Consider the following 72,089-nt stretch of genomic DNA (forward strand, 5'->3'; position numbering starts at 1 on the left):
TTCATTAGGTCCCATTTGTTTATTTGTGTTTTTATTTCCATTTCTCTAGGACCTGGGTCAAAAAGGATCTTGCTGTGATTTATGTCATAGAGTGTTCTGCCTATGTTTTCCTCTAAGAGTTTGATAGTGTCTGGCCTTACACTTAGGTCTTTAATCCATTTTGAGTTTATTTTTGTGTATGGTGTTAGGGAGTGTTCTAATTTCATACTTTTACATGTACCTGTCCAATTTTCCCAGCACCACTTATTGAAGAGGCTGTCTTTTCTCCACTGTATATGCTTGCCTCCTTTATCAAAGATAAGGTGACCATATGTGCGTGGGCTTATCTCTGGGCTTTCTATCCTGTTCCATTGATCTATATTTCTGTTTTTGTGCCAGTACCAAACTGTCTTGATTACTGTAGCTTTGTAATATAGTCTGAAGTCAGGGAGCCTGATTCCTCCAGCTCCATTTTTCGTTCTCAAGATTGCTTTGGCTATTCGGGGTCTTTTGTGTTTCCATACAAATTGTGAAATTTTTTGTTCTAGTTCTGTGAAAAATGCCAGTGGTAGTTTGATAGGGATTGCATTGAATCTGTAGATTGCTTTGGGTAGCAGAGTCATTTTCACAATGTTGATTCTTCCAATCCAAGAACATGGTATATCTCTCCATCTATTTGTATCATCTTTAATTTCTTTCATCAGTGTCCTATAATTTTCTGCATACAGGTCTTTTGTCTCCTTAGGTAGGTTTATTCCTAGGTATTTTATTCTTTTTGTTGCAATGGTAAACGGGAGTGTTTTCTTAATTTCACTTTCAGATTTTTCATCATTAGTATACAGGAATGCAAGAGATTTCTGTGCATTAATTTTGTATCCTGCTACTTTACCAAATTCATTGATTAGCTCTAGTAGTTTTCTGGTAGCATCTTTTGGATTCTCTATGTATAGTATCATGTCATCTGCAAACAGTGACAGCTTTACTTCTTCTTTTCCGATTTGGATTCCTTTTATTTCTTTTTCGTCTCTGATTGCTGTGGCTAACACTTCCAAAACTATGTTGAATAATAGTGGTGAGAGTGGGCAACCTTGTCTTGTTCCTGATCTTAGTGGAAATGGTTTCAGTTTCTCACCATTGAGGACAATGTTGGCTGTGGGTTTGTCATATACGGCCTTTATTATGTTGAGGAAAGTTCCCTCTATGCCTACTTTCTGCAGGACTTTTATCATAAATGGGTGTTGAATTTTGTCGAAAGCTTTCTCTGCATCTATTGAGATGATCATATGGTTTTTCTCCTTCAATTTGTTAATATGATGTATCACGTTGATTGATTTGCGTATATTGAAGAATCCTTGCATTCCTGGAATAAACCCCACTTGATCATGGTGTATGATCCTTTTAATGTGCTGTTGGATTCTGTTTGCTAGTATTTTGTTGAGGATTTTTGCATCTATGTTCATCAGTGATATTGGCCTGTAGTTTTCTTTCTTTGTGACATCTTTGCCTGGTTTTGGTATCAGGGTGATGGTGGCCTCGTAGAATGAGTTGGGGAGTGTTCCTCCCTCTGCAATATTTTGGAAGAGTTTGAGAAGGATAGGTGTTAGCTCTTCTCTAAATGTTTGATAGAATTCGCCTGTGAAGCCATCTGGTCCTGGGCTTTTGTGTGTTGGAAGATTTTTAATCACAGTTTCAATTTCAGTGCTTGTGATTGGTCTGTTCATATTTTCTATTTCTTCCTGGTTCAGTCTCGGCAGGTTGTGCATTTCTAAGAATCTGTCCATTTCTTCCAGGTTGTCCATTTTATTAGCATAGAGTTGCTTGTAGTAATCTCTTATGATCGTTTGTATTTCTGCAGTGTCAGTGGTTACTTCTCCTTTTTCATTTCTAATTCTATTAATTTGAGTCTTCTCCTTTTTTCTCTTGATGAGTCTGGCTAATGGTTTATCAATTTTGTTTATCTTCTCAAAGAACCAGCTTTTAGTTTCATTGATTTTTGCTATTGTTTCCTTCATTTCTTTTTCATTTATTTCTGATCTGATCTTTATGATTTCTTTCCTTCTGCTAGCTTTGGGGGTTTTTTGTTCTTCTTTCTCTAATTGCTTTAGGTGCAAGGTTAGGTTGTTTATTCGAGATGTTTCCTGTTTCCTGATGTAGGCTTGTATTGCTATAAACTTCCCTCTTAGAACTGCTTTTGCTGCATCCCATAGGTTTTGGATCGTCGTGTCTCCATTGTCATTTGTTTCTAGGTATTTTTTGATTTCCCCTTTGATTTCTTCAGTGATCACTTCGTTATTAAGTAGTGTATTGTGTAGCCTCCATGTGTTTGTATTTTTTACAGATCTTTTCCTGTAATTGATATCTAGTCTCATAGCGTTGTGGTCGGAAAAGATACTTGATACGATTTCAATTTTTTTAAATTTACCAAGGCTTGATTTGTGACCCAAGATATGATCTATCCTGGAGAATGTTCCATGAGCACTTGAGAAAAATGTGTATTCTGTTGTTTTTGGGTGGAATGTCCTATAAATATCAATTAAGTCCATCTTGTTTAATGTATCATTTAAAGCTTGTGTTTCCTTATTTATTTTCATTTTGGATGATCTGTCCATTGGTGAAAGTGGGGTGTTAAAGTCCCCTACTATGATTGTGTTACTGTCGATTTCCCCTTTTATGGCTGTTAGTATTTGCCTTATGTATTGAGGTGCTCCTATGTTGGGTGCATAAATATTTACAATTGTTATACCTTCCTCTTGGATCGATCCCTTGATCATTATATAGTGTCCATCTTTGTCTCTTGTAATTGTCTTTATTTTAAAGTCTATTTTGTCTGATATGAGAATTGCTACTCCAGCTTTCTTTTGATTTCCATTTGCATGGAATATCTTTTTCCATCCCCTCACTTTCAGTCTGTATGTGTCTCTAGGTCTGAAGTGGGTCTCTTGTAGACAGCATATATATGGGTCTTGTTTTTGTATCCATTCAGCCAGTCTGTGTCTTTTGGTGGGAGCATTTAATCCATTTACATTTAAGGTAATTATCGATATGTATGTTCCTATTCCCATTTTCTTAAATGTTTTGGGTTTGTTATTGTAGGTGTTTTCCTTCTCTTGTGTTTCTTGCCTAGAGAAGTTCCTTTAGCATTTGTTGTAAAGCTGGTTTGGTGGTGCTGAACTCTCTCAGCTTTTGCTTGTCTGTAAAGGTTTTAATTTCTCCATCAAATCTGAATGAGATCCTTGCTGGGTAGAGTAATCTTGGTTGTAGGTTTTTCTCCTTCATCACTTTAAGTATATCCTGCCACTCCCTTCTGGCTTGCAGCGTTTCTGCTGAAAGATCAGCTGTTAACCTTATGGGGATGCCCTTGTGTGTTATTTGTTGTTTTTCCCTTGCTGCTTTTAATATGTTTTCTTTATATTTAATTTTTGATAGTTTGATTAATATGTGTCTTGGTGTGTTTCTCCTTGGATTTATCCTGTATGGGACTCTCTGTGCTTCCAGGACTTGATTAACTATTTCCTTTCCCATATTAGGGAAGTTTTCAACTATAATCTCTTCAAATATTTTCTCAGTCCCTTTCTTTTTCTCTTCTTCTTCTGGGACCCCTATAATTCGAATGTTGGTGCGTTTAATGTTGTCCCAGAGGTCTCTGAGACTGTCCTCAGTTCTTTTCATTCTTTTTTCTTTATTCTGGTCTGCAGTAGTTATTTCCACCATTTTATCTTCCAGGTCACTTATCCGTTCTTCTGCCTCAGTTATTCTGCTATTGATCCCATCTAGAGTATTTTTAATTTCATTTATTGTGCTTGTCATCGTTTCTTGGTTCCTCTTTAGTTCTTCTACGTCCTTGTTAAATGTTTCTTGCATTTTGTCTATTCTATTTCCAAGACTTTGGATCATCCTTACTATCATTATTCTGAATTCTTTTTCAGGTAGACTACCTATTTCCTCTTCATTTGTTAGGTCTGGTGTGTTTTGACCCTGCTCCTTCATCTGCTGTGTGTTTTTCTGTCTTCTCATTTTGCTTATCTTACTGTGTTTGGGGTCTCCTTTTCACAGGCTGCAGGTTCGTAGTTCCCGTTGTTCTTGGTATCTGTCCCCAGTGGCTAAGGTTGGTTCAGTGGGTTGTGTAGGTTTCCTGGTGGAGGGAACTAGTGCCTGTGTTCTGGTGGATGAGGCTGGATCTTGTCTTTCTGGTGGGTTCGTCCACGTCTGGTGGTGTGTTTTGGGGTGTCTGTGGCCTTATTATGATTTTAGGCAGCCTCTCTGTTAATGGATGGGGCTGTGTTCCTGTCTTGCTAGTTGTTTGGCATAGGGTGTCCAGCACTGTAGCTTGCTGGTCGTTGAGTGAAGCTGGGTCTTGATGTTGAGATGGAGATCTGTGAGAGATTTTCGCCGTTTAGTATTACGTGGAGCTGGGAGGTCTCTTGTGGACCAGTGTCCTGAAGTTGGCTCTCCCACCTCAGAGGCACAGCCCTGATGCCTGGCTGGAGCACCAAGAGCCTTTCATCCACACGGCTCAGAATAAAAGGGAGAAAAAATGGAAAGAAAGAAAAAAAGAGGATAAAATAAAATAAAATAAAGCAATTATAATAAAAAATAAGAAAAAAAATTATTAAGAGTAAATTTATTAAGAAAAAAAATTTTTTTAATTTTTAAAAATAGATTTATTAATTTTTTATACTAAAAATAAGAAAAAAATTATTTAGAAAAAATTTATTAAGAAAAAAATATTTTTTAATTTTTTAAAATAAAAAATATGAAAAAACTTATTAAAAATTTTTTTTAAAAATAGAAAATAAGGAAAAAATTATTAAGAAAACATTTATTAGGGAAAAAAAAATTTTTTAAGCCAAAAAAAAAAAAAAAAAAAAAAAAGAAAAAAACAAACTGACGGACCTAACCCTAGGACTAACGGTGAGAGCAAAGCTATACAGACAAAATCTCACCCAGAAGCATACACATCTACACTCACAAAAAAAGGAAAAGGGGAAAAGTTAATATATCCTGCTCCCAAAGTCCATCTCCTAAATTTGGGATGATTCGTTGTCTATTCAGGTATTCAACAGATGCAAGCACATCAAGTTGTTTGTGGAGCTTTAATCCGCTGCTTCTGAGGCTGCTGGGAGAGATTTCCCTTTCTCTTCTTTGTTCGTACAGCTCCCGGGGTTCAGCTTTGGATTTGGACCCGCCTCTGCATGTAGGTCCCCTGAGGGCGTCTGTTCCCCGCCCAGACAGAACGGGGTTAAAGGAGCAGCTGATTCGGGGGCTCTGGCTCAGTCAGGCCGCGGGGAGGGAGCGGTACGGAGGAGGCGGGGCGAGCCTGCAGCGGCAGAAGCCGGTGTGACGTTGCAGCAGCCTGAGGCGCGCCGTGTGCTCTCCCGGGGAAGTTGTCCCCGGATTACGGGAGCCTGGCCGTGGCGGGCTGCACAGGCTCCCGGGAGGGGCGGTGTGGAGAATGACCTGTGCTCGCCCACAGGCTGTTTGGTGGCGGCAGCAGCAGCCTTAGCGTCTCATGCCCGTCTCTGGGGTCCGCGCTGATAGCCGCGGCTCGCGCCCGTCTCTGGAGTTCGTTTAAGTGGCGCTCTGAATCCCCTCTCCTTGCACGCCGCGAAACAAAGAGGCAAGAAAAAGTCTCCTGCCTCTTCGGCAGCTGCAGACTTTTTCTCGGGCTCCCTCCCGGCTAGTTGTGGTGCGCTAGACCCTTCAGGCTGTGTTCACGCAGCCAACCCCAGTCCTCTCCCTGGGATCCGACCGAAGCCCGCGCCTCAGCTCCCAGCCCCCGCCCGCCCCGGCGGGTGAGCAGACAAGCCTCTCGGGCTGGTGAGTGCTGCTCGGCGCCGAGCCTCTGTGCGGGAATCTCTCCGTTTTTCCCTCTGCGTCCCTGTTGCTGTGGGATCCGCGCTGATAGCCGCGGCTCGCGCCCGTCTCTGGAGCTCGTTTAGGCGGCGCTCTGAATCCCCTCTCCTTGCGCGCCGCGAAACAAAGAGGCAAGAAAAAGTCTCTTGCCTCTTTGGCAGCTGCAGTCTTTTTCCCGGACTCCCTCCCGGCTAGCACCGAAGCCCGAGCCCCAGCTCCCAGGCCCCGCCCGCCCCGGCGGCTGAGCAGACAAGCCTCTCGGGCTGGTGAGTGCTGGTCGGCACCGCTCCTCTGTGCGGGAATCTCCGCTTTGCCCTCCGCACCAATGTGGCTGCGCTCTCCTCCGTGGCTCCGGAGCTTCCCCCCTCTGCTACCCGCAGTCTCTGCCCACGAAGGGGCTTCCTAGTGTGTGGAAACCTTTCCTCCTTCACAGCTCCCTCCCACTGGTGCAGGTCCCGTCCCTATTCTTTTGTCTCTGTTATTTCTTTTTTCTTTTGCCCTACCCAAGTACGTGGGGATTTTCTTGCCTTTTGGGAGGTCTGACGTCTTCTGCCAGCGTTCAGTGGGTGTTCTGTAGGAGCAGTTCCACGTGTAGATGTATTTCTCATGTATCTGTGGGGAGGAAGGTGATCTCCGCGTCTTACTCTTCCGCCATCTTGCCACGTCCCTCTCCTAGACTTTTTAATGATGGCCATTCTGACTGATGTGAGGTGGTACCTTATTTTTGTCTGATTTGCATTTCTCTAATAATTAGCGATGTTGAGCATCTTTTCATGTGCCTATTGGCCATCTGTATTTCTTCTGTGGAGAAATGTCTATTTAGGTCTTCTGCCCATGTTTTGATTGGGTTGTTTGTCTTTTTGTTGTTGAGTTGTATGAGCTGTTTGTATATTTTGGAAATTAAGCCCTTGTCGGTCAAATTGTTGGCAAATATTTTCTCCCATTCTGTGGGTTGTCTTCATTTTGTTTATGGTTTCCTTTGCTGTGCAAAAGCTTGTAAGTTTGATTAGGTCTCGTTTGTTTATTTTTGTTTTTATTTCTATTGCCTCAGGAAACTGACTAAGAAAACATTGGTACAATTTATGTCAGAGAATGTTTTGCCTATGATCTCCTCTAGGAGTTTTATGGGGTCATGTCTTATGCTTAAGTCTGTAAGCCACTTTGAGTTTATTTTTGTGTATGGTGAGAGTGTGTGGAATACAATGGACTACTACTCAGACAAAATAAGAACGAAATAATGCCATTTGCAGCAACATGGATGCAACTAGAGATTATCATACTAAGTGAAGGAAGTCAGAAAGAGGAAGTCAGAAAGACAAAAACAAATATCATGTGATTTCACTTATATGTGGAATCTAAAATACGACACAAATGAACCTATCTATGAAATAGAAACAGAATCCAGGACATAGAGAACAGACTGGTGGTTGCCAAGAGGGAGGGGGTTGGGGGAGGGATGAAGTAGGAGGTTGGGGTTAGCAGATGTAAGCTTTTATATATAGAATGGATAAACAACAAGATCCTACTGTATAGTACAGAGAACTATAATCAATACCCTATGATAAATCATAATGAAAAAATATAAAAAAAGAATGTATATATATGTATAACTGAATCACTTTGTTGTACAGCAGAAATTAACACATTGTAAGTCAACTATATTTCAATAAAAATATTGATTAAAAAAAGAAATTGATATGATTTTTGACTTTAAAAATTTCTTTATGAAAATTAAAAAAGTTTTAAAAGATAGGTGAAAGAGTGTGAGGTAAGTTAAGACATGATTCTGATCTGGAGTCAAAATAATCAGAAAGCCAATATTTAAACAATGAAAGTTTGTGTCTATGTACCCTCATGTAAGCAAATGTTGTTCCTGGTAAAATTCCGGTTTTAAGTCTGTAACTTATTAAAACAATATATTTTATTTACTATGTAGTTGTTTGAAATGGCCTCAGAAACCAAAAATAAGGAATCAAGAAGATAATCAACCACAAGCTTAAAATATTCGTTTCTCAAATGTAATTGGCTTTATATAAATTGGAAGAGGAGATTGCTCTGGTAAATGTTCCTTTCTGCAATTGTTTGGCGCAAGGCTATGTGTATATGTATATATCAAATTAGATCAATCAGATCAAACTTGTAAGAATAATATTAAATCTCCTGTATTCTAATTAATATTTTGTCTGCATGTCCTATCAATAACTAACAGAGGTATGTTAAAATTTCCCACTTTGATTTTAGAAATGTCTATTTCTCCTACTAGTTCTATAAATTTTTGCTTCATATATTTTGAGGCTAGGTTACTAGGTACACACAAATTTAGAATTGTTATATATTCTTGGTGGACCGTCTCTTTCATTATCATGAAATACCACTCTTAAAACTTGGGGTTCACAGTGTTTCTTACATCTGTTACTTAAATTCCATTGATATTAGAGAATTCTCTTAACACTTCAAATATTGATTCTGTACAATCGAGTTTCTCATATCCTTCCAGGACTGCAAATTAAATGTGCAGTGTTAACAGAAATAAGCAATAAACCAATCTATAATACGAACAGAAAAGCGTCTTATTTTGCCCAAACTGAGGACTATAGCCTGGGAGAGACAGATTCAAGAAGCATTTGAATTCTGCCTGACTACAAAATGGGGGAGGCTTATAAAGGCAAAAAACACAAAATTATGTAAATTGTTTGTTAAGGATTATAACTGGAGCTGGCAAGAATTAAGGGTGCTTATTAAGCAAGGATTGGTTGGGGTCTGAAATGACTGCATAGTTACAAGGGGAGACCTTGAGACTATAAGGCTGCAGCTGGCAGCTAGCAGATACCGTTTTGAGAAAGGCTGGTGGTGTCCTTGAGTGTGATACAGTTCAGAAAATTCAAGTTCTCATTAATACAGGAACATACCTGAAACCAGGTCCACAATGGCCAACCAGCTCCATTTGAATGCCTAAACCACAGTCACTCCATTTTGACTTTTAAAATGCATTCTTTTCTTTAATGGTTAAAGCAGATGTAGAAGGCATGTTTAATAGACAATAAACAGGCTATTTTGGTTAGCCTAAAGTTTTAGTTAAATCATGTATAAGCCAGAATGTCTTCTCCATAGCTCAATATATGAAAATTTCTTCTATCAGTATTATATTTGTTAGTAAATACCACATGTCTTTTACTGTGTGTTTTTGATGTTTTTTTCATATATGCCGCCCCTCAGTCTCTATTCTTTAGTCTGTGTGCTATCTGTTGAATTATTAATTCCAGTTTTAGTATGCGATTCTTCAGTTCTAGAATTTCTGTATGATATATTTATAAATTCTAGTTCTCTGATGAAATTTCCTGGTTTTCATTTAATAATTTGAACATTTTAATCACAATTATTTTAAAGCCTCCTTCAAACAACTCAAATATATGGCTCTCTCGTGCCTCTGTTTCTATTGTCTAATTTTTATCTTGATTATTGTCAGCTATTGCATACTTTTATGCTAGGTTAATTTTGCTCAAATGCCAGATGGTGTAAATAAAAAAATTTAGACTTAAGTTGATGCTCAGTATAATTTATACTCCTCCTGAGGACATGTGGTTTCATTTCTGGCAGATAGTTTAATTGAGAGCAGAAAAATTTAATCTAATAAATGACTAAGATGCTTTAAAACTGAGATTCAGTACCTGGAAGGAATTTTATTTCCTGTTAGCCCTACTTCCAGGGTGTGCATCTTTGGGGTTCTCAGATCTCAGAGGGAGAGAGGATCTGAAATAAGTTCCTTTGCTATAGCTGGAGAGGAACCTTAGACTCCTCTGTTCACTGAACTTTGGTCTATGTCACCCAGAGACGTAGAAACACCACTTTGGCATTACAGTCATTTAAAATCCTTTCCAACACTTGGCAACGTAAGTCTTTTTAATTTTCCCCATTACAATTTGTGTGAAGTGGTATCTTATTGTGTTTGAACTCTGGATTTCCCTGGTAGTTAGTGATATAGTACATCTTCTCATGCACTTATTGATCATTAGCATCCTTCTTTGGTGAAGTGCCTGTTAAACTCTTTGCCTGTAGCACTGTTGGTTTCGTATTATTGAGGTATGAGTGTTCTTTATATAATCTGAACACAAGTCTTTTATAACAAATACATATTGCAAATATTAATTTGCATTCTGTAACTTGATTTTTTTTTTTTTTTTTTTTTTAGTTTTCATAATGGTGCTCTTTAAAGAGGTAAAGCTTTTAATTTTGAGAAAATTCTGTTCATTTTATACAGGCTCATGCTTTTGGTGTCCTGTTTAAGAAATCTTTCTCTACTCCAAAATGTTACACATTTTCTATGAAGTTTTCTTCTAGAAGTTTTACATTATTAACTTTCATGTTTAGATCCATGATCCATTTTAATTTGATTTTTGTGTATTGTGTGAGATATGTGTTGATGTTTACTTTCCTCTTATACAGATATAGATATTTAGTTGTTCCAGCACTGTATGTTGGAAGACTTTTTCTCCCTCATTGAATTGCTTAGAACTTTTATTTAAAAGCAAGGAGGAAAGATGTATATTTTCTGACTCTATTCTATTCCACTGATCTATATGCTTATGCTTTCACTAATATCATCCTTTTGATTACTGTAGTTTCATGTCTTGAAATCAGATAATGTACATTCTCCAAATTTGTTCTTGCTTTGAAAATTACTTTTGTTGCTCTAAATTGGTTTCAATCCTATATAAATGCTCAATCCTGCTTCCTTTCCTCTGCCACAATTGTTGATTCTGAGTCTTTCCTCATTAACTCAAAGACTCAGAATCTTTTTCCCAGGCACCTTGACGTGCAACACTTATATTTTATATATGGTAAATTTGAGGCTCTTTAAGAACGATTGGAGATTAATGTCACAATATAGTACATGGCACAAATGTTGTTATATCCATGCATTTTTAACTGAGAGCCTCCTTGGCTATTAAACATTATTTGTTTAAAGGAAAAGAAATCTTAAACTCCTTATTGTTGCTAAACAAGCACTGCATGATCTTTCCCCTTCCTACGTCTCCAGTCTCACATCTATCTACTCTCTTCCTTATTCTTTATGCTCCAGTCTTACTGGCTTTCTTTCAGTTCCTGGAATTGAATAAATTCCCACAGAGGGCCCTTGCACATGGTGTTTTTCTCTGCCTGGGGTGCTCATCCCTCCAATCTTCTCATGGTTGATTCCTACTTATACTTCAAATTTCAGTTTAAATATTCTTTCCTGAACACAATGTAGATGCTCTGTTATTATCCATCACAAAGCTTGTGTGTTTCTTTTACAATTTATATTTTTAAAATTATTTTACTATTTTGATTTTCTCCTGTACAAGGGAAGATGGTGTCTACCTTGTTCCACTGTTTCTGAATCTGTAGTGATTTTCAGAACATCTTAAAGATAGTTGTGTTAACGCATGTTGAATTAAATAAAAACGTTTGATATCTTATGGAATCACTTTACCTCTCCCACTTTCTTTTAAGACAAACATTTTTCTAAGTTTATTTAGTTTTCTCAGCCTTCTTTGTACTTTACCTCTGAAATGGGATATGACACTATTGAGTCCATACTTTCTAGTATTACTGTTTATCCAGTAAGTTTATCATTTTCCTCACTCTTTTGTTCTGTGATCCCTTAAATGTGGGTATGCCCCAAAATTTTATTCTTTGTCACATCCATGGATTTTTAGCTGTTGCTGATGCCTAGCCTTCTCAAACCCAGTGTTTTAGTCCACTTGGGCAGCTATAACAAAATACCATATATTGGGTGCTTAAACAATAGACATTTATCTCTCACATTTCTAGAGGCTGGGAAGTCCTATGTTCTAGTGCCAGCAGATTCAGTTCTTAGTGAGGGCCCTCTTCCTGGCTTGCAGACGGCTGCCTTCTAGCTATATCTCTTTTGACAGAGAGAAGAAGCTCTGGTGTCTCTTCACTTACTTGTAAGGCCACTAATCCCATCATGGGGGTTCTACCCTCGTGACCTCATATAAACCTAATTACCTCCCAAAGGCCCCCACCTCCTAATTTGATTACATTGGGGGTTAGGGCTTCAATGTATGAATTTTGCATGGACACAAATATTCAGTGCGTCATTTCCAGTTTCAAGGTTTTATTTCCACCTGCCATCTGGACATCTCTACCAGGGCCTGACATACAATTAAAATTCAATGTGAATTTTAAACCAAACCTTGTACTTTTTATATTTTCATTTTTAATCTACAGCATTCCAGGATCCAGGGTAGCTGACATAAACTAGTAGCTGACACACAGTAGATTCGGTTACTGATTATTAAAACATGGATAAAATTATTTAACGACCAATCAGCTCCTTCTCTTTCCTACTCCACTTCTCTGGATGTCACTGGTTCACTTGGTTACAAACTTTTGGGTCAACTTTGTCTTTTTTTGTGTTTCTCTTTCTACACAATGTCCACTTAAGCAATATTTTGCTAAATTCTACATTTAACTTGAAAAGTGCTTTGCACAGTTAGAAATTTCTTTTCAATGTTGACTCCTCCTTATTTCAGACTAATCCAAGTCTATTTTAATAAATCTTTTTCTTCCTTCATACTTCTCTCAACTCAGACACATCCTACATCATTCTGAGACTAGATGCAGTACAGCTCTTATCAACATAGTCCCCGATTCACAACTGAGCAAGAGCTCTCAGTTGCCCTTCAGAGAATTAGGGCAACCGTTTGTCCTCCCATGTATCTCCTCCATCTCCAGTAGATTCCAGCAAATAACTTCCTCTTTCAATGCACATGCCTTCTGTTTTTCATATCTGAACTTTTGATCATGTTATTCCTTCTTTTGGAACATATTTCTTTTCTTTTCATATAAAAGTCTTGCAATTCCACCCATTACTGAAGGCTGTACTCAAAGTACTCCACCACCTGAAGTCTGTTTTTTTGATACTCACAAACCTTAGAGGTGCATTTTGCTCTAATTGATCCTCCAGCATTTTGCTCATGTCTTGCTAATGGCACTAAGCACATACAAGGCTTAGTGTGCTCATTTAGCAAAGTTAAAAATGAAAATGTATTTCCTTCCCCATCCTTATTAAATCTTAACTTTTGAGGGCAAAGACTGAGACTAGTTCACCTTTTAAACTGACACATGCCACACAAACAGAAGCTCAATGCCAGGAACACTCCATGTGGTACTTGGTTGGTTGATGAAAATAGATGTATAAATAGACAATTCCTATTCAGTTGATTGATTTTTTTCTTCAACCAATCAGATTTCTCCAAGCTTTGAAGAACTATACAGATAAAATTAACCCAGGAAATATCTACTCTGGGCAACTGAGGAATTTTTAATATGTGGATGAAACAAGAAAGTATTGCCTTAGTTATAGGTTTAAAAATGTTACTTCCACACAATATTATACAAAGACTCAAAACTACTTTTAGCAGAAGCACAATGACCCTAGTCTACAGCCTATGAAATTCACCCTCCTTCAAACGACATAAGCTTCAAACAGATAAAGGGGAGGAGCCTAAGATAACATTGCCAACATAGGGTTGCCTGATTTATTTGTTTCTTGAGAGGAAGTAAATTTTTTGCCCATCGTTTAACACATCACTAGGCTTGCCTATTCTTTTCTATACCTTTATTTACAATGTATCTGTTTAACTTTACCCTGTGGTTACTCCCCTGTCATGATTATTCACTGTCTAATCTGTTTTATTAAAAACAAACTCCATTCCCAATGACGTTTACTACCACTGAGCTTCTTAGTTTGACCATTTACACTTTTGGAAGACGATACAATGTCACACTCATGTACATAACATCCCTACATTGTGATGTCAAATATATTACCTATTAACCACAGATTTCTTCACATATCTGGCCAACTGAACAATCTCCTTGAACAATACTTTACAACATGAAATAACACGTCGTAAGAAAATATTTCGTACTGAATATCTCAACAAGCCAATTTCCCTACTAAAGAAAGACCTCACACAAATTAATTTAAAACACGTTTCCACATATAAAATGGCATTTCTTAAATAGATTAAAATTTTAAGAAAGCATGCAAAAATCTGTTTCATTAGAAACTGTCAAAAAGCAAATTTGATCATAGATTAAACTGACATTTATTGAATACTTGTTATGCGGTGATTACTGTGCCGTGGATAATTTATTAAACAAAACAACAATGTTCCCGCCCTCGTGCATAGCACATTTGGTGAGCAAAAGAGAGAATTTTTAAAAATTAAATACTTGCAGAAGTTTGTAGCAACAAACTATAACACATGCTGTGGAATACGGCAAGCTGAGCCAGTTACAACGCGACATGAAATTCCCCAGGAGCACCAAAATGGATCACCTGCGTTACAAATTCCTCCCTATGCCTACAGTACAGAGTACGGTGACGCCGTCTGTTGCCTGTTGGTCCCTTGATGTAAGGATGTAGAATGCTCTATAGTTCATACTTCAACAGAACCTTTATTGTTTGCCTTTAGGGCACCCTCTTTGGGCACTAAACCCTCTAAACCTGCAAAGGCCAGAGTTGTGTAGAGTGGAAGCAGAGCCCCTCCGTGGGTCTTTGGGAAAGATGGTGGATGTATCAGGGCTCCTCAGGGACACAGAACCAATAGGGTGTGAGCACATATACAGAGAGATTTATTTTAAGAACCTGGCTCACCTGATTCTGGAGGCTCGGCGAGTCCACAATCTGACGAGGTAGGCTAGCAGGCTGGAGACAGACCCTGGGAAGAGTTGCTTCTTGCGTCCAAAGGAGTTTGCTGCAGAATTCCTCCTTGCTCGGGGGAACTCTTTTGTTTTTAAGGCCTTCAACTGACGGAATGAAGCCCATCCCCATCATGGAGGGTAATGGAGGATAATCCACTCGAGGTCCATGAATGTAAAGGTTAATCTCACCTACAGACCCCGCGGGAGCGGGCGGCGTTCCTGCAGTCCCCGGCCTGAAGGCCATGGCGCCGGCCGCGCTCCTCCGCGAAGTGACCCCGGCGCTGTGCAAGGCCCGGGGCGCCCTGGGGCTGGAGGAGCTGCAGGAGCTGCGGCGCCACCTGCGGGCAGGCGTCTGCGGGGACGTGCTGGCTGCGCAGCTGCAGGGGCGCCGGGGCTTCGCGCTGGGAGGCGGGGTGGGAGGCCGACGAGCGAGCGCGTGGTGCAGGCCGCCCGGCTGCTGCTTCTGCGCCGCCGCGCGCACCGGCGCCGGAAGGCGGGCTGCGAGGGGCTCTGCGCGCCGCTGCACCTCTGCAAGGTCGTGGTCCAGGACGAGTGCAAGTTCCTGAGGGACCGGACGGACGGTAGGAACGGTTACAGAATTAATTTAAAAAAAAAAAAAAAAGAAAAACACCTTTGCAGAGATATCCTGAATAATGTTCGAGAAAATATCTGGACACTGTGGTGCAGCCAAGTTGACACGTGAAATTAACCACCACAGATGGGAATTGGGCTGCTCCTGGTTTTACTACTTAGTTCCTGGACCCATGTATTCTTCCCATTGAAGACAGAGCACCACCTCAAGATCTCTAATTTAATGCATATGCTGTATTTTAGGTCACTGGGTATCACTGTCAACTCAGACCGGTGCTCGGTGATCCTGGAAATGTTTGGCTATCCCACTTTTCCCTGTGTACTCATCAGAATAAATGGCTGTAGGTCCTTCTGGGGAAGGACTGGGGCAGTCATTGCCAGAGTATGGCAGAGTACTTCCTTTCAGACACCTGGCCACTTCTTCAGTTAGTGAGTTCTGGATCTGAAAATTGGTTCAAGTTTGAGAACGGAGCGAGTAATTATGACTTCCCAGTGGGACAACTGCTCTCAGCCTCCTTTCCCTCCATTTTTGCCTTTTTCGGATTGTAAAATTTGACCAACACCCTTATTAGCCACTAGTCTATTGGCCGCTAGGGATGCCGATGTCTGTGAGCTATCTCCAAGCGCCCTGCCAGTCAACGTTTTGTCTGCTTCTCCAATCTTGTTGTTTATGTGGTACTTTTGGCCTCTTGATTTCCAGCAGTGAAATACTGCCACCTGACCTCTATTACTTCACGGCACATCATTATTACGAATGTTAAAGAGGCAGCTCTGTGACCGCAGAGGAGGCCTGGACTGAACTTTTTGTGTGGCACTGGTTCCCCTCTCGCCGGCACGTTCCTTGAAACCATATTTTTGGAGCTTCGCATAGAGCATAACCTGGTGATTTTTTTGGCCTCACATAATCTATCCATTCCAGCACACCCTCTTTACCTGGTCCCTTTATTCCTTCCTCTGCCGTCATTCACAGCAGCTTAAGCCTTTCCGCTTTGTTCAGCATTGGTCAGAGCCCTTTTTGTAGGCCTGTCACAGTCACTCTAGTGGTGAGTAGAGTGTCCCAGTCCCTGGGGTCCTTGCTAGGCTGATAAATCCCTGCAATCCTAGAATGTTCCCTGAGGTCAAAGAAATATTGCTTATCCAGTCATATATATTAGTCCCTTTGATCAAGTTCCCTGAAAATCCAATCCTAAGGGCAGTCTTCTGGCTCATGTTACTGGCATGTAAGTAATTGCTATGTTTCCTTCTAGGTATAATTCCTTTCCTTCCTTCTCAGCTGAGCATTGCCCCAGCCCAGCTCTCCTGGGATTTAACCCTTGTAATTGGCTTAGTAGCCAAGAGAGGGATTTCAGGGCAACTCCGGAGAGGAGCCCTGTAATCTTGCAGGGGTTGGGCCTCTTCGGCATCTTCCAGCAAGACAGCTAACTCTTACTAGGAAGTAGTCAGCTGTGTGAGCTCTAACGGTTTGGCACACAAATGTCTGTAGAGACAGTTCCTTCACAGGAGTCCATTCAGAAGTCCTCATTCCAGGTTTTAGGGTCCCAATCCAGGCCCTGATTTTTTGCATGGTATACCCACCTTAGTGGAGCATTTAAACATGTCTGTAACTCTGCAGCTCTAATTATTGGAGTTGGATGCTTAGCTGTGTCCCCTCTTCCACTGCAGGATAAGGGGCTATCTGTAAACTTCCACAGAGGCCCTCTGGCTCTCAGACTTCGTCTTTAAGTCCTGAACTTCACATTTCGCTTCTTCAGGGCGGTAATTCGACTTTGCAGTAATAAGCTCCAATGCCTTCTAAGCAGTGTTGCCCTGATATTTTTCAAATGCCTGAATTATGAAATCTATAAAGGAATTTCTCTCCACCGGGATAGTTTCCCAGGTCACCTCTGGTGAAATCATTAGTGATGAGAGTATACCATGTGCCAGGGATTACCGGTGCCCTGCATTCTTCAAAATAGCATCCTCTTTGCCTGCCAGTCGGTGAGTGACCTAGTCCCTGACCCCGTTTTACTGCCTGCTTTCTGGCACCCCTTGCATTAGTTTGGGTTCTCTGAGAAACAGATGTTAAACAGATTTACAAATGTAAGTCATTTTTTGTGGAAAATCATCTGTGAGGAAAATGGGGAGTCAGAAGATGTCGGTAGAGTACTCAGACTTTGATGTAGGTCTGATTCCTATGAAGGAAAGGAGAAAGCAAAGAAAATTGTGTAGGAAAAGTCTTAGACTGTAGTGCAGTTCTAAGAAAGTTGCCTCAAGGCAGATGGGGAGACTTCAAGCCAAGCACATGGGAAGACTGCTTGTCTCCCAGGAACAGGCCTGCCTTAGTATTTTAGCTACACTCAGTCCCTGGCTACGGGAAGTGTGACTTGGGCACAAATGGCAGTGTTGGGTTTCAGAGCACAGCAGCTGGGACCATCTGTCAGTTTCACTCCCTGTGGTCAGAGATTGGGGAGGAGCATTTTCTTGACTGCTGGAGTCCAAAATGCTTTTCTCCTCTTTGGAAGGAAGATAAACCCTTTGGAAGGCACGTGTTGAAAATGGCAGAAACTCTGTCAGCCTGAGTTCCTGAGTGAGTGCATGGAGGATGGCACCTCCCACTGCCATTATGTGACAAAGAAACTTCTGTTGCGTTCGAGCAATCTACATTTTAGAGTCTGTTTGTAATAGAAGTTCATTTATTTTAGGTGATGCTTCTTCTCAGCCTGCAATTCTCTTTTGTATTTGCAGTTATGTGCTTTTGCTGACATCTAACAAGTTCTGACCCATATTTTTCACTGCCCCCAGTGGTGCCCACTTACTAATCTCTACAATATGTTTTTCTGATCTAAAAAACAATGACCTAATAAATAAATAAATAAAAAATAAAAAACGGTGACCTATCTTCACCCAGAGATTGTCTCTTGCACCAGCAGGCATCGTATCTTTGAGATGGAGCTTATCTAACATTCAAAGTCTAATTCTGCCCAGTGCTTTGGTGTCCTACCCTAATTGCTTATTATATTTCTCTTTTTTCCTACCCTACTTCAACACTGCTACTTGTGTATTTCTGAATACTGTGTATTTCCCTGGTTCTTAAAGCACTTTATCTTGACTTAATTGAAAATTTCCATTTATTACTTGAGTCTTGCCTGTTGGCTGTTGTCCCTTTTCCTTGCCTAAATTAGGTGTTAATGTTCTCCCTGGTTCCTTACGTCATGTCTTCTCTGAAATACTGTATTGGTTTCATATCTGGAAATTTTGAATCCTCTACTTCTGTGCTCTCTTATTTTATGACCCCTTGGTTCTGGACTATCTTCCATGTACCTGGTCCATGGTTTTAATAGGGATCCCTTTGTTGTTTTCTGTTCCTGGTTCTGATTTCCAACACTGTTTGCACAGCCTTTCATTACAGAAGACCTCACTTTAACAAAGCTATTTTTCTCTCTGGAGTACCTTCCGATATCCCACTCCCAGGCTGATGTGTCCTTTAACAAACAACACAAAGCAGATGACTTTCATAGCTCCAGTGATTTCTTCCATTCCTGGGTTATTATTTTATGACTATTTTGTTTAATTGGCCATATATTGTATCTTTAAATATTTTTGCTACACGTTGCTAATTGGTTATTTTTATAGCCATTAAACTTTCTGAGAGTTAACATTTTTGCAGCTAATATAAAAGATTTGAACAGAAACTAAAAATACATATATATATATATAATTTTAAACTCCTCCTTTAATTTTTATAGAGCGTAAAAATATTTAATGTTCTAGAAAACAAACTTGCGGTTACCAAAGGGGAAAGGTGGTTGGGGAGGGATAAGTTAGGAGTTTGGGATTAGCAGATACACAAAACTATATATAAAATAGATAAACAGTGAGGTCCTACTGTATAGCACAGGGAACTATATTCAATTTCCTATAATAAACCATAATGGAAAAGAATATGAAAAATAATATATATGTATATCTGAATCACTTTCCTGTATACCAGAACCTAACACAATATTGCAAATCAACTATACTTCAATTAAAAGAAATTAAAAAAAAAAAACTCCTTCTTTATAGATATTTTTCTGAGGACTAAAAAAATAAAATAAAAATTAAAAATAAAGTTAATGTCCTAACATGTATTTTTCAAAACTCCCAGTTTGGAGACAGGAATTATTCAGATTGATTTTCTAAATATCCCCATATTGTTCATTTTTATTTTAACTTCATGCAGTGTGGCGCTAATTCATATAAAATATTGCTGATTAATATAGCACAATTATTCTAAGCAAAGAGAGCACTTTTGATTAGTCTTTCAAACCACCATGGTCTTCATCTATCCTCTTACTATGTCAGTGGAAACGATTAAAACACAATTTTGAAGCCATCTGTAGAGTCCAAATAACATTTGCCTACTCAGATGCTAGAGTAGTGTAGGGAATACCCTGTACTTTTTTCTCCTGTTACCTTGTAAAACCCTAGCCATGTGTACTATCAAACTCAAGCTCTAATTTTCAGAGTTAAAACAAAAATCAACATTAGTTTATTCTGGCACACTCTATGTATTGACCTCTGTGCAATCATTCACTCCAGTTGTGAAATATTGTAATATAATATGTGGCATAAAGAGCACAGCAATGAAGTTAGCTCTCCAAACTCAGTCCCAATATCCTTGTTTATAAACGCGAGTAATAAAAGTTACAGTATAGAATAGCTTTGGAGATGAGACCCGATAGCATATGTAAATACTCAGTACTGGAGAAGAACATTTGTAAGGCTACTAAGTACTAAATAAATGGTTTTTATTTAGCTGTTTTGAGGAGGAGGAGGAAGAGAAGATGGATGCAGCAAAAGGGGAAAAGGGGAAAGGGAAGAGGAAAAAGGAAATAGGAGAAAGGCACAAAAAGCCTCCAGAGACCTGGATATTCACTGCTCTGCAATCCTTACAAAGTTTATTATGAATGCTATAGTGAGTTATTTTGAATACATCCAGAAAGGGTTTTTTTTTTCTTTCAGGAATTGTTAAACATGTTAAAGAATTTGAGAAAATTGGTATCATTTCAATCAACAGAAACTTTAGATGTTAGACTATTATATAGTATAGGGTTTCTTTTCTTTCTTTCTTTCTTTTTTTTTTTTAATTTGCTACAGACCTGGTTGTATCCCTTGCTGGCTCTATAGCCTTGGGCAGATCATTTAGATTCTTTATAAAGTGATAATTAATACCTCTCTCCAATTTAACTATCTTAAGGTTTAGATGTTCTTCACAAGGTTTTTTTCATTTAAATTAAGCTTTCACTTAAACTTTCTTTAAATTAACTTCCTTGACCAAATTAAGCTTTAAATATTTTCATCAAGCTATTGTAGATTGTCTAAGTACAATTCAAATGATTTTAGTTCCACTATTTCTTTCTTTCTCCCCTCTCTGCTGCTTTCTTTCTCCCTTTTTGTTTTCTTTATGTTCTCCCCTCTCCTTCCTCTTCTTTCTCAAATATGCATTCAATAAAGTTGGTTTCTGTTTCTTGTCAATTTCAGTATCTTCAGTACCAGTCTTTGAGTATGTATAATTATTTATGAATGAGTATAACTGAGTGTAGAATTCAGCAGTTTATTTCTGAACCTATTTTAAAGTAATAATGTAATAATTTCAAAATATTTTCAAAAAGTCTTTGTTTACATTGTTTTATATGTTCAGTGAACAGTTGAAAGAGAGCCCTACCTTATCCCTTTATTTCTCTTAAAATACAAAAGCTGTCATTTTAAAGCATTACTGAAAATAAAGTAGAACAAAAGCTAATTCTAAGAGAAGAATTGAAAACAACACAAAACAAAAAACAATCCAAACCACCTTCCAAATGCCTTTCACCACACTCTGCAAGGTACTGAAATAGACTTTTCTATTCCTGTCGCATCCAGTTGCAGGATTTACCAGAAGTGGACCTTGTTCCAGTTAGATGAAGTAAGATTATACTGAAAGCTGCTGATCTGTTTTCAGAAGAATTGTTACGATCCTTGGGAGAAATTGCTTAGAGTAATAGAATTTTAGCAGAAATGAATCTGTTACTAGCTGGGAAAAATTGTTACAGCCACAGAGACTTAAGATGCCAAACTTGCAGTTTTGATTATGGTCTATGAAATTAGGACATAGGAGAAGGGAAATACATTGAAAGAAAGTTTTATTATTATTTTTTAACAGAAACTTATACCCCTGTGAATTGTACCATCTCTTTTTTTCAGAAAATAGTTATTTTTAACCCTGGCAATGAACTTCACTTGCATGTCACTTCACAGTAATACCTTCCCCTTCCCTAGCTAATCCAAATGATGAAAGGAAGACAGACACATGGACTATTTTCTTTGATGAAATCTTTATCCTGAGAAACTAAATTTAAAAATTGATCTTTGGTTAAAAACACTAAATTGATCGGGTCTCAATTCAGAATAACTGACTGAGACCAATCACCAACTTAAAAGTCACTCTAGATCACTTATAATTCAGGAATTTATTTTTAAACTAAATCAGTTATAGTTTAAGTTATATATTCAGGTGAAACTGCTGTAGGCAAGAAAAATTTGGAGAACCAAAGGTAGCATTTGACCGTAAATGAGGAAGTGTGTCATTTACACACTAAAGCCAACAAAAAACATTAGGGAAAATAATGAGAAGTTGAAGTTCATGTTCACAGTTTCATATTAAAAAGTGCACAATTTTTTTTCACGTTTATAACTGTATTAGTCCATTCAGGCTGCTATAACAAAATACTATAGACTAGGTAGCTTATAAACAGCAGAAATTTACTTGTCAAAGTTCTGGAGACTGGAAGTCTGAGATCAGAATGCCAGAATAGTCAAGTGAGGGCCCTCTTCCATGTTGCAGACTTCTCATTGTAATCTCGCATGGTGGAAGGGGCTAGGAAGTTCTTTAGTGTCTCTTATAAGGGTATTAATCCCATTCATGAGGGCTCTACCTTCATGGCCTAACCATCTACCAAAGGCCCCATCTCTTATTAACATCATATTGGGCATTTCATTGTACACATTTGAAGGGACACATCAGACCATAGTGATAACAGTGGGACAAAATGAACCACAAAATAATATAATTTTTTTGTAGATTTCAAGTGTAAACTCAGTCTAATCATCTCACTAAATTCTGTCTTTGCTGCTTGCTACTAAAGATGTCAACTAAGCAAAATCAAATCATAAGAAGCGATTAGTAATTTCTAAAATTGAAGGTTTTTCAAACGACAAAAGATTGCTGAGGATCCAAAGTTGATCACCAGGCCTGTGATGTAGGAAACTTGTCTCTTCATTCCCACCCTTTCCATTGTGACCACTGTTTAACATGCCCTATTATTATATTGGAAACTGATTGTTTCTCCAGCCCCTAACTGGAACATTTTTGGCACAATTATTTTAGATTAACCAAAAATACATAATTTAGAAATACTGTACTCCAGGTTTTTTCCTTCTTTATCTGTTTTATTTTCCCTGAGTTCCTAGCTACATGATTTCCAAAATTGCTTTTACCATTTATTGCTGCAAATTCTAAATTATATGCATATTAGCAAGATCATAGCCAAAGTAGATATGTAATACACGCTTTAGTGGAAAAATAGAGTGTTCAGTGGGCACACATTTTTGTACCAAAGGACTCAATTCTAAATTTCTAAAACCATAGTAAATAGTAGTAGGAAATAAAAACTTCCTACTTCATGAAGAGGCAGCAAGCTGTCCCCTGAAACAATAAGCTTTGGATAAAACAGTTTTGCCCTGTTACTTAATAACTCATTCTGAGAATAAAAATCAGCTTTCCATGTGTCAATTTACTTCTTTGTAAAATAAGAAAAATATTAACTATCTCCTGTATTGGTATTAGGATGTAATTAAATACAATTAAATTGTGCTGATGTGCCTATCACAGGATTTGCCATATAATACATACTCAAGAAATATTACTTTCCCTGTCCAATGAATGTTACTCTGCCTTCCATATACAGATAAAAACAGTTGTGTACTCAAGACTCAGCAAAATTCCTCTATTGTCAGTGTAGGAATGTAATCTCATGTTCTGTTATTTTGGACAAGTCACTTTCGCTCAGTGGATTATCTAGAACTCCTAATTTATATCAGAGCATAAATAGGGTGTTTGTAATTACGCGACAAGATTATAAATACAATTTTTTACTTTCAGCTTCAGCTGAAGTGTCTAGATAATACTAAGTTGAATAAAGTGACTTTTATCTTTAACAGCTCATAGAAGAGATTATGAGGCAGAAAGAAGTCTTGCTAAATGTGAGAAAGAGATTTTACATGAGGAACTCTTTGTGTCCTGAGCTCCCCTCCCCCATCCCCACTCCTGCATTAGGGGCTGGGACAGGCAAGCCCTTGCCCCTCACTTCAAGGAAAGAGAGGAAGTCTTCCAAGTGACCAGGAAGAGAGCTTGATGTATGTCCCCTGGGATTCACTCAAAAGTAGAATTGAGACCTCAAAATAGAAGGGAAGAAGTGATGGCTGCCTGGGAGGTAAGCATGCACTCCAGTGTCGGCAGAGAAAAAACAATGTGTGAGTCCACATCCTCCAAATGGGTTCACTCATGAAAGATAACCGTAAAAGGATCATCTTTGATTCTATCACAGTCAACTGAAAGGGTGAAAATACCTTGGGCCAAAGAACTGGTTGAACTACAAGATGCCCAAGGGATTACCAAGGGGTTGCAAATGACCAGCCATGAAATTTCTTGCACCCTTAACAAGGGAGTTGTAGGCCAGATATCCCCAGAGTTAGAGAGTTTCCAAAGAACACACAAAAACTGTCCAGAAGCAGAATTGCTTCATCTTGTTACATTCTTCAGTTTATGTAGACGTGCTGTTTGTAGTGCTCTCAAGTGAAGAGGAATTCATCTCTCTAGTATACATTATTAGTTTAAGACAAGTTTATTTTTGCATTCAGATTGCACAAAATATCTCTACGTGAAGAATGCAGTGATGTTGTTTTGCTAATTCTTTTTTTTTTTGGTGTAGATACCTTTGAAAACCAGATATTGCTAATGCTCTAACACCATAGCAGTATAAGTGAAGTAAGTACTTTCCAGTTCTTTCCTGCTTCCTTTCTTTTATATCCATCAACTTTGGAAAGGTCAAACTCTGAATTTGCAAAGTAGGAGAAGGAGTGGTAGATATCGAGGAAACAGAAATCAACTACATCTCCCTCTTTTTTTAACCTACTCTATTAGTTGACACTCCATTCTTCTGTTTATGTAGTTATGGTTATTGTTGCACAATCTTTGAGTAAAGAGAAATATACCTACCTAGTAAGTTATTATCTTATGATCTGTTTTCTCTATCCATTTGAATTTTATGTAGATCTATACACGAGTGGATGTAACAATGGTAATGTTTCTGATAAGGTATTTTCCTTTACATTTTATGTTAACGCTAAATAGAAAGAACAAATAGTGGTTTTTTAAAAAATGTTTTCATAAAGATTGGTTTTGAATCTATGTCTTCTGGTTAACTATTTACTACTAGAAATAGTTCAAAGCATAGAGAGTTAGACCACATCCTGCAATTTATGAAAGTATTGAAGCATGACTTGAATAGCGATTACTAGGTACAAAAGCTGTATACCATCTTGTCATTGTTTTCAGTAAATGATAACATGCTCATATTCATTCACATATAAACCATGTAAATAGATGTTTTTACACAGAAAAGGAAACCCTGAATTGTTGAATTGTTCTAGTATAACTGGGCTCGAACAGACACTTAAGGGTTTAAGAGGGAATGCCATGACCAACAAATCCAGACGCTCTTTGAGCTCAACTAAATCCAACAGAAACATTCAGCTTTATGCTTTTACCTTGAGACAGCTTGAATTCAATAGCTATTTGCAGAGTTATGTGAGGGTGAGACAAAAATGAACATACCATGTAAAATAGTGTTTCAAATAACATATTGGTTTGAAGACATTTATTCCAATTTTTATAAGGCTTTATTTCTTTCCTATGGGCTGGCTTAGCTTGTTAAAAGAATATTGCCCACTAAAATAATATAAACTTTCTTCTCCTTAAGGACAACATAAACATAGTTAACCTATACCGTCACATTCTTTTGAGGCTCATACTGAATAAAAGAGGGTATTGTCTGGACAGTCAGCAATTCTTTCTTTGCTCAAAACTGTGTAATTATCTGAGGTGTTGCTATAAATCCAGTATTTACAACATACATTCCTTAGCGCGTGAGGTAATCACATATGTCACAGGGGAAGAAAAGAAGTTTCCATTTTTTCTGTGAGACACTTTTTTCCCCAATCATTGAATTTAAGCTTTGGAAGAAGCATGAATATAAATATTATGCAGACCAATGCACGAAATCGTACAAAACTACTTTAAACAATACATTTAATAATTGTGGTAACAGTGTCTTATTTCTAGTGAACGTAGTATGACTAATGACCTTACTGCTACTATTTCTTTTCATGCTTTCTGTGTGTATTATTTCAGAGGTTTGACATTGTTTTTTATGCTCTCTCGTGTAAAATTCAAACATTTTCATGCCATACTTCTTGAATTAGAAACATTCTCACCTCTTCCAATTTGTTGTACTGTATAAGTTCAAGGTTACTTAAAAATTGCTTCTATTAGAAAATTTTAGAGCAGACCTTGCTTGCCAATAAAATGTCCTTAGAAAGGTATTGCCAAGGAACTCTGTTCATTTTTTTGTTGTTTGTTTTCAGGGTCTTTGCTCACACACACACACACACACAAATTACTTGGAATTCCTGAACATTCTAAGAGCAAAGCTCACCCTCAAGGCTCAAGAGTAGATAAGGGTCCATGAGGCTTCGCCCTGAAGCCCACTGTGAGTCAGAGTGTAGCACAACATAGAACTTCATACTGAACCTCAGTGAAAAACATTTAACTCCCAAAGCTCTCAGCCTTCTCTTTATTGCCTCAGTGTAATCCATTTATTCATCTCAACAAATGATTATTAAAATTAACAGCCAGTGTGAACAGAACAGGGAACACAATAGAAATAATCTCTGCTCTTCTGGAATTTATAGCCTAGTAGGAGAAACATATTAAACGTGGAACAAAAACATATACAATATGCATCCATAACAATGTATGCATGTTACAAGAATTTGACTTTACTGGCTTAATCAAATAGGGATTTATTGTCTCACATTAAGGAAGTTCTGTTGTGACAGACTGTAATTTTCAAAGAAGGTCACACCAATATTTCTATCTTCAGTGCTCTCCCTACAATTTAGAGGTAGATCTTATATTTTCTCCTTTTGAATTTGGTAGGATTCTACTATGGTAAATATGACACCATGGGACTTCCATGACTAAATTTTCAAAGGAAATAAAACTTTTGCCTCATCCTATGGTTACACTTGCTTTTGTAAAACCGCTACCATGCTATGTAGAACCATGTGTAGGCAACCCAGCCCCAGCCCCAGGTCCAGCTGAAGTTTCAGTCAACAGTAGGTATCAACATCTGGTATTTGAGTGAGTCTTCAGATGATTCCAATACTGTCTTCAAACTCTCCAGCTGACACTGAATGGATCAGAGATGAGCCATCCCTGGCAGACCCTGGCCAAACTACAGATTTGTGAGTGAAATTAGAATTAATATTGTGTAAACCACTAAGTTTTGGAATTGTTTGAACAGACTTTGATACCTTTAAATGGGGAGCTAGCAAAATTTATATATATAAATGTATACATATATATGTATACATTTATATATACACACATATTTATATATCTTTGGGAATTAGTGGAAAGTGGACAAAAGGAAGCTTGAAAAATCTTGAAGTGAGAGTTAATAAAAGCCAAAAAGGGAGGGACTATTAATAGAAGCCTCATGGCCCTTAAAAGGCTGTCAGTGGGAACTTTAAGGAAAGTAAGAAAAATATCATTGTAAGTGGGAGGAAAGGGGGAAACTTTCTACTACCACTTGTTATGTAGTAGTAGAAAGTTTAGATATTCTGTCACTTACAGTAACATGAAAAATAGCATATTTGTTGAATGAACTTAGCCAGGCAAAATGTTGATGATGCTACCTACCTCCTTCAAGCTGCCTGTAATAAAAAGAGAAAGTAAAATTTTAGGCTAAAGAAAGAACCATTAGATAAAAGTGAACCAGGACTTGCTGGGTTCAAAAAATGTAGTCGTTTCTCATTTCCTGCCTGATTAGATAGAAAAAAAGATGCTAACATGAAGACATGATTTTCGACCAAATATCAAATCCAGAGGACTGTACCTGGCATAGATAACCAAAAAAAACAAAAACAAACAAAAAACAATTAAAAAAAAAACACTAACTCTCTAGAGCTGCTTGTCTTTCTGCTTTGCCACTTTAAGCATGTTGATTTTATGCTCATATTCATAAGGTGGCTGTTGTATTTCTAGAATGCATCCCACTCTACACAGGAGGGAGGATAAAGGCAAGGGCAAATGTTGCATGAGTTATTTAGACTGTCTTGTTTCAGTTTCAAAATTAGTTAAATGAGGTTAATGATAGTAGCTACCTCATAGAGTTCTTATAGGTATGAAATATATTAATAAGGACAAAGCATTTGGAATCATGCCAGAAACATGAATACTATAAAAGTGTTTATTTAAAAGAAGAAGAAAAAAAGTGTATGCCTGATGAATCTATTCTTCTGATCAAAAAAACAATATGAAAGCTTTTTTATGAAAGCGCTAATTTGTAGAATTCCTCTCACCTCCCCTTTGCCAAAACTGAATCACATATTTTTAAACGGGTGAAATTCCATATTAAAGAGTATCGGAGACTTAGTAGTAAAAGAGAAAAAGGGACGCTGAACGGGCAGCTGTCATCAGTGTCCTGAAAAAAAAACCTGTAAAATCCCATGTGAGCATGTACTAGGGATTCTGAACCTGGTCTGAGGACCTACGACATTTCAAGTAGGACAGAATGTACTGTATATATTTGTGGCACAATTTATTGATAGGATATTTAGGGGTAATATTGGGGAAAATACATTGGGGAGAATCATAATGAACTTTGAAGACCAAAGCAACAATAAACTTTGTCATTTAAGCAATTACGTGTATACATACACATTTTTCTTTGACATATATTCACGTATTTACAATTTTCTTCCATTATATCTGTTACACTTTATGTTTTAAGTGTGTCTTAGATGCAGTTTATTTTCACTGTTTTTCATTTTTTTAAGCTTTATGTATTTTTATTTGCCTTTTTTCAATGTATTCTTCTGTCACATTAAATATTCTGTTGAATCCTCTAGTAAATTTTTCAGTTATTCAATTTTAAGCTCTGGATTTTTCTATTATTTAACAGTTTTTATTTGTTGTTGTTGAGTTTCTGTTCACTCATTGATCTCACACTGTCCTATAATTTTTTTTTAATGTGATTTTCTACAATTTGGGGGCATATTTTTACTAGTTAATTTGAAGTCCTGTTGACTAAATGTAATATCTAACCCAGTTGGAGTCAGTTTCTATTAACTTCTTTTTTCCTCCCTAAAGTATGAGTTATATTTGTCTGTTCCTTTACATGTCTATTAGTTTTTTGTTGAAGATTGGACATTTTACATCATATGTTTTTTGACTGTGGATTTTCACTTTTTCTTCTGAGACTGTTTAACTTTTATTCTAGTAGGCAGATGACTGAATTTATTTATTTTTAATTACTTAATTAATTAATCTTTTTATTTTTTGCTGTGTTGGGTTTTCGTTGATGCACGCGGGCTTTCTTTAGTTGTGGCGAGCGGGGGCTACTCTTCGCTGCGGTGCGCAGGCTGCTCATTGCGGTGGCTTCTCTTGTTGTGGAGCACAGGCTCTAGGCATGCGGGCTTCAGTAGTTACGGCATGCAAGCTTCAGTGGTTGTGGCTCGCGGGCTCCAGAGAGCAGGCTCAGTAGTTGTGGCTCACGGGCTTAGTTACCCCGCAGCATGTGGGATCTTCCTGGACAAAGGCTCGAACCCGTGTCCCCTGCATTGGCAGACGGATTCTTAACCACTGCATGACTAGGGAACTCCCAGATGACTGAATTTAAAATGTGAAATTTGTTTACCCACAGTGGTCCATAATGATACCTCTGCCCACTTTTTTTTAGATTTTTGCATCTTAATTTTTAGCCTGGCTACCTGGTGGCATCCCTCTGCTTGCATAGTTTAGAGATCAGGCACGGATTTGGGTAGAATTTATACTCAGGTTTTGAGGATTACTTTTCCTGTGATTCTCTTTCTTCTATAGTTCCCCTTTAAATTCCTGGTTGCTTAGTCATCCCAGAGTTCAGCTTCTTAACCTCAAGCCAGAAAGGCTTTAGCTTGCTGATGTCTATGCTGTGTTCAGGTAAGGAACATGCTCAAAGTTGCAGCAAACTCTGAAATCGCACCGGGAGCAAGTATGTCTTTCAAGGGTAGAACTCTCCCTAGTTTCTACAGGCTTGTACCTCATGCTGTCAAGGACTTACCACATGCCTGTGTAGTCATTAGTCAGCCAGAGATTTGAAAATAGTTGATATTCAATTTTTGATTTTAGCCATTCTGTGGCTTTTCTTTGCCTTCCCTGAATTTATCTGTCACCTTGAACTGGTAAAGCAGTGGCTTTCCTTCACCAGAACTGGAGTTGGAAAATGAACCCCAGCTAAAAGCTACATGCTCACATCTCTTACCCAATAGGGTAGTATTTTTTCAATAAAAGTTTTCTCAGTTTGTTGCCTGATTTTGGTTGTTTGCAATGATTTGGTGAAGTTTTTATAATTATTACCTTTAGGTGGAATTGCCAGCCCTCTTCACACTGTCAGTATCAGAAGCCCCCAATACATTTTTCATCACTCTAATTTCCATTTCTTTGCAAGTTATACTAGCATTGTTACCTATGTTTGTACATTTTTCTTTTAGGATGATTTCATAATCTCACTTGTGTATTTGGTGCAGCACAATATACTTGTCCACCTGTCCCAAACTATCTAAGGTGGAGTACCACTTTGAAGCACTTATCCCGAGCCATTTTATTTACATTATCATTATCATTGCTCAAGTTCCAGGACTGGTAGTTTTCCCTGCCCTCAGCCATCATATATTTTCTAGTGGTAGATAATGAATTATCCATTAACCTCTCCCTCCATATGTCTAATTTTTTATGACCTAAATATCTCAATGTGTATTACTTCTTTAAATAATAATTCTAATATCCAATTACTGAGTAAAGAATTCAGAGAGGCTGGGCAGAATTAGAAGCAGTTGCAGTTGTACATTCCAATTTGTCTAGTTGTGGTCTTAAAATGACAGAAATGAGGACTTCCCTGGCGGTCCAGTGGTTAAGACGCTGCCCTTCCACTGCAGGGGGTGTGGGTTTGATCCCTGGTCAGGGAACTAAGATCCCACATGCCGAACAGCGTGGCCAAAAAAATGGAAAAAAAAAATAGTAAGTTAACTGTACTTCAATAAAAAAATTAAAAACAAAAAAATAATAAAATGACAGAAATGAAAGGAATACTACCCATGGGTAGAAGCTATTCTTCATCTCTTCCTTTCCTCTCTTTCAATGTTCTCACTTTAGAAAGGATAAGTATTATGCATACCCAACTTTTCTCTGTCTTATTAACCACCTGCTGATATGAATGTAAAGTTCTGTATAAGGGATTGGTGTGAGAGGGAACAACATATATATTTATTTACTCCTTTGAAAATGTTCGTTCATTGTCTTATGTGCATAATGACTTGTTATTCTAAATGGTAACCAATGAAATTGTCTAAAAAGGTTTGAAGTTAACTGTTTAAAAAGTTTGTGGCTTTAATATTTACATATGTATATATATATGTACACACAAATATATAGTCTAAAACTACAAAAGCATAGATGTATGAGTAAGCAAGTGAGTGAGTGAGGGTACGTGTGTAGGTACTCAGTGAGATCAGGAATTTCTAATATCCTATATCAAAACTTATGACTTAAAGCTTTAAGCCTAAAAACATGCTATATTATTTCAATGTTTAGAGGTCTGCCTAATCTTTTCTATCACGAGAGAACAGAAGAGTTCAACTGGAGTAGATGAGAGACAAGTCAGTGCTTTACGGGCTCTTTTCTGTAGTGCATTCTGAGCTCTTAAAAACTTGATGGGTACAATCTTTGTTGGGATTCTTGCATCTTGTGATACAAATATCAGAAATAAATAGAAAGAATGTTCAACTTGTGCCTTTCTTGTCCAGCCACACACTTCTTCCCCCAACCATATGTCATTAATATAGCTAATGGGATTTTGGCACCAGACTGACCGGGAAGGGATGTGGTAAAGGTGCGGGTAGATGAAAGCAGATGACATGAGCAAGGAAAGCACTCACTATTTCTCTGTTTAAGCAGTGGCAGCTCCATCAGCCTTTCCTTTAGTCCTCACTGACAGGGCTGGAGGCCCTTCACGGCTGTGTCTCATGCATTCATGGGTTGCTCTGACACCACAGATCCTTTGTTCAGGTCTGAAAATACAGCTCATTGCTTTCCTTCTCTCAGCTGCCATATGGCTTTGTGGAAACTGGCCTAAAAGGAAGCAGGAAAAAAAAAAAGCCTAGAAATAAAACAACCAACAGATGAAATTGATTTATTTTCGGCATTAAGAGATGGGGGTAGAGGCCTTTCAGAAACATAAAACCTTGCACTGAGCAGGCAAACCGGCTGCTCATATGACAGCTCTTGTATATGTTTTTTAAAAAAATAACATGTGGCAGAAAATAGAAGGCCCATTGTTTTACTTAACTACTGTATCCAATTTGAATGACATGGAATTTTCAAGCTTAAGTAAACTGTCCAGTTTGCTAGTGTACTTTAGTTTTAATTGGACAAAATACTTCAGAACCTTAAAATATGTATGGGACATCAGCTTTCTGGAAGTTTATCTTACTCTAAAACTTTGCAAATAATTCTTGTCTGTAAATCACTTTATTTTAGTTCTTCTGCTTTAAGCTTCTCAATTGAGGCAGTTATAGCACTCTTCTAAATTGCTTTAAATGCCTAGTTAGAATATATCTAAAGGATGGGTTTTGAAATGACATTTTGTCATGCTGTAAAGACGTGACAAGAGTGCTAAAAAAGCACAAATTAATGGAGGAAATATATTTGAAAAGACAGCCATATCTCTGAACAGTTTGTTAAATTGAAATATTTAAACTTTAAGAACAAGATATATTTGAACTCTAAAATATTATTCTATAAGACTATATCTTTTTATTTGGATGTTTAAAATGTAGATAAAAGTCAGAAAGATGGATACATGTGAGTGGCCTACATGACAGTGGGGTACAGTTGTAAGTTTAGATCTATCACTAATACATTGTTTGACTTTGGCAAGTTATTTAATGTCCTCTGACTGTGTTTGTTGTTTTGTTGTTTGTTATGTCTCAGCATTTTCCAAAATTTAAGAAATATATATATCCCTGTATTTTAAAAAAATCTTGCTGCAAAGCTTTGCATTTAAATAGATAAAATTAGTGCTGCTTGGGACTTCCCTGGTGGCTCAGTGGTTAAGAATCCGCCTGCCAATGCAGGGGACACGGGTTCGAGCCCTGGTCCAGGAAGATCCTACATGCCACGGAGCAACTAAGCCCGTGCACCACAACTACTGAGCCCACGTGGCACAACTACTGAAGCCCGCGGGCCTAGAGCCCATGCTCTGCAGCAAGAGAAGCCACCGCAATGAGAGGCCCGCGTACCGCAACGAAGAGTAGCTCCCGCTCGCCGCAACTAGAGAGAGCCCGTGCGCAGCAACAAAGACCCAAGGCAGCCAAAAATAAATAAATAAATAAAATTTTAAAAAAAGAATTAGTGCTGCTCTAAAAATCTTCTGATGTCCAAAGGAAGTTACTCCAAGAGAGTCTGTGCTGCTCTGTCTTTTTGGTAATTCCTTGGTGACTTTTTTTTGAGAAACCAGTTGTATGATTTGTAAAAATATTTGTCAGTTTCAAGTTGCATTATTTCAGGAGGAAAGAAATTGAGTGTGTAAATTCATCTTGGCATCTGGATGTTGGAAGAAGATCCGGTCCTCACTTGTTACACGGGTCTATGGGCGAGGTGTTTTGTTGACTACAGCCAGCAGGCAGGTTAGTTTTGAGCCTGTATGAAGTTTTCAGAGGAGACAGTATTTAAGAATTTTAAATGGCTAGCTAAGAGTTCTATTTATATAATATATATAATATTATTAACATAATATTATATTATATATTTTAAGCAACAGATACTTATAACTATAAATATTTAGGAGAGAAAGATATTGGAAAGGAATTTAAAAGCAAACAGTCTTCTCTGGTTTTTCTGCTTAAGGTCAGATTAATTTTTATTAAGACCACATGGCATTTGGCCCTGTGGTTTACAATTATGAAGCTCAAGAAAGGATTATACTACCTGAAATAAAAATACAGGGGGGTAGAAAGAGTGATTGTTCTCAAACAATGCAAATATATTAAAAAGAATTTTCACGTTTGAAATGTGCAATTGCTATTAGCAATTCTTTGTGACTTTATTCTCTGTAGGTCCTTCTCTATGGTTCGCACTCTGCAGCTGTACTTAGGGATCAGCTGTGTTCCCCTGAATCATAAAGAATTAGTTTCTTCTTTAGCAGGAATCTGGGGAGCATACAGTCTTATGCAGATGTGCGCATGTGTAATGCTTCTTTTTCTCAGAGTTCAGACAACGGCATGTGGCTCATGCCTCACTTTGTGTCTGTCCAATTTTTGTTCCATGTTTTCCAACTTGGAGGAAGCAGAAATGAAGCTGCTTCTCACCTCATTACTTGATATGTGGAGAATGTACTATAATGACTTGATGGTTTGTATGGTCCCAACAGGAGTCATAAAAATCTTAACTTGTATGATGTTTTGAGACTTAAAATTTTTTCTGCCTAATTTTCAATGAGATGACAAGAAGATGTAAAGAAGGAAACAAGCTTCTCAACAGCTAAACTAGTTAAAATCCTAGGCTTGTCACTGAAAGTTTCTAGAGTTCTGAAAATCTGCTTCCATTCCTTAGTGATGCAAACTTCCTGGTTTATTTATTTTACTATGATTTCATCTGAATATTATTAAAAACTGCATTTTTATTTGAAAAATTATGATTGTAATGACTTCCAAGTGAAAAATATGGAATTATCTTTAATAATTACATATTATTAGAAAAAGATTAAAAATTTTAGTAAAATATCTGATTGTGAATATCTCACTTTTGAATTTATACTTTGGTTATCTGGTAACCATTTTGAAATGGTTAAATGCTATTATTGTCATAACCTTTTCAGAAAATCTCTTTATGTATCTATACTCTCTGTTTAAAAGTCTGGGCTTTTATCTACATCACCACAAATTTAAATATACATTATGATAGATAAGATGATCCTTTGGGACATAACTACTTGAGATGATAAATCTGGTGTTTACCAGAACATTTTTTAAAAGCATCCTTTGTATTCTTTTATAAAAAGAGTTGCATAGAAAGTTGTTTTGAGGTGTAGAGTATTGATTGACTTCAAGGTTGCTGCAGCAGTTTGAGTCTAAGAGTTTTCTGGCTGCCTTCAAGACAAAAAAAAATTTCTTTAATTGAAGTATAGTTGATTTACAATGTTGTGTTAGTTTTTGGTATAGCGCAAAGTGATTCAGTTCTATACATATATATGTGTGTGTGTGTGTGTGTGTGTCTATATATATATATATATATATATAAACTTTTTCACATTCTTTTTCATTATGGTTTATTACAAGATATTGAATATAGTTCTCTGTGCTATACAGTAGGACCTTGTTGTTTATCTATTTTATGTATAGTAGTTTGTATCTGCAAATCCCACAATCCTAAATTATCCCTCCCCTGCCCCCTAGACAAATTTTTAAATAGTTCATGTTCAGGGAGCAGAGATTCAACAGGGATTTGGAGTAATACAGAATTGCTTTAAAAGACAAGCCAGATATTGAATATCATTTTAAAACTAGAAATTTATCTTTGGTGATGTAAGTTGTTTTCATTTTCACTGTTTTAGGCACCCAATATGGTTTCCATTGCTGTAAATCTTCTCTGGAAATTATGAAAACAAGGAAAAAAATTCTTAAACAAACAAACAAAAAATACGGACACTAAGATCTCTTAATTTCTTATAGCTCTTATCTCTCCTTGGGAATATTTGTACTTTAAAAGAGAAACACATTTGTAGAACACGTGTTTAACTTAGAGGAATCACATTTTCTGATGCAAAATTTATTGTGTCTTGTAAATAGGAATAATATTTGGAAGCGAGAGGCAGATGTCCTTTCCACATCTGGTGCCTTTAGGAGGTACCAGATCCACAACTAGGTTCCAACTAGGTCTGAAAAGGTCACATTCTATTGAGGTCACATACAATTGAGATGTATTTTACTATCAGAACTCTTGCTTCCAATTACACCTGTGGAACAAAAAATAATTGGACAGATATAGGTCCGATTGTCATGAAACTACTTAATAATCATATAAATTTGTGCAATAAAACCCTTTCTGGACCTCAAGATCCACATCTATATAATGGGGCTAATTATATCAAACTATAGGACTGTTGTAATGATTTGGAATAATTCAAGAACAAAATAGTTTGTCTGGAATATATTAGGTACTCACTAAATGATAAAATATAACAGATATAGAGCATAGTCTATTTTTTGGCATGATACTATAATACACCAGGTATTGTGCTGCATGTTAAACTCACAGGAACTTCTTTAATATTCTCAACAATCCTCTGAGGCAGGGGATATTTAAAATTATTTAAATATTATTTAAAATTATTTAAATATTTTAAATTAACCTAATTTTAAATATGAGGAATTTAAAGCTTAGAGATATTAACTTGTCCATGGTCTCATGGTTAATGCTAACTATGGAACCGGGTGTAAAACCAGGATTAAGAGTTCTTACCCACTAGAATAAACGGTCTCCATTTTGGCATTCATCTGCCTGTGCTACCAATAGAATTCATTTCCATGTCAGCATTATTCTGTTTTTGTAATGATATATAAGGATACACCTTATAACTTTATCCTTACTCATTCTAGATTAGATAGGTGGTTATTATTTACTCCACTTATCGGATCACAGGTGGCAGCTTTGCAGTTCCCTATCTAAATCTACTACCCGACTTGGAATGGCATAAACTGCAGGACCCTGCAATACAGCATTTTAGTCAACTGAGAATCTAAACTCCTAAGTTGTTGATTTTCTCTTTGAAAAACATAAACATGAAGGATAAAGAAAATTCCAAAATAAAGGCATTGAATAACTGGAACATTTGCTTTCTGTGAGATGATGGCAAAATGATGTTTGACAAACTGGTAAAATATTTTAGTATATCTCTTTTAGAGACCTAAGATTTTGACTGGAATTGTTAGAATACTTTTTAAAGTATTGAAGTCTAGACAAGGAGCATTAAAGATAGAGATTCCATCAACCCTGAAGCAGGTGAACCCAACAATAAAGTTGTATCAACCATGCCGCCTAAGATTTCTCTGACCATGTGATGACACCAGCTGCTCTGCTTAAAAGCCTTTGAAAGCGTTCTTCTTTTAACCTCCTGGGATATTTCCAATTTCAGCTTTGGATATTTCTTGGCATAGAAATTTTGGATTACAATTTATCTTTGTACTGGCAGGACAATTCTAACTCATGATCCTGAGCTTGGATAATAGAGGATTATTGGCAGGGAGAGTTGTGTGGTTGGCCTTTAAAAGCTCTTTATTTTCCTGTTTAATCAATCCCTTGATTGTTTATCTTTCAGGCATAAGATAATATTTTTGCCATTCTCCTTTTGACCTAATTTATTTGGAAAAATTATTTGTATTTTTATTCATGTGTGAAAGAAGCATAACAATTTTTGTCACTAATGCATATGCATTATGTAGTATGCCAGAAATAATGGTGTGAGAATAACTTCATTTTTCACCTCTTGATGCACTTTTTTTTATGACTAAGAGGCCCCGTTGGACTTTATATTCTGTTCATCTTGTTATGAAGAAAATTCCAGGAACAACTTTTTTTAAAACTATGAACAGATTATTTTGAGTCTTAATATATCCTCAGCATACTAGCACTTTTTTGCCATTTCTTTCAAAACACCTTTATTTGGGGGAGTCAAGCATTTAATTTCTATCAAAAGGTAAAATTTTATTTTGTAGATTTATCGTATTGATTTCTGAAATTATGAAACACAAAGATGCAAGATGAAGCAAATTCTGTGAAAACAATGTCTAGCATAAAATATTCAATAAATTTTTATTAATGACATCTTAAGTGATTGTGTTGATACTCTATATTTAGCTGTTACTCATTTGGGACCAAGATTAACAATATATTTAAAATGTATTGTTTAGTTTCCATAGTTGCATAAAGATTTCAAGGGAAAAACAGGAATCGTATACAATTTATCCTTTTTTTGTTATATGAACACAACTATTATGTTATCAGCATGTTAAGTAGAGATATACATGAAAATACAATAATATATATATGAAAATTGATGCTTTCAATGAAACAAATACTTTAGGTAAGAAAGTGTAATACTTAGGCTGATTTTTTGCATGTGTTTTATTTTTTGTTTTTGTGTTTGTTTTGGTTGTATGGTTGGCTTTTGTGCCTAATTTCTCCAGATGGCCAGTTTTCTTTATATCAGAAGATAATTGTTGTATTATCCAACTCACCTGGCTGGTATAGCATTTTACAATTTCTAATGCAATAGGTCAATTCTTGAGTAGAGGCAGAGCAATTGACTGGATGAGAATTCTGTCACTTGCATGTTCTTAGACTATTGGTCTGCCTAAGACTCTGTGTACCTTCTGTAGATAGGCTAAGAAATTTATTGGTTTTCCTCAGCTATTAAAGTAGGAAGAATATTTGGGATATTCCACTCATCTGAACAGTGGATGAACATTACATAAGTGGATATGAGTGATAAAGTAGTCAAAGATATTAAACTCCTAAAAACAGCAAATGAAATATTGATTCTTTTAGCAATTTTCTCAAAACTGAAATTGGACAATAGAAGTCAACCATTGTATTGACACAAAACAACATTTCTGAAATACTTAATTCTATACGATTTTCAGAATACATCTTTTCTTTTAATAATATGCCTACATAATTTTTTAAATTAATTAATTTATTTATTTTTGGCTGTGTTGGGTCTTCGTTGCTGCGCACGGGCTTTCTCTAGTTGCGCCGAGTGGGGGCTACTCTTCGTTGCACTGCGCAGGCTTCTCATTGCGGTGGCTTCTCTTGTTGCGGAGCACAGGCTCTGGGGGTGCGCGGGCTTCTGTAGTTGTGGCAGGCAGGCTCAGAGTTGTGGCTCGCGGGCTCTAGAGCGCAGGCTCAGTAGTTGTGGTGCACGGGCTTAGCTGCCCTGCAGCATGTGGGATCTTCCCGGACCAGGGCTTGAACCCGTGTCCCCTGCGTTGGTAGGTGGATTCTTAACCACTGTGCACCAGGGAAGTCCCTGCCTACATATTTTAGAATGAAAATGGATTAATCTATAAGTAATGACTTCATAGAGTTGTAACAGGTAATATTCCATGATTGGTGTCGTCATTTTGTAAGTATCAATACTATGTTTCTTTTAGATTTTGCTTAATGCAATCTTGAGACCTCTAATCTCCTACACATAAGACACATAGTCTTTAGTAAATAGTTATCACATTTAAAGGAAAAAGTAAATCAAACCCCAATTTACGTTGTTCCTCTGAAATATTAGCAAGCTTCTTGCAGCATAGATATTTAGCTTATAGGGATGTAGAGGAAACAAAAAACGTAAAAAGTACTCTCACATTTCTTCCTTGATTTATTTACACAGATGTACTAGAAGATCCAATTAAAGAAGAACAACTAAAACGTAATTATTCTATTTTATAAAAGTGGTTATTCAAAATATCTAAAAGATAAATGACACCTATTTTGTAGCTCTATAATTAAAAATATATAAGCTACAGTAATAAAATTTACTTAACTTTCATTAGTTTAAGGAAGAAAACTGTACTTTTCACTGATTAGATTACAATTGCTATAATCTAATTTTGGAAAAATTTGGAGTAAATAGTAGACTCAGGCCAAGCTGAAACTGATAAATGCATACCATACAATGCATGTTACAGAACAGCCTAAGAATATGAGAGAAGAAAAATCACCAATAATTCCTAGGCACTGTGGTAGAATTTTGCCTGAAAATCAGAGACTCATTTTGTTTGTTCTTATGGCACCTCACCTAGGCAGACTGGATGGGAAATAATGATATTTTGGTTTACATGTGGGGAAGAGATGTAAACACAATTCACAGTCATCTGAAGCATCGGGAGCAAGGAATACTTGATTGCATAAAAGCAGACTGAGTAGGAAAATATGCAGGAATGAAAACTTCAGATTTATAACCAGGAAAATTGAAACTCCCAGATCTGCCCAGATCGCCTTCACTAGTGATAAACCCATTCCACAGCTGCTGTGAGTATTGGCAGATAACTCCCAGCTGCTGCCTACTCCACCTTACTACTCCCATCTCCAGGCTTTGGCCAATGGCTGACTGAAATGCTTTGACTGAGTTAACATATAATTTTATTCAAAAGTAATTTTCATTGTATCCTCATTGCTGTGTGAATACTTTAGCCATTTGTTGCTTAAGTATCATTAAGAAACAAGTACAGCCACTAGATTTCACAAAAATCTTTGATTTTTTCTTTAATAAATATAATTCAAACCATCTGAAAGATAAAAGATTAATTAGCAAAAGTACAATCTAAAGAATAGACTTCCCAATTAAGAATTATGAGACCCCTAACAAGAAATGCGTTTAAATAGCAAAACTTCCCTCTGTCCTTCCTTTCCTAGAAGTATCTAGTCATACAACTACCTCATTTCCAATTTTAACAAATTTCTTGCTGTATCTATGTTATATATCTGTAATTTTCAGCAACTCTTACCCAATAGTTAGGTAAGCAATCTTATCTGACCTTCTGAACCCAGAGGTAGGGATCCTCTAACTAGAAGAAAATAAAAGAATGCTTACCCCAGTTCCTACAGAGATTCAAAGACTTTTGAGAACAGTTTTATCATATCTGTAAACTAATTCTCTTTTTATTCCTATTATTGAGATTTATAACTAAGATTTTAAGTATAGAGAACACTTTTTGTTCATTTTCAAGTTTAAGTTTAAACACTGTAAAAATTATTCAAGCTATGAATGAACCTCAAAGGAAACTGAGTGTACTTGAACAGTTACACTTCCGACTGCTGTAGCAGTTATCTATTATCCCAATAATGTTGCAAAAAAGCAACCACAAAACCTCTGTGACATGCAACAATATTGTAATAAATATTTTTGCTCATGGTTCTGTGTGTCAGCTGGACAGTCCCGCTGACCTAACCTGGGATCATGGGGTTCACTCCTGTCTGTAGTCAGCTGTTCATCAGCTACAAGTTGGCTTTTCTGATCTTGGCTAAGCCTTCTGTCATGTCTAGGCCTCGACTGGTACAACTATGCCTACTGGGTTCTGTTCCTTGTTCTAATAATGAAGGCAAAGAGTAAGAAGGAAATGGAGGTGCACAAGCTCTGCTCACATCAAATGTGTCCTTGTTCCATTAGCTAAAGCAATCACGTGCTCAAGTTCAGAGTCAGTATGGGAGGGCATGACCAAATGCTATAAAATTGAAGGCCAGTAATGCAATCAATCTCCTGCAATGGGCTGCACCTCAGCTTGGACTCTTACTAATATATCTCCTTACCACTGCTTTCTATTTCAGGGTTAACTGGTGAGCTTAGAGGAAATAGGGAAAATTTTTCTGGGGTTTGAAGGAAGAGATGTAGCCAAATATTAAATCTGTAGTCTGAGAATATGACATAATCACAGGATCTTTATTTTCTTAGGAGGCAAAACACCCTAGGAAGAGTGAGGATTTTTTACTGAGGCTCAAAAAAAAAAAAAACATGATGTAAATAAACTTATTTCAATTAAATCCAAAATGTATACATAATTTACTATATACCAAGTGTAAGTACCAATTTGGTAGATGCTTGGTTTTAACATTCAAGGAATATGTCATAAGTCAGTGTTCCTCAAAATTTAAAGTACATTTGAATTGCTTGAACGTTTTGTTAAAATTCATATTCTGATTCAATAAGCTTAGAATGAGGCACAAAATTCTTCATTTCTAAACAGCTCCTAGGTTGAACCCAATATTCCTGGTCCACAGAATAGCACTTTGAATAGCAAGGTCATAGATTATACCTACAAGAAACAGAGCCCAATATGGGTAATGAAAGTGAGGCATGTAGACGGATGTTACTCTGTGTAAATGCAATGATAGAAATATATATAGGAAAGTGGAACTGAAGGGAGAGGTATTAACTATGTTTGCATTGGAGCAGTCACTACATGGAGCTACCTAATACCATAGCATACTGAGGGAAATACAAGTACTTCTATACCACTGGAGTGTGATAACAACAGGTTAGGGAAGTTATTGCAATTGAGTATTTGCCAAATCATGAATGTAGTTGATGGGAGCCACCTGTCCATCTACAGACTTAAGGTAGGCCAGTCACTTGATTAGATATGCTTTAGATATGCTTTTTAGCACCCTCACCCTGTGACCATATGTAAGAAGGGAAAACATAAAGGCATTGAGAATACTTTAGAGATAATTTCAATAGTGGAGGTTCTCTATGATGGCAGCCTTAATTAGTGTCATGACAGGTAGAGTGATGATAATGTACTCAAGACACATTTAAAAGATAAGATAGTGATAGATTAGTTAAGTAAAGAAAGGTAGGTGGAAAAGATACAGAAAGCCCCTCCAGTTAGCTATTACTGTAGATACAAGTGTAAACACATGTGAAGACTGTTATTTCTCAAAAGAAAAGGGAGTATTAGAAAAAAAGAATATGAACTATATCCTGGTCAAAAAGACATTATGCAAGGAAGTTGATGTTTCATCTCAGAGAAGAAATTAGCACTTATTGGCAAAATCTAATTCTCAATGTCTCTAGTCTTTCCAATAAGACTTCGTTCTATTTTACAGTATTTAGAGTATTTTAGCAGGTGGTCCATTTTTGGTGACTCTTTCCTCAGATGTTTACCTATTATTGCACCTTTGGAGTTGCTGATTGACACCTACCTATCATCAATATTAGATGCTTGTTGTCATCCTTGCATGATTTTATTCTTGGAAACTTCCCCTCCCACTTGGTAAATCTACCAATCATGCTGTCCATACTATCAACATTTTGCTGAACCAGGGCTGTACCTGGGTTACTGGTGCTATCAGAAAATACCACTATGTTTTCTAGGATCACAAATCATAAAGAGAATGTGAGCTACAACTACATTTCTGAAGGAAACTTAGTCATAGGAAAAAGAAAATGAAAGGACCTGGCATCCTAATGGCATCCTTTGTGTCCTGGAATCCAGTCCAACTTAAAGCCATGTCTATCCTAGAGTGTAGCTATATAATCCGATAACTTCCTTTTACGGTGTTTAATCTATTTTGAGATAGATTTTTGTTTCTTGTAAACAAAAGGATCTCAGCTAACTTGATGCCTACAAAAAAATGAATAAAATTACCTGTCTTTCCAGTTTCAGTGGATTAAATTCTTGCTTGCTGCTAGGCACATGAAAACTATCACCCTATATAGTCATGTAGTTCATGCTAGGTAATTGCACATCAAATAGGTAGAATGTCAGAAAAAAAACCAAATAAAAGCATAACACTTTATTTTTTTACTAAGGACTGATGTCTTTATTACATATCTTCTTTTTATAGTTATGGGAACGTTTTTAAATGGAGGGAAAAGAAGCACCACAGAATGAGTTTATTTTGTGACATGGAGGGGGACTAACTTTAGTAGCATGATAAAGAAGCCAGACCTTTCACAGCAATCAATAGTTGTTTTTTTAAGGGATATTATAATGTCTTCAAAACCAAACAAATAAACTAATAACACCAAGGGAACAACATCTAGGGATCAAAAAAGAATGAGCGTAGTCCATTAGCAGTTTCTGGCAGCCTGAGGAGGAATGATAGTAACCGGAGTTGTTATTAAGAAAGCATGAGCAGAAAGGAATGAAACATAAGGGAAAATCTAAGATTGCAATCATTTGCCTCAAGTTACTTTAACATGAATTCTATGAAGACCCTCAGAGGTCATTTATTTATTTAAACTAATATTCAAAAATATTTCCTTAAAATCTAAACCATGAACAATGAATTGCATTTTTTAGAATAGATTTCCTATTATCTGAAGGTCTATTGCAGAGCACTTGTATAATAATTGTTATTCACTGCTGATAAACATAAACTCTTGACAATATGCAGACCAAATTGTTTGTATTTAAATAGCATGTATATATTACTACCTCTAAAGAATGAAACGTCTTTAGTATCATAGTATAAGATAGGTAAAAACAAACTCCATAAGAGGCAAGTTTTTCCTCAATAAATGACAACTACTTTGAAGAGCAAGTTAAATGCAGAGATAAGTACTTATTTTTGCCTGAAACTGTCACAAATGTATTGGGTAATTTGCTTTCAGAAATGTTTATAAATATTTACTACCTAATCTTAAAAATAGTTATTTTTTCCAGATAAGAATTATTTAAAAATAGAAACAAAAAATATCTTGCCTGAGTCTATGTAATATTTTATACCTGCAATTCATCTACCTAAATATTATGATGGAAATAAGTTCATTTTAAATAATCACTAAGTAGAGCTTTCTACATACTCTGTCACCATACATTCAGGGAGAGATAATCACTTATTCATCTCATTAAAGGGAAATAATTCTTAGAAAATATTAATGTTCATTGCTCTATTACTCTCAATTTCTCCCATTAGAATCTTGTAAGCAGATTTTAGTGATGCCTGGATAGTCATTTTACTGCTATTTTGTGATTCTCAGTATAGCCATTTATTCATGCACCCACCACTTTATTCCATAAATTACTGAGCCCTAATTGTGGGCACAGCATTGTGCCGGGCATTCTAGAGCAGAGAAAGTTGAATAATTTACAGTTTCAACTTTCAGTGAGCTTACGAACAATGAAGGCAGAAAACCTCCATGCAAAATATGGTAACATAAAGAAATAAGATTGTGAAGATAAATGGATCACTGCAATCATGTGAAATCAAGTAAGATTTGAAGAAGAAGGTGGCATTTGAACTTTAGCTTGATATATAAATTATATTTGAACAGATAGGGAAGGAGGAAGGACAAATCAGATGAACGGGTTACTAAACCAGGTAAAAGCAAACAGGTAAAGCTGAAAAGTATAGAGCAGGTTTGGGACAAAGAGACAAACAAGTAGCTGCATAAAGGGGAAAAAGGGAGACAAAGTAAAATGGTATATATAGTGACCAGGTAATAGTAGGTATTGAATGCCAGCCTATGAATATGCACTTTACGTTGTAGAAAATGAAGAGCTATGAAAAATGTTTGAAAAAGTCACATCAAGGTCAAGCTATGGTCTTTGAGACTAGGGTGTAGGATGGATTATGTGGCATTGATCTTGGAGTCAGGGAGAATAGGCTCTCTAAAAAGTCTTAGCAAGAGAAATGGGAGTTGAATTAGAGTAGTTGCACTGGAAATGTAAACGAGAAAACAGATGAGAGAAATATTGTGGAAATAAAATCAATATGTCTTGGAGACTGGATGAAAATTGGAGAGGCAAAAGCAGGAGAGAAACAAAAGTCAATGATAGGCTTGTTATTACAGTCCTAGGTGGCTAGGAATGGTAAAATAATTAGTAAAAATATGGATTTAAGTAGAGACATACCAGGATGTGGCAAGAGATAAGTGAAGACTGAAGTGTTAAGTTTTTTGGCTAGGAGATTTGATTTGAGAGGTATAAGCTGTCTAATGCAGCAGATCCCAATCCTGGCTGATTATCACAGTTATCAAAGGAGAGTTTTGACCCCAACAAAACAAAATTATAACAAGAAGTTGTCAGGTTCTATCCTCAGGAGTTCTCTTTCAGTAGGCCTAGGTTGCATCATGGGGTTCAGTATTCTTAAAAAACTATTCCAAAAATCAATCAGATTTGGAAATTATAGATCTATATAACACTGTGCATGGAATGATTAAATAATAATGGTACTTAGACTATTCCTTTCTCTTTGTGGGAGGAGGTAATGCAGAAAATATGACAAAGTCATTTATAGCTTAGAATCCATCAGAAAGTAACTGTTACCTCCAAAAAGGGATCTAAAAGTCTTTTTTTCCCTATTACAACAGAACACTCAAGAGTCGTATTTGACAGTAAACATAAACAAATGGCGTTATGTTGGAGAGGCATAGCTGAAGAGTGCTATGCAGGTGTTTCATTGATAATTGTTGTAGGAAAACAACATTTTGCAGGGCATTATGGAGGGAATCAGACTTCTTCCAAAATCAACTGATAATAATTTTGTACTTCAAAACTACAAAGAAAGACACATAATGGGACCATAAATAAAGCTTTAGAAAACACAGCAAGAGAAAAAGAATTGAGGAAGTAAGAAGATTAAACAAAGGATAATTACTCATATACTGCAAATTAAATTGAAAAGAGTTACCCAAATGGTCAAAACTATAGATAATTCAAAAGGTAGGACTGAGCAGGTTTTACTGGAGTTCCATGTTTTTAATGGGTTTTGAATTACCAATTAGGTGTAGAAATTCAATTTTCTACAAGAGATCAATTAATGTGTAGTGGCTAAGTATTAGGTACTCAATAAAATACTTGTTGAATGTATACAGATCAAAACCAATACCATCATGCAATTTTGGTTGAGAAAGACTTCTGAGACAAATATATATAAAGCACTAAACATAAAGGAAATGATTAATGAATTGAACCATATAAAATTTAAGGACTTCTTTTCATCAAAAGGCATTATTAAGGGAGTAAAAATGAAGAAAATTAAGAGAGTGGAAAAAGATTTCTCTGGCCCAAATCCAAATAAAAATTTAAAGTTTTTAATAAATTAAAAGTTCTCAGGAGCAGCGGATTACCCTGTGCCTGGCAAAACGGAGCTTGAGGCCATAAGAAGATACACCAGCCCAGTGAACCCGGCTGTCTTTCCACGTCTGACCGTGGGGCTGTTGGCCACTGGCATGTTCTTCACTGCCTGGTTCTTCGTTTATGAGGTCACCTCCACCAAACACACTCGGGATATCTACAAGGAGCTCCTCATCTCTGTGGTGGCCTCACTCTTCATGGGCTTTGGAGTCCTCTTCCTGCTGCTCTGGGTCGGCATCTACAATATGAACTCCCAAGGGTTCCAACCAGGCGGCTTAACTGAATCCCTGCTTTTGTAAATTCATTTTTTTTTTTTTTTTGCTATGCTGGAAGTGTCCCACCTGCTGCTCACAATAAAGGCAGATGTGTGACCAAAAAAAAAAAATTCTCATATCCAAAATGCATATCGATAACTCCTACAAGTCAATAAAAACATAGAAAAATGGACAAATAAACTGAACATTTATTTTAAGAAAAGAGACTATCCAACTGGTCAATACATTTATAGAAATATATTTAATCTCATCTGGTAAATGAACATTAAAATCACAAATAGATACCCCCACGTTCCAATCAGAATAGCTAAAATGAATAAACTGATTATACCAAGTGTTGATGAGGACGTGAAGCACATGAAACACTTATGCAATGCTGAAGGAAATGTATATTTGTACAATCATTTGGGGAATCTGATTGGCATTTTCAGCAAAAGTTAGAATATGTGTACCTTAGGACCTGGCAAATTCTACTCCTAAGTGTATATCCAACAGAATTTTGTGTGTATGTGATGTATGTAAATAATGAATGCTCATAGCAGTGTTATTTAGAATATCCCCTGTTGAAAATGAGACAACAGGTCCAAAATGGAGTCACTTGTGCAAAGCCCCATGTCAGCAAACCAAGACTTAATACCTAAGCTATTGCAGTTTCAGCCTCTCCTAGGAACATAATCTTAACCTGTCAGTCTGGAATTTCCTGGTCAGCATTAGGGAGGTAAGCTGCCTGATAGACCCCTGCTTTTCTGCAATGAAAGGTGACCTTGCCTGCAATACTCTTTTCTTTGTTAATGAGTTTTTTGTTCTACTCCTTTTCTGCTATTTAAAAACCTCTCCTTTTCTCCAGCTCTTCGGTGTGTTTTTCTGTTTTCTACTTAGGATGCCTCCATTCATGAATTCATGAATCACTGAAAGAAAAGCCAATTAGATCTTCACATTTACTCAGTTGAATTTTGATTTTTAACACCTGAAACTGGAAACAACTTAAGTGTAATGCAAGATTAGAAAGAGTAAATAAAGCATGACACATTCATACAAAGAAACACTATGTTACATGTATTAAAATGGATGAATCTGACAAATATAAAATTGAGAGAAAAACACATAGGAATGATTCTATGTAAATGAAATGCAAAAACCCCCAAAACTAGACTTTGGTTTAGAACTCAGAGCAGAAATGATCTCTAAAGAGGAAGTAAGGCTAGTAATTAGGAGAGAACAAGAGAGGCTTCTGGATTGCTAATAATATTTATTTCTTGACCGTGAAGTTGATAACACAATTGTTTAATCAATGAACTTTGATGATTTGTTTGTGTTAATGTGTCTATGCTTAACTTAAAAATATTTATATTTAAATATTGTGTTTCCTAGAGAGTGACTAGTTTCTGTGGTTTCATGTATTAGTTAATTGGTGCTTAAAATATTTCACATTTCCCTTGGGTGTACACTACTCTTAATCTAAGCCATTCATCTTTATCAAAGTTGGCTAGTAAAACACTAAAATGACCATTAAAAGAATGTAAAGGAAGCTGCAGGTGGGATTAAAATATTTGTAACACATATAACTAACAAAATGGTCAATACAGAATATACCAGGAACTCCAAATGGTCAATAAGAAAAAAACAGACAACCCCATACGGGGATTGCCAAATGCCCAATAAATATAATAAAAGGTTTTCAACCTGGATGAAAGTCAAGGCAATGCAATTTGAAACCACAGTGTAATACCACTAGACAACCACCAGAATAGATAAATTTTAAAAAGACTGACAATGCCAGTGATAAGATGTGCGGTAACAGAAACTCTAATACCCTGCAGGTGGGAATGAAAACTGTTACACCACTTTGGAAAACTATTTTGCATTGTCTAGTAGGGTTGAAGATAGGCCTGGCCATTTCATTCCTAGGCTTCTGTTCCACAGAAATGCACATACATGTGCACTAAGGGATATTTATAAGAATGTATCATTGGTCCTTGGCATCACCCATGGCTTACTATACAAAAGTTAAATGAAAGTAAATTAATTACAGATACTTGCAACCACATGGATGCATCTAAAAAAGAAGATGTTGAGAAGTTGAGAGGTCCAGGTCAAGACGGTGGAATAGGAAGATGCTGTCCACACCTCCTCCCATCAAAACTATCGCTAATATAGAACAACTATCTATGAGAACACCCTGAAGAATAGCAGAATAGATTTCCTACAACTAAGGATATAAAGAAAAGGCCATGTTGAGATGGTAAGAGGATCAGAGACATGGTCTGGTTAGAACCCACACCCTCAATCCAGCAACCCACAAATGGGATATCGCAATTGTGGAGTTCCTCCCCTGAAGAGTGAGGGGTCTGAGGCCCACAACAGGCTCCACAGCCTGGGGGACATGTACCAAGGAAGATGAGCCCCCAAAATGCCCGACTTTGAAAACCAGTGGGGTTTACATTGGGAGAGCCGTAGGGCTATGGGAAAACAAGACTTTGCTCTTGAAGAGCCTGAACATGAACTCACTCACTTCAAGTCCCAGAGCAGAGGCAGCAGCTTTAAAAGTGCTTGGGCCGTATGAGGAGATTCATTGACTAATTTTAGAGTGTGTGCCAGAGGGGCAGGAATTTGGTGGAACTTCCTCCAAGGATGGAAGCACTGGAAAGTGCCATCATTTTTTATTCTTCTTCTACCTAGCTGGCCCCATTGTGATGGGCACTATTTCTGTCACTATCTATTAAACTAGATAATACCAGGTACCCCCTCACAGCATTCCCCTGAGGACTAGCCCTGCCCAACCCACTGGTCCTAGCCAATCACTCCAAAGTGGCTGCCTTTCCACCCCACGACACCCTGGCTGGCAGTGGCACCCCTCAAAGTGGCTTCTACCTTACCCCACCTGGTGGGTGGCCCTGGCCAGCACTGGCACTCATCCAACTCAGTTCCTGTTCCAGGGGACCAGCCACACACATTGTACAACCACAGCAGTTGCAGCTGGGCCTCAAAGACAGGCAGGGCAAAGCCAGTCCCTCCACCAGCATGCCGACAGCAAACACAGCCCAACCACAAAAGGAGGGTGCATGCAACCCCCACAGAGGACACCCCTGGAGCACATGGCTCTGGTGACCAGGGGGGATTGTGCCACTGGGCCCCATAGGACATCTTCTACATAAGGCCACTCTTTCAAAACCAGGAGAAGTAACTCATATGCCTGAAACAAACACAGAGAGTTAGACAAAATGAAGAGACAAAGGAATACTTTCTAAATGACAGAGCAAGACAAAAGTTCAGTAAAATAACTAGATGAAACGGAGATAAGCAATTTACCAGGTAAAGCGTTCAAAGTAATAGTCCCAAAGATGCTCACCAAACTCGGAAGAAGAATGGATGAACTCAGCGAGCCCTTCAACAGTGATAGAAAATATAAAAAGAACAATCAGAACTGAAGAAGACAATAACTGAAATGAAAAATACACCAGAGGGAATCAACAACAGATTAGAGGATGCAGAAGAACAGATCAGTGATCTGGAAAACAGGGTAGTGGAAATCATGAGTCAGAACAGCAAAAAGAAAAAAAAATTTTTTTAAATGAAGATAATTTGTGATACCTCTGGGACAACATCAAATGGACTAACGTTCATATTATAAGGGTACCAGAAAGAGAAGAGAGAGAGAGAGAGAAAGAGACAGAAAACCTGTCTTTGAAGAAATAATGGCTAAAAATTTTCCTAACCTGGCAAAGGAAAGAGATACCTATGTCCAGGAAGCACAGAGATCCCAAACAAGATGAACCCAAAGAGAAACACACCAAGACACATTCTAATGGAAATGTCAAAAGTTAAAGAGAGCATCTTAAAAGCAGCAAGAGAAAAACACCTAGTTACATGCAAAGGAACCCCCATAAGACTACCAGCTGATTTTTCAGCAGAAACTTTACATACCAGAAGAGACTGGCACACTATAGGCACAATAATAGTCACAGTAGTGGAAGGGAAAAAATCAAAACCAAGAATGTTCTACCCAGCAAGTTTATTTTTCAGAATTGAAGGATAGATAAAGGGTTTCCCAGACAAGCAAAACCTAAAGGAGTTCATCACCTCTAAACCAGCCTTACAAGAAATGTTATAGAGTCTTCTATAAGTGGAAAATAAATTGCCATCACCAGACACAAGGAAATTATGAAGAAAATATTTCACTGGTAAAGGCAAACGTATAGTAAAAGTAGTGGATCAACCACCTATACAACTAGTATGATGGTTAAAAGACAAAAGTAGTAAAATCATTTGTATCTAAAATAATTTGTATGCAATACAAAAAAAATTAAATGATGTTGAAGCATAATAAATGGGGATCAGTATATAAAAAATGCAGTGCTTTTAAAATGTGCTCAAACTTAAGTGACCATTAACTTAAAATAGACTGCTATATATGTAGGTTGTTATACATGAACCTCATGGTAACCACAAACCAAAATCTATAATAGATACACAAAAAATAAATAGGAAGAAATAAAAACATTACACTTAAGAAATTTAACAAATCACAAGGGAAGAGAACAAGACAAGAAGAAAGGAACAGAGATGAACTACAAAACAACCAGAAAACAATTAACAAAATGGCAATAAGTATGTATCTGTGAATAATTACTTTAAATGTAAATGGACTAAATGCTAAAATAGAAAGTCATAGGGTAGGGACTTCCCTGGTGGCACAGTAGTTAAGAATCTGCCTGCCAATGCAGGGGGCACGGTTCGAGCCCTGGTCTGGGAAGATCCCACATACCGCGGAGCAACTAAGCCCGTGTGCCACAACTACTGAAGCCCGCGTGCCTAGAGCCTGTGCTCTGCCACAAGAGAAGCCACCACAATGAGAAGCCTGCACACCACGACGAAGAGTAGCCCCCACTAGCCACAACTAGAAAAAGCCCGCGCACAGCAGTGAAGACCCAACACAGCCAAAAATAAAAAAAAATAAAAAATAAAAAAAAGAATCCACCTGCCAACACAGGGGACACGGGTTCAAGCCCTGGTCCGGGAAGATCCCACATGCCACAGGACAACAAAGCCCATGCTCCACAACTACCGAGCCTGTGTACCACAACTACTGAAGCCCACGAGCCTAGAGCCTGTGCTCTGCAACAAGAGAAGCCACCGCAGTGAGAAGCCCTTGCACCGCAACGAAGAGTAGACCCCGTTTGCTGCAACTAGAGAAAGCCCATGCAAAGCAACGAAGACCCAACACAGCCAAAAATAAATAAATAAATAAATAATTTAAAAACTAAAAAAAAAGGAAGTCATAGGGTAGCTGAATAGATTAAAAAAAAATAAGACCCATCTAAATGATGCCTACAAGAGACTCACTTTCGATCTAAAGAAACACACAGACTGAAAATGAAAGGAAGGAAAATGGTATATCATGCAGATGGAAATGAAAAGAAAGCTGGGGTAGCAATATTTATATCAGACAAAACAGATATAAGTTAAGGTCTTTAAAACAAAGACCATAACGAGAAAAAAACATTACATAAGAAAAAAGGGATTGATCCAAAAAGAAGATGTAACTATAAATATCTATTTATATAACTATAAATATTATAAATATCTATGCACCCAACATAGGAGCACCTAAACACATAAAGCAAATATTAATGAACATAAAGGGAGAAATTGACAACAGAACACAATAATAGTAGGGGATTTTAACACACACTTACATTAATAAACAAATCATCCAGACTGAAAATGTGTAAGATTTTGATTTTAATCCTAAATGACACTAAAACAAAGGACTTAATAGATAGATATAAGCAGAACATCCCACCCCAAAATAGCAGAATACACAACCTTTTCAAGTGCACATGGAACATTCTCCAGGATAGATCACATATTAGGCCACAAAACAAATTTCAATAAATATAAAAATATTGAAGTCATATCAATTACCTTTTCCAGTCATAACAGTATGAAATTAGAAATCAATTACAAGAAGAAAATTGGAAAAAATAACCACAAACTATGGAGGCTAACCAACATACTACTAAACAACCTGAAGGTCACTGAAGAAATCAAACAGGAAATAAAAAATACTTGGGGACAAATGAAATAGAAACACAACATTCCAAAATCTATGGCATGCAACAAAAGCAGTTCAAAGAGAGAAGTTTATAGAGATATAGGCCTACCTCAGAAAACAAGAAAAATCTCAAATCTAATCTTACAATTAAAGGAACTAGAAAAGGAAGGACAAAGCTCAAAGGTAGTAGAAGGAAGGAGATGATAAAGATCAGAGCAGAAATAAATAATATAGAGACTAAAAATCAAAAGAAAATATCAAGGAAACTAAAAGCTGATTCCTTGGAAAGATAAACAAAATTAATGATCCTTTAGCCAGACTATTTAAGAAAAAAGGGAGGGGGAGGGGCAAGTAAATAAAATCAGAAATGGAAGAGAAGTTACAAGAGGACACCACAGGAAAAGTAAACATAAGAGACTACTATGAACACTTATACACCAACAAATTGGACAACCTAGAAGAAATGGATAAATTCCTAGAAAAATATTATCTCCCAAGACTGAATTGGGGAGAAATAGAAAGTCTGAACCGGCTGATTACTAGTAACATAATTGATTAATTAATCAAAAAACTCCCAACAGGGACTTCCCTGGTGGTGCAGTGGTTAAGAATCCTCCTGCCAATGCAGGGGACACAGGTTCGAGCCCTGTTCTGGGAAGATCCCACATGCTGCAGAGCAACTATGCTCGTGTGCCACAACTACTGAGCCTGCGCTCTAGAGCCCACGAGACACAACTACTGAGCCCGAGTGCCACAACTACTGAAGCCTGTGCACTTAGAGCCTGTGCTCCACAACAAGAGAAGCCACCGCAGTGAGAAGCCCATGCACTGCAAAAAAGAGTAGCCCCCTCTTGCCACAACTAGAGAAAGCCCGTGCACAGCAACAAAGACACAACACAGCCAAAAATGAATAAATAAATAAATTTTAAAAAATAACAAAACAAAACACCCAACAAACAAAAGTCCAGGACCAGAGGGCTTCACAAGTGAATTCTACCAAACATTTAAAGAAGACCTAATACCTACCTTTCTCAAGCTATTTCAAACCTTTAAAGGAGAAGGAACATTTCTGAACTCATTCTATAAGGCCAGTATTACCCTAATACCAAAACAAGATAAAGATATCACACACACACATAAAAATTCAGGCCGGTATCTTTGATAAACATAGATGCAAAAATCTTCAACAAAATATTAGCAAACCCAATTCAACAATACATTAAAAGGATCATATACCATCATCAAGTGGGATTTATTCCAGGGATGCAAAAATGGTTCAACATCTGCAAATCAATAAATGTGATATATCATTTTAACAAAATAAAGAATAAACATCATATAATCACCTGAATAAATGCAGAAAAAGCATTTGACAAAATTCAACATCCATTCATAATAAAAATTCTCAACAAGGTGGGTAGAGGGAACATAGCTCAACATAATAAAGGCCACATATGATAAGCCCACAGCCAATACCATACTCAATTGTAAACAGCTGAAAGCTGTTCCTCTAAGATCAGGAATAAGACAAGGATGCCCACTCTCACCACCTTCATTCAACATAGTATTGGAAGTCCTAGCCATGGCAATCATATAAGAAAAAGAGATAAAATGCATCCTAATTGGAAAGGAAGAAGTAAAACTGTCACTATTTGCAGATTACATGCTACTATCTATAGAAAACTCTAAAGAATCCACCAGAAAACTATTAGAACTAATAAATGAATTCACTAACTTTGCAGGATACAAGGTCAATGTATAGAAATATATTTCTTTTTTATACGTTAATAACAAACTATCAGAAAGAGAAATAAGGAAAACAATCCCAATTACAATGCATCAAAAAGAATAAAATACCTAGTAATAAATTTAACTAAGGAGGGATAGACCTGTACTTTGAAAAATAAGACATTGTTAAAGAAATTAAAGATGACACAAATAAATGGAAAGACACACCGTGCTCATGTGTTAAAAAATTAATATTGATAGAATGTCCATCAAGAGTATCCAAAGTAATCTACAGATTCAATGCAATCCCTGTCAAAATACCAATGGCATTTTACATGGAACTAGGACAAATAATCCTAAAATTTGTATAGAAACTCAAAAAACCCCAAATAGGCAAAGCAATCTTAAGGGAGAAGAAGAAAGAGGTATCATGCTCCCTGATTTCAAACTATACTACAAAGCTACAGCCATCACACAGTGTGTTACTGCCACAGAAAGAGACATATAGATTAACTGAACAGAATAGAGAGCCCAGAAATAAACCCAGGCTTATATGGGCAATTAATCTATGACAAACAAGCCAAGAATATACAGTAGGGAAGAGACAGTCTCTTAAATAAATGGTGTTGGGAAAAGTGGACAGCTACATGCAAAAGAATGAAAGTGGACTACTTTCCTACACTGTATGAAAAGTAAACTCAAAAATGGATTAAAGACTTAAATGTAAGACCTGAAACCATAAAACCTAGAAGAAAACCTAAGCAGTATGCTCCTTGACATTGCTCTTAACATTATTTTTTTGGATCTGTCTCCTCAGACAAAGGCAACAAGCAAAAATAAACAAGTGGGACTATATCAAACTGAAAACATTTGCACAGTGAAAGAAAATTATCAACAAAATAAAAAGGCAACCTACTGAATGGGAAAAGATATTTGCAAATGATATGTCTGATAAGGGGTTAATATCCAAAATATATAAAGAACCCACAGAACTCAATATGAAAAAAACAATCTTACAAGATGGGCAGAGAACCTGAAGAGAAGAGGACATTCAGATGGCCAACAGGAATGTGAAAAGATGCTCAACATTGCTAATTATTAGAGAAATGCAAATCAAAACTACAATGAGGTACCACCTCACTCCGGTCAGAATGTCCATCGTTAAAAAGTCTACAAATAACAAATGCTGGAGAGGGTGTGGAGTAAAGGGAACCCTAGTACACTTCTGGTGGGAATGCAAGTTGATGCAGCCACTATGGAAAACAGTGTAAGGGTTCCTCAAAAATTACACATGGAATGACCATACAACCCAGCCATTCCATTTCTGGATATTTACCTGGAGAAAATGAAAACAGTAATTTGAAAAGATATATGCATCCTAATGTTCACAGCAGTACTTACAATAGCTGAGATATGGAAGCAACCTAACTGTCCATTGACAGATGAATGGATTAAGAAGATGTAGATATATATGTGTATGTATATATATATATCTGGGACAACATGAATGGACCTAGAGGGTATTATGCTAAGTAAAATAAGTCAAAACAGAGAAAGATAAATACTGTATGGTTTTACTTTTTTGTGGAAACTAAAAAACAGAACAAACAAACAAAAAGAAACTGACTCAGATACTGAGAACAAAGTGGTGGTCACCAGAGAGGAGGGGGCTGGGAAGGTTGGGCAAAATAGGTGAAGGTGATTATTAGGTACAAACTTGAAGTTATGAAATAAATAGTAAGTCCCAGGAACATAATGTAAAGCAATAAGTTTGTATGGTGACAGATGGTTATTAGACTTATCATGGTGATCAATTCACAGTGTATATAAATGTATAATCACTATGTCGTACACCTGAAACTGACATAATATTATATGAAACTATATTTCAATAAATAAAAAGGAAAAAATTAATAAAAAATTTTTTAAATAAAAAAATAAGATGTTGAGAAAAAAATAACAAAGCCTCAAAGAAATATTTTATCATTGAGTTTTTGTAAGAACAGCAAAATCATCAAAATAATAACAGACCTAAACACTATGTTTAATTTTCAGCTGTTATTTTATTGTTATTATTTATTCTTAACAAAGAAACATACAAATAAACAAGGAAATGATTACTGTAAAAGGGAAGAAGTTTTCCAGTGTGGAGTGGTGGGGCAGTCCAATGATTGGGGAAAGGAATTGGGGGTGCTTTTAGATTTATTGCAATGTTATATTTTTTGACCTTGGTTTTAGTTATTTGGGTTTTTACACTGGCTAATTCATAGCATTGTTTAAGTTTTGTGCCTTTTTTCTGAGTGTTATAATAATAATAATAATAATATATGTTGTAAACATAAACCAAAAAATTAAATTTGTAGAAAGTTTTTTTGTTGTAGCAAATATGTGATCAAGAGCGTAGATGTGAGATTTAAGCATGGAAAGCAAAAAGGAGATTTCTTCATCTAAGATCTTGGAAAATCAGCCAAATGTGAGTAAATTTAGGAAATTTTAGAATACACAAGGAAGTGAATGATTAAGCTTTATAAAATATTCTTTTGCTCCATAATCAAGGATACATTTGGGTAAGTAATTGTTCTAAAGAAAAACAATGACTTTGATGTGAAATAGATATTCTGCCATTGGACAAAGTCAAATGCAGGACCACACACATAGCAGGTTTGCAGGAGCATAGTTTCTCAAGGAAGACAGCATAGAGTTTAGAAACTGGGGTGTGGGTCCTTCACTGCCTGTTGTCCGTTCTAGGCCTGTGCACAGAGGTCCAGCAGATTCAGGCTCAGACTCTGGGAGAGGAAACATGACCATGGGTTCTGGATTTTGTAAATTGCATGATTGAAAAACACTGGCTCCTCCCATGGCTTGATCACCAGTCAGGTACAGGAGCAACAGGCCTTGACAGAACCTTTTCTCCAATCCTCTCCTGCCCATTCAGGATTTGTGGTTATGAACTGTGTGTGAGAGAATCAGCCCATTCCTTGGTGTGATTAGGGAGCTTATTCCAAGTCTTGTAGTTGCAGCTTTATGATGTGGCAAGGTAGTGACAGAATGCCTCATAGGCCAGCATCTCCCCAGGCATGATCGTGGATTTGGGGACCCGGAACGACTGCCTTAGGCACTAGGACCTAGTGGGTTTCCACGGAGATTTACATAAGGCTAAAATGTTTTATGACAGACTGTCTGACAGAACTCAGGTTGTCAAGTTAATCTTTGCTGGGTATACCTGATTCAAACCTGTGAGTTTCCCAATATATATTGGAGAATTTGAAGAAATCAATTTGAAGAATTTCCCAATTCTATATTGGAGAAATGAAGAAATCAATTTTAGGTATTGAAAAGGCAAGTAGGAAAGTACGGTTAGTGTTTTGCTGTGGACATTAGCTTTATTTAGCTTTATTTTCCAGGTGGTATCCCTCCATCTTTTTTTTAAAGTTTCTCTTTCCTTCAGACGCCACTTTTCCCAATTCTCATCCTATGTGCATTACAGGGACTGATCCTATTCCCTAACTTTAAGGAGAGGCTAGTGGGCCCATCAGAATCATAATAAAAAGTCCCCGACTCACCTGAACTGCAAGCTACAATTCTGATCACAATTCCACTGTGTGTGGAAGTTTTTCCCCACACCACCAAGCAATTCTCTGCAACACCAGATTGGTGTCCTACAACTTAATTCCACTCTGACACATCTACTGGGAGACAGCATCAGATCACAGGTTAAGGGTTCAGTCCTACAAAACTGTACCACCCCTCAACCCCCAGCTTCAGACCCAATCACAAGCACACGTGCGTGCTTCTGACTGACTGGCTATAGATTGGAGGTTCTAATAACCCCCTCCTCAGGTTCGACTGATTTGCTAGAGTGGCTCACAGAACTCAGAGAAACATTTTACTTACTAGACTATTGGCTTATAATAATAGGATATAACTAAGGAATAGCCAGATTGAAGAGATGCATAGGGCAAGGTATGGGGAAAGGGCATGGGGCTTCTATGCCCTGTCTGAACACACCAGTCTCCCTGAATCTCCATGTGTTTGCCAACGCAGGGGCTCTCCAAACCCTGTCCTTTTGGGGTTTTAATGCAGGCTTCCTTACATAGGCACGACTGATAAAATTATTGGCCATTAATGATTGAATTCAACCTCCAGCACCTTTGTCCTCCTTGGAGGTCAGAGGGTGGGACTGCAAGTTCCAACCCTCTAATCACACGGTTGGTTCTCCTGGTAACCATGCTCTGTCCTTAGGGTCTTTCCAAAAGTCACCTCATTAACATAACAGAAGATATCTTTATTGCTCTCCTTCTCCTCACTTTGAAAATTCCAAGGGTTTGCTGACCTCTAAAAAACAAAAGAGCCGGTTATTTTACCAGCAAAATGAGTTTATTTGGTAATGGCAGAGAATTGCGATTCAGGACAAGCAAACTATGAGGAACCATAGCCAAGTCCAGAGAACAGAGGAGAAGGGCTTGCTCTTCTAGAGGAAAGGAGGAAATTAGGGAGGACTGTGGTGGTTCTTCACTGGCTGCAGAAGGAGGGCAGCCTATTGTTGTTGGATCAGAAGATCTGTCCTCCTGCTGGGGTCTGTAAGCTGCGGTGAGTGTCATGTGGGTGAGAGCTCCCCCTTCAGGGCTTCCTGACTCCGTGTTAAGTGAGGTTTCCTTTACTCATTTTCACAGGTTTTAGGAGCTCTGTGCCAGGAATAGTGGATGAAGACCAGATATATATTTCTTTTTATGTCACAATATCACACAAGCCATGACAAGTATATAGGTCTGGCGCTTCTGAGAATCCTCCTCCTCACCAACATATTAAGAACATCCGTCTGAGAATTATTGCAACACGGAAGAAAGCAGAGCCAAGAAATGGAGAGATGTATTCATGATTGTATGGGTTGATCACCTGAGTCCAGCTGTGCCTAAAGCTGGTGTACACATAGGCTTTTCAGTTACATGGGCCAATAAATTTTCTTTTATGCTGAATCCAGTTTGAGTTGGATTTTGGTCACTTGCAACCCCAAGAGCCTGACTAATGCACAGAAAAATGAATCCTATGGTACTTAAGGGAGTATCACTGAATAGCCTGATCACGTTAAGCTATACAGCGAGATTATGAATTGACAGAGAAAGGTCATTACAGAGTTGAGAAGCAGTGAGAGCAGGAGTGGAAGCCTGGACATAGTGTGTGAGAGAGCTTGTGGATAGTACACTGTGGTTGGGGGGTGAAGAAATTTCCCTTAATGGTAAGTCTCAGCTGTGGCCGGAAGACTTTGGGGAAGAATGAACGTGAAGGGAGGAGGAGCTTTATTGGAGTGAGGAAGCCGAGGAACTGTGTGGCTAAGGCTTTCTGGAAAAGTGTGATATACTTGCTTTTGTCTCCTCTTCTTTACTTATTCAGTATTCACATCGCTACAATATCTTTCACTCCGACCAGTCACCAAAACTATTTTTGCTTCTGTTGCTTATTACATCTTTGTTGCCAAATTTACTTAGTCCATTCTTATTATTGCTGTATCATTTGAAAGCTTTTAGCTCTCCATATTTCAAACAATCTCTGTCATCTTGGTTTCCATGGCCCTGTCTGTTCTCATTTCCCTCTTACCTACCCAATCTTTCTCAATCTTCTTCCTGAGTTTCTCACCTGAAGCCCACTCTTTAAATATTAGGGCATTCTGCAGTTCGATCTTTAGCCCTTTTTTCTTTCCATCAGATGCAATCTTTCTGAGAATTCTTACCATTTCTAGTGACTTCAACTCTCCTCCATAAGCTGGAGACTCCAAGAGGTCTACCTTGAGTCTAGGGCTTTCTTTAATTGCTATTTTAATATCACTCTACATGACTGCCTGAATGCCCGATAGTTACCTCAAAAAATAAACATCCTAAACTATACTTGTCACCAATTTTTTGGTATTTTCTACATATGGCTCCTCTTCATTTTTCTGCTCTGGTCAAGTTGTCTGCATTAGGAATTTCACATGTGAATGATTAAATGTATCCTCATGTTTAACTGGTGAATTTTCTAGGATGATCTTATTACTACACAGAATTTAGATCCTTCCCTAATTGAAATTCTTCAATATCTTGTGCAATCTGGAGAATAAAATCTTACCTTCTCAACTTGTGTCTTAATGCTCTAATTCCCGCCTAACTTTCTGATTCTATAATATAATACTTGCAGTTCCCAGAACTGTTCATGTTCTCTCATCTTTGTATCATTTGCTCTTTGCTATCCAGCCTCCTGCTGTTTATTTTATCACCACTTTTTTACAAAGCCCTTTAGTTTTCACTTTCAGGAAATCTAGTAAGGTCCTACATCCAGGGCAGTAAGGTTTTTCATCCTGTGTGCCTCTTAATATGATGTGAGCACCTATGTACAGATCACACTAGTCTATGTGCCCATCTGTGTATTGTATTTGTTTTAAGCATTATGAGAGCTTGTTGTTTTTGTATCCTCAGAGCCTTGGCAAAATGCCTGATGCTCATTCAGCATTGAAAGAATAAAGAAGGAAGAGAAAAAGGCAATGAGTGGAAGAGGGAGGAAGGAAGAAAAGCAGATGATGGGCACCTTGATGAGAATGTTTAATTATCCAAGATTGATAAATGTGAATAATATGTAGAGAACTGTGGCCCTAAATTTGCTTTCTTTTAGCAGTAGCTGACATAGCCACTGCTAAAGGAAATACATAGAGTACATGGATTTGAATCCCATCTTAGAAGCTGTTTACAATCTGGCTCTGACACTTAGTACCTTGAGCAATTTACTCACCCCTTTGTGCTTCAGTTTCCTCATATGTAAAATTGTGGCACTAACAGTGCATAACTTTAGGATTTTTATGAACAGTAAATAACTTTGTACAGGCATACCTCATTTTATTGCACTTTATAGCATCTTGCTGATATTATGTTTTTTAAAAATTGAAGGTTCATGGCAGCCCTGCATTGTCAGATGTTGGTTAGCTATTTTTAGCAATGAAGTATTTTTTAGTTAAGGTATATACATTGTTTTTTCAGACATAATGCTATTGCACACTTAATAGACTACAGTGTAGTGTAAACATAAATTTTATATTCACTGGGAAACTAAAAAATTCATGTGACTCACTTTATTGCAATATTTGGTTTATTGTGGTGGTCTGGAATTGAACAGGCAATGTCCCTGAGGTCTGCCTGTATTCATAAAGTGCTTAAAAGGGTGCTTGGCACATGGAAACCGGATAAGGGTTTGTTAAATAAATAAAGGAGTTGATGTTGGGGAGTTCACTATATAATTTGTAGGGGGTACTTCTCCAAAACTACTAATTTGTTCTGTGTTTGTGTGTTTGTGTTAAAGAGTCCATAATTAACTGCAGTATTATTGGCCACTGAGAAATATAGTTTTATATAAAAGTGTTATCTTCCATGGTAGGCAAAATGAACACGTCAGATTTTCCACATTAAACAATTTATCAATCTTTGTACATTTCTAGTTCTTATATTTTGAACATGGAGGAATACTTGATTCCAAAGATTATGATTTGACTTTGAGTAATAAATGTCTTCTTCACAACATAGAATTATGACGAGAATGATATTTATTACTGTTTTCTTGTGTGCCCTTCAGATTCTTTGCCTTTTAATTGGAGATGACATTTTTGTAATCTTCTCTGCTACTAACAGAATTGGCTATACAATTTATAAATTAAAATGTTATATTTGCACCCTCATTTCAATTGAACTTGAGTGCAAGTCCAAGAGTTTCAGCAAGGTTTTATAAGCCTGAGCCCTCATTTCTGTGAAAAATATGTCTCACAGGCTATGCTTTTCAGCTTTGTTTGATGTCATTTCTAGTTATAATTGTTCCATAACAGCTTAGGCATGCTAGTGGGTTTAGTACTACCACAATTACTGAGGAAACTAGAAAGAAACTTTGTACAATTTTCCTATAGGCCTCAGGAAGTGATTGCCCTTGATGTTTGAAGCATGTATTTAAATCAAAACAGCAAAAATGGAATAAACTATTCTAAGCATGTTTTTGAACTGTCTACCAGTGCAGCTACATAAATCAGTTTGGGCTCATAGGCAGAGGATACAAAGGGATTTTACTTCAGATGTAAAGGAAAACAATCTAAAGATAGGGAAGAATTTTAATTAAATTGAAAATGTGAATCAAAGTATTAACATTGTTCTGATACGGATTCTTATTACCATCAGATTCATCACGCCTTAGACAATAGTAAAATTCTGAAAATCTAGTAGAACTTTGTGGCACAAGAAATTATCCCTGCTCATATGCAAGGCTGAATTTGTCTTTTTTGTTAACTGCATTGCTACCAATATTTATGATTAAAAATTAAAACTTCAAGTAAAGTTAAAAAAACAAAAAAACTTCAAGTAAAGTGCTTTCCTCTTTTCCTTGAAAAGTTCTATGATTTAATGGATGTGGATAAAAATGATAAAAATGATACGTCAAGTAATAATCAAATATGGAGAAAAGGACACTTATTACTATTGATTATTTTGATAAACTTGTCCTGCTCTCACGATTTCGGTTTTTTTTATTAGATTTTACAGAAAATCTGAGTATGGGTTAAAAATTAATATTGTATAATTAGATTGCTATAATATTAAAGAGTATTGCTTAATTTTTTAAATCATAGCTTTATAAGTATTTCTTTTCTTAGAGCGTTCAACTTTTTAAAGTGTGGAGAAAATACCGACATTTAAATAAGCTAAAATATAGATTTCTAGGAGAGTTAGATGGAGGAATGAGGAGAGAGAGAATTATAAATAAAATTTATAATTTTATTATAAATCTATAATAAAAAGAAAGGAAAGTGGTGGAATAAAGAGACAGATAAAACTACGGGAGAGAAAAAGAAATAAAGAAGTCCAGGAAAATACAGGAGAGAAATAAAAATAACTGAAAATAACTGAGCTAAGATGGCAGATTATAATACGAGTGAAAGTATTAAAAGTATTTTTTGCATTATGTTAGATTTTCAGAAATAGTAAATGTCTCCTATTACTTTCATAACTCAATTATTGTCATAGAAAGGTTGTAAGTTTCAGGTACCCATTAATTGATATCAAAAGTCCATCTCCTTGTCAGGTTCCAATCCTTTTCCTCTTATACCATAAAAGTGGGGGAGATGTTTTGCCACTAGATTTTGGAGAAATTATTTAGTCATGCTTCCTTGTTTCATTAAAATTCATTGCATCTAACTTCAGTTGGGTCTTCTGTGCTAAACAGTGTTTTTATTCATACATAAATAAATCCTTATACATGTCTTAATTCTAGGTATTGCAGCATTTTCACCACTCTGAAGGCCATAAGGCCATTCTGACCCTCCCACTAAAAGAGTGAGTTAACTTTGCCTCTTAATTTACAAATAACAACACTCTAATATGAACTTAAGGTTGCTATCCATCTCTGTAAAAATCTCTCTACATTTTCCATGATTTGCTAATCATTTCTCTTTTCAAAGGATGAATTGCCATTCCCCTTTTCCAAATTAACCTCTTCCTGCCCTCCCCAACCATGACACCTCCAGCCTATTCTGGTGACCCATCACACCTACATTCCCTTAATCTTGTTCTATTGATCATTTCCTCTTCTATTCTTTCATCTTCTAATTATTCGTCTTCTATTTACTCCTTCCCTGTGGCTCTTTGCTAAGACTTTCAATCATGGTCAGTTGTAAAATATACTATAACACCTTTCTTTCATCCTGCACCCGATCAAGATCCCACTCACTCCTCAAGAGAGTCAACAAAGTTATTTCCATATCTTTATCTCTTACTCACCATTCAGATAATTGAAATCTCACTTTTACACCACCTTGATTTTATCATTGTATTAAAAATCAGGAATGACTCCCTAATTGTCACACTTAATCCACTGCTTTTGATTTTCCTGCTGGATATTTGCAGTATTAACATCACTGACCAGCATATTTCTCTTGAAAATTCTCCCTAAAATCCAAAGAAAGTTATCTCTCTCTTTTTTTTTTCTTTCCTATCTCATAACTCCTTAGTCTTTCACTGATTTACCCCATTTCTAAATGTAGGTATATGCTAAAGGTCTGTTTTCAATTTCATTGATTTCGGCTCTTTATTAGTTCTTTCCTTCTGCTTGGTTTAGGTTTATTTAGATTTTTAAATTTTACTTTCTTAAGGTGGAAATTTAAACTATTAACTTGAGACTTCTTCTGCTCTAATATGAGCATTTATAAACTTCACCCTTAGCATTGCTTTAGCTGTTCCACTGCTTTAGCATTGCTTTAGTGCTTTCTCTCTAAGAACTGCTGTGGTCACAAATTTTGATATATTATTGTTTTCATTCAGTTCTCAGTATTTTCTATTTTTTTCTTGAGACTTCCTTTTTGACCCATGAATTAGTTAGAAATGTACTGTTTAATTTTCAGATGTTGGAAGATTTTTCTGTTATCTTTTTGTTATTAGTCTACTTTAATTCCATTGTATTTAAAGGACATACTTGGTATTATTTCATTTCTTTTCAATTTGTTGAAGTGGTTTTTATAACTCCCCAAATGGTCTACCTTGGTGAATGTTCCACCTGCACTTGAAAAGTCTGTATATCCTGCTGTAGAGTGTAGTGTTCTATAGATATTAATTAGTTCCAGTTGGTTGATGGTGTTGTTTATTCTATATCCTTGTTGATTTCTATTAGTTCTATCTCTTACAGAAAAAGGAATGTCCTCTACTTCAAATTATTGACCAAATACTTTACTAAAACTCTGCTCCTGGCCTTAGTTTTGAAATCTGTTACTTCTGTTGCCACCTCATGATTGCGGTTTCCTGAGGCTTCTATTTCCTTCCCTCTGTCCCTGAACCTTCAATTTTTTCCCCCCTGTCCCATGAGGCCTCAATATCCTTCCAGTGCTGCTTCCAGCTCTGGTTGCTCCATGGTCACAGAAAGCTGCCCGCAGCAGCAATAACACCATGAAAACATATAGAACACATACAACTTTATAGCAAAAAACCTAAAAGACAAGAAATGGGCAGAGGAACTGAATAGACAGTTTCCAAAGAAGACATATAAACGGCCAACAGGTATATGAAAAGGTGCTCAACATCACTAATCATCTCTCAACGTTACTAATAATCAAGGAAATGCAAATCATAACCACAATGAGATATCCCCTTATACCAGTTAGAATGGCTATCATCAAACAGGCAAGAGACATCAAGTGCTGACTGAAAGTGGAGGAAAGTGGATAAAAGGAAACCCTAGTGCACTGTTGGTGGGCATGTAAATTGGTACAATTGCTACAAAAACAGTATGGAAGTATGGAAAAATTAAAAATAGAACTACCATATGATCCAGCAAGCCCCCTTCTGGGTATATATCCAAAAGAATTGAAATAAGGATCTGGTAGAACTTTCTCATGTTCATTGCAGCATTACTCACAATAGCCAAGATGTGGAAATAAACTAATTGTCTATCAACAGATGAATGAATAAAGAAGATATATATATATATATATATATATATATATATATATATATATATATATATATATGAGTTATGAGTGAAATATTATTCAGCCATGATAAAGAAGGAAATCTTGCCATTGTGACAATTTGGATGGACCTTGAGGGCATTGGGCTAAGTGAAATAAGTCAGACAGAGAAAGACAAGTACTGTATGTTATCACCTATATGTGGAATCTAAAAATGACAAACTCAGAGAAACAGAGAGTAGAGTGATGGTTACCAGGGACTAGGGGTGGGGGAAATGGGGAGATGCTGGTCAAAGGGTATGAGTTTCTAGTTATAAGGTTAATAAGTTTGAGAAATCTAGTGTACAGCATGGTGATGATAGCTAATAATACTGTATCATAGATTTGAATGTTGCTAAAAGAATAGATCATTAATGTTCTCATTACAAAAAAGAAATGGTAACTATCTGATAGGATGGAAGTGGTAGCTAATACTATGGTGGTAATCATTTTGCAATTTATAACACTTTGTATACCTTAAACTTACACAAGGTTACGTGTCAGTTGTATCTCAATAAAGCTAGAAAAACTAAAAAATAAAACTCCACACAGAGGGAAAAACAGACTAATGAAGGAATTCTCATGATCATATCAATTGCAGGAAAAGCTTCACTAATTCATTTATTTCTTTACTTACTTCTTTGGTTGACTTTCTTTTCTTAGTGGAAAATGGTAATTCAGAAAGTCTGGAAGGCATTTTGTTGGACATTGGTACAAATTGGTAAAAAAAATGTTTTAGATGATTCAACAGTGAATGAATCATCAACAAATGGTTTCAGTTAAACTTTTCTCAAAACACTCAGCCAGGGTACACCAACCAGTTCAGGTGTCTGGTTTTTATAAATTTGTTATTTTTTAAAAAACATAAATCAGTTAATTTAAGATATTTCAATATTTGGGTGCAACATAACATAAAACATTGTTTTATAATGTGACATGTTTTAGCCAAACAATAGAGAAGTAGGTGATTACATTCAAGGAATTGAATACAAAGCAGGTCACAAAGTAGGAATATTTAAACTGCATTTGTTTATAGAAGATCCTAATATCTTCGTGAAAATCATGACCTCACAGAAAGCCCTGGCTGACAGTCTGAATGCTTTGTTCAGGAAAGAGAAAATAAATAAATGAGATACACATTTTTGGCCAGCTAATCAGCAAAATATTAAATTATTTTCCGGATTTTGATCATGTATTGGTAACAGTTTAAATACTCTAATATTAAGAATGACAGTAATTTTTCTAACAAAACTGGTAACAGGAGGTGCTAAATATTTTCCAAGTTGAATTGATAATTCTAGTGTATCAGTTGGAATTCTCCAGAGAAACTGAACCAATAATATATAGATATATAGATATTCTAGATACTCTCTCTCCCTCTGTGTGTGTGTGTGTGTGTGTGTGTGTTATTATCATATTAAGTACTAGGCTCATGTGGCTGTGAGGGCTGGCAAATTTGAAATCTGTAGGGCAGGCTGACAGGCTGGAAACTCAGACAGGGTTTCCATGGTACAGTCTTGAGGCAGAAGTCCTTCTTCAAGAAACCTCAATTTTTGCTCTTAATGTCTTCAACTGATGGGATGAGGCCCATTCATATTATCCAGGGTAATTTCCTTTACTTAAAGTCACTGATTGTAGGTGTGAGCTACATCTACAAAATACCTTCATGGCAACACCTAGATTAGTATTTGATTAAATAATTGGAAACTACAGTCTTGCCAAGTTGATACATAAAACTAACCATAACATCTGGTTATCTGTTTTTATAGTTTGCTTTCATTTAAAGTGAGATATATTTTAGATATATTAGATATAATATATGTTTATATTCATTAATTCAACTATTGATATTAATAGTAATTAATCAGTATTGATTAATACAACCAATATATAAAATATTATATTTTATATTCACTAACTCTTTTTTATTAAACATTTACTATGCACTAGGTACTGTGCTTTGTTCTGAGACACATACAGTAAATGTGATATTACCTCTATCTATATACTTGAGAAGTTTAAATTTTGGTGAGATGAAATGTTCAGTCTTGACTTTGTAGACATACATAGATCATCCCCAGTTTTCAACTTGAAGAAAGCTCTAAAGTATATTTCATTCATTAAATATTACCTTGTGGTTTATGTGCAAGGCTCTATACTATGTGCTCTGCATACTTTAAAGGGTAAAAAAAGGTGCCCTTCCCTCAAAGAGTTTATAACCTGCTAGAAATCCACTTGGCTCTTAATTCTGTCACTGTGTGATCTGGGCAAATTACTGTAATTTGAAGTTCAGTTTCCTTATCTATGCATGGGAATTACACTGGACAATATTTCAGTAAGATTTCTTTATGGTCCTAAAATATTATCATTTTAAAGATTCTCTGTGTTAAAAATTATTCTCCAGAGAATAATTCTCCAATGGTTACATTATTTATAATGATTTGATTCAAAGTAGGAAATTAGTAATTGATGGCTTACATTCAAGTACTGAGGTCTATACATGTTTTGTTTTATTTAGATTCTCAGCTAAATTGCCTTCATAAAACATAAAAAGTTAACCTCAAAGACTGATGTAGAAAATTACCAATAAATAGGAAATGCAGTGGCCAATAGCAAATTACAGGCTTTAACATTATGTAAACATTAAACGAACATTACTATTTTGAGATAGTCAACTGGTTATGAACTACATTTAGAAAAAAAGTGTTATGTGAGGTTTGAAGATTTGAAAAGCTACAATATGCATTAAAGATTATTGTTTGGAAGTTGCATTACATTTGATCACCAAATTAAAACTTATTTTCAAAATTTGGCCATTCAAGATTAAAGGAACTTCTGCCTTGTAAAATACATATTACAAGGAAGTAACGTTTTTAATATTGTAATTCACTCTAACTGTTTGTATTCATTTCCGTAAAAAATGATTGCACAGGGCAAGGATATTATCATGATGTTATTAGTAGCATTCATGTTTTAGGAATTTGAAGAAAAATATACACTGTTTTATATATCCTTTCTTGGTGAGAAAAGAGCAAACCTTCTGTTCTGTGACTGAACTGCCTGCCATTCTCTGTGAACACCAAAGCTTCATTCTTCATATTTGCTTTCTATTTTCATAGCGATGGGAATGGAATGTGACCCTCAGCACTCAGCCATTATCCTGCCCTCTGTGGCTATAGCCTTTGACTCAGGCCTGAGTTCACCATAACTTATTTTTACAACGATCCTGAGATGCAGCCAGCCCACTTGGCAATATTTTCACTCCTACTCAGCTCATTTCAAAATGGGGACTCTCACTGTTTCTCTTTTCAGAGCTTTTCTAGTTTCAGCATGAAACCTTTTAAAATAAAACTGCTGTTATGTGAATGACTGAAGACAAAACGCATTTTTTTCCAACTCCCTGATTTGGTCTTGACTATTAAGTTCCATAGAGCCCTCTACTTTCCAGTCTTATTCATAAAGTTATTACCCTGTCTAGCAATATTTTCTCAAGAAATTTCTGGATAGTACACACCTTTTTTTTTTTTTTTTTTTTTAATGGCAGCAAACGGGTTCACTGTTTTCATAGAGTAAATCCCCAACATGTCAACATGTGTGTCTGGAATGCTTGCCTTGTTTGGTAACAGATCATTGGAATTGTTTGTGACTATCAGTGACTCAAGAGGATTATTGCAAGATTTGGGACTGGGGTTCTTTCCTTTCTGACTTTGCTGTTCTCCTTCTACAGTTTTGTTTTGCTGTCTAGTATATGCATTTTTTCACCTCAGTAACCCTTCCCCCACCCTTGGTGGTTTTTTATTAGGGTGAACTGATGGGCTGCAAATTTGTAAGCTTTCATTTTCTAGTTTTCTCCCAAGAACTGCTTTTAGTGACAATTAATTAATTAATTAATTAATTAATTTTTCACGTGATGAATTTCATAACCAGGGAAGTTGTAGAAATAAATGGCAATTAAAAAACATGAACTTATTTCGCTTGTAATTATGGCTTACAGCTTGCTTACTGTAGTGGTTCTCAAACTTGACTGAGCTTCAGAATCATCAGGAGGGCTGTTTAAAGCCAACTGGACTCTGGGCGCCACCCCAGTTTCTGACCCTATAGTTCTGGGAGGTGGAGCCTGAGAATCTGAACTTCTAATAAGTTCCCTGGCGATGCTGCTGCGGCTGGTCAGGGGGCCACACTATGGAAATCACCTCTGTAGAACAGGACAGAATACTTGACTTTTGTCATTGTGTACAAATAAAATACCAGGCTGTCATTTACTGAATAGGGCACAATGGCATGGTATTTAAGAAATAGTTTTGCTCTTCTCTTTGTAAAACAGTCCACTTTCCTTAAGCTTAGCTCTTGCATTCTGTAAATATAACTCGAATTGAAGAAATGGTCGTATTTCTGACAAGCCGTGAGGCTTACCAAGGTCAATTTTGTTTGTTGTATCACTTAAAATACAATTCTACTTACAATTGCCTGGCATGGATGAGTGAACATTTTTTTTTTTTAATGTACATAATACTTTTTGACACTGGGAAATAAGAAGCTATGAAAATAAGGTTGATAAACCAGTAAAGAAGTCTTTCCTTAGATGGTCACAATCTGCCAAGAGCAGATAAGGAAAAGGATCCTGTGGGGATAATGACAAGAAACTTACAGCCATCAACCCCATGTCAGCACTGGGCTGGAAAACAAATAGAATGCCAGACAATGCAGAACAAATACTACAAATCACAGGCAATCCCCAAACCTCCTGTCAATCTTATACTTTTGAAAGACAACTAAGGAGCGCAAAGGACATTGGACGATTCCACACTAATGGTTACATTGTGACTTTCTTTTGTTTTTCTTCTCCTGATCTCAAATTAAATTTGTCTTCAGTAAAAAGTTTTCTCTATGGAGCATATAATTTCATCTCCAACATAAAATACTCAAGAAGAGACTGAGGCAGAGCAAGGGTAAGTTAAATATTGAAATTATGTGTTAATTATGATGAATTATTTTAGAGTAATGAAGTAGTGTTTAGCAGATTTCTGTTGTGTCTGTATATACTCTTTTTCAAAGGGTTTTGAAGCTATAAAGTGTTATTGGAAAAAGATATTGTCAGATGAAGTTAAAATAAGTGATCATAGACTCATAGATCCACAGAAATTACAATATGGTTAATTATTCCTCATATGATAGCGAAATATTTTTTACAAACTACTGCTTAATGAGTAGTTTTCTGATTTTTTAATTGTGACATTATAATAGATTACAGGACACATTTTAATGCTACTTCTGACACAGAGTAGTTAAAATGAATGGCAGAGCAGATAATGGATTAGATGGAGTTTGTGAAATATAGGCTACTATAGTTTAAAATACTTGATAAGTAGTTGTGCAATAAAGGTAGATGAGGGATAAAAACTATTAACACTAATATCCCTTAATCATTGGGAAAGTGCTGTGTTCAAGACACTCTTCTAAATACCTTACATAGAGTATATAATTTAACCTTCCTCCCCCCACCAAAAAAAAGACACAATAACAAAGTCTGTATTACCTTTCACATTCAATTGATAAAAAAAAAAATTTCTTGGGCTGCCCAACATTACTTCCAAGGCTGCACAACTGATAGCATCCCATGAAGTTTGTGGAATCTTAGGTTTAGAGAATTCAAATAATTTGGTAAACTTATGCAAGTACTAAATGCTGAGGCTAGAATTTGAACTCATGCTTATTCCTTTAATTCTTTTAATGTACATTAATGTAAGTTTATATTAGTGTTTTCAGGACCATTTATATGGCTAAACAAACTTCTCTTGTTGATAAAATAACTTAGTTGGAATGAATCTGCCAAGATGGAATTTTACCAAAGTTGGCTTAGAAAGTAAATGCTGTTAAAACGTGGGGGCTGTGAGGTAGACAATTTGTAAAATACAGACGTAGCATGTTTAATTACGTGCAAAAATGATCAAGAAAAAATGCGGCATTTTATGGAATTATAAGTGAGTAGGAAATCCAGGGTGAAATAGCTAAGTGACAGTAATTTTTTCTAAATGTCTGTGACTCCATAAAATAGAGATATTAATATTGATTTGTAATATGTTTTTCTTTGTATTATGTATTTCCTCTTCTTGTTCCAAATTGTGAAATAATATTTGCATTTGTATTCTTCTAACTGATTGTCATCCTGAATTCACTACTTTACTTGTCAATAATAAAAAGAGTTTCTCAGAAGACTTGGTCAAGGCAGTTGACGCTATGAAGAGCAATGCTTCCTGAGGGGAAGCTTCTCTCCTGGGGTTGCTGTGTTGCCTGGACTCATCTTTACTCAATGTTTTGCAGAAGCTCTGAACCAAATCTTCAGCCTCCAGACACCCTCTAGACTGCTTAAAGAGAGAACATTTAAAAG

General features: G+C 36.6%; 1 protein-coding gene across 1 annotated transcript; it reads left to right on the forward strand.

Moving 5' to 3' along the window:
* The first annotated feature begins 17,052 nt into the window (after positions 1 to 17,052).
* Positions 17,053 to 46,448, forward strand: LOC133091730 (transmembrane protein 258-like). Its single transcript, XM_061190984.1, has 2 exons — positions 17,053 to 17,115; positions 46,122 to 46,448. Exons 1-2 carry the CDS (start codon positions 17,053 to 17,055, stop codon positions 46,446 to 46,448), a joined length of 390 nt encoding a protein of 129 aa, XP_061046967.1.
* The last annotated feature ends 25,641 nt before the right edge of the window (positions 46,449 to 72,089 follow it).

This window comes from Eubalaena glacialis, chromosome 5 (genome assembly GCF_028564815.1).
Source record: "Eubalaena glacialis isolate mEubGla1 chromosome 5, mEubGla1.1.hap2.+ XY, whole genome shotgun sequence".
NCBI classification, from domain to species: domain Eukaryota; kingdom Metazoa; phylum Chordata; class Mammalia; order Artiodactyla; family Balaenidae; genus Eubalaena; species Eubalaena glacialis.

Excerpts from the sequence above, each read along its gene's own strand:
- LOC133091730 (XM_061190984.1), top strand. The coding sequence starts at position 17,053 with ATGTGCCAGGGATTACCGGTGCCCTGCATTCTTCAAAATAGCATCCTC. Across the intron at positions 17,116-46,121 it reads TCCTCTTTGCCTGCCAGTCG|TTCTCAGGAGCAGCGGATTA; the intron begins GTGAGTGACCTA and ends ATAAATTAAAAG.